We start from the raw sequence: 72,089 nt of genomic DNA on the forward strand, positions 1-72,089 counted from the left end.
TTTACTCAGTACATAAGCTTATTGTCATAAACTTTATGTTATTTTGTATAATTCGTAAAAATATTTTTCACAACCTCTGTTGCTTCGCAGAAAAATCAGAGTAAAACATATTGTTGGGTTGCTGTATCGTCTTATGCGAAAATAAAAATCTACGCATAACCATTTCACATTTTCATTTAATGAATTAGCAAGGACCTCTGAGCAGCCGTGTCAATGCTTCAAAACTGTGATATACGGTGAGGTATATATTCTCAGTTAAATGAGTAAAGTTTTTTCAAGTGTAAATATTGTACAATTATGTGCCCCGCATTGGACATAGAAGTTGTTGTTGATCGATAATTCCGTTCACTCTTCGTTAAGTAAATCTTGTTCGTTGTCCCCATCCTTTCATCATTTGAAACACATCTCAAGGAAAGAAATGGTTACCATAAATTAATTGACTGCAAAAATGTATGATGATAAAAACACTTCATATCTTATTTGAATCTGGTAAAATGTATGAAGGTTCATAATAATTTTAATACGATTAGAAGTAGAACTCGAAACTTTTTTGCGACATCATATGAAAATTTGATGTGTTTACACTCGTCTTATTTTCATCGAATCTCTCATATTAATTGTTCAAAAATTATGAAATTGTGATTTTTGTCACATGATTTCTTAACAGACCTTACGTTGTTACCATATTCCTCCAAAATTTCTAAATCTTTGAATGCTCAAGCAGAAAACCATAGGGCGTATTTGCAGTTGGGAACCAACAGCGTCCCTATTTTTGGGCGTCACAGTCTCACAGGGTTACTGTGCGAACACAAAATATACATCCTGGTGTCATCATTTGCACATGCGCACCTCGCATGTAATTCCAAATCATCTTATACCCCCCCCCCCCCCCCACGCACAGCTGTTTAAATTAAAGTCGGGTAGTAGTACCATATTCGAGCAATTGATATGGACGTGCCTCAAACACATACTTTGTCCTGTCTGTAGATCCAACAGTCTCACCATTCTTTCACTAAAAAAGAAAAATCTGAAATCTAAAAAGTTCGACAACACATACTTATTTTCTTTCATATTTTCCTTTTACATTTTCTTTGTACAAAGATGTACTTTATATTTTAAATAATGTTGTAATATTATGTATCATAATTACATTTTTGAAAGTTCGTTTCGTTCCTTGAAGAAGCCGACGATCTCGAAATATCGTGATATCATCACAGAATGAACATGTTATCCGCATTATTCAACGTATTGCTAATTTACTTCAGTCACTGCATTTCACTCTTCTTCTTCCTCCTCCTCCTCTTCTTCTTCTTCATCGTCAGACGTTCCTTCCTCCTCCGTCGCTTGGTGTTGTTGGTATTCCTTGACGAGGTTTTTGATGTTGGCGTCTGCTTCTCCCAAGCGTTCGAGGAAATCATCGTTTATTCCTTTGTACAAGTGCATGAAAGGTTCACCTGAAATACGACTCAGTCGGTGTTTCCTTTTTTCCAAATTTTCTTTCACTTTCCTCAGTTTGTAGATGTCCTCACCAACGCGTTTGAACATTTCTTGGATAGCGGTGTTGTTGGCTAGGAAGGTCACTGAACTTTTAAGGTGGCGAAGAGGAATATCACAGACCGCAGTCTTGACGTGGTCTGCCATCCATTCTACGAAATTTTGCTGATTTTTTTCCTGTAGTTCGAACATTAGTTGATCGACTTCGTTCATGGACATTCTCCCCCGGAAGATGGCCGCGAAAGTTAAGTAACGGCCCTTGAGTGGGTTGCATGAAACCATCATGTTTTTAACGTCGAACATCTCATGAACCAGCTCCGGTACCGTCAAAGAACTAAACATTGTGGAGTTGAGGGGTGCGAGACTCGACATGAAGAAATGTAAACGCGGGAACGGCACCATATTCGTAGCCAGTTTGCGAAGATCGGTGTTCAGCTGCCCAGGAAAGCGTAGGCAGGCGGTAATTCCGCTCATGGTGGCGGCTACCAGTCGATTTACGTCCCCGTACGTATCTGACTGAATTGGAAAAGCAGGTCTACGAACTTTATGTGAAATATCCAAGGCCTCACTATCATCCGGATTTGTGTACATGCCTTGATAGCGGGCTGCGCGTTGTTTCCGCACACGTTCGCTGGCGGCCTTGTTGGAGGCAGCCACACGGTCTTGTATGCTACTTAGAGCTTCATTGTCAATACAGTAAGTCGCATTCGTGCTCTCCACCATATAGTTAAAGGACATTAGAGCGTTCAGCGATTCGGTAACGGTATCCGAAAAGCCACTAGATTTTCGTGGTGATGGAACTATGCTGAACGTGCTGAAAATCTCGTCCGGATATGCATCCCGTATATTTTCCATTAGCAGCGCACCCATTCCAGAGCCTGTGCCTCCCCCAATAGAGTGTGTAAGCTGGAAACCCTGTGCGTAGATGCAGAAAAGTGTAATGTTGATGAATGTTAAAGACCTGAATGTAACGTTGATAAAATACCGTTGCATTTTACTTATCAAAAAAGTAATGATAAGGACCGTATTGCGTTTTACTTATCATAAATACCATCCGACCTTCGAAGGCCGCATTGTCTTTGAAAGTGTCACTATTTCAATCCTTGTTGGTGGATTTGGTAGGTTAAGTTCAGGCACTCAAGCATATTTACGGTGACCATATTTGGCTTGCAGTCGAAATAATTAAGTTGTTGAATTCTAAATTGTAAATTAGTCACCAATCTTTGAAAAAGTTCCGTGGTCCCAGTTCTGTAAGTTTTTTACCTAAGATGCTTTTGATTTGAAACTATTTTATTAGGGAATAGGGCAAAAAAGTTTCGGCTAATGAGGATGTAAGTCTTGAATTGTGACTGATCATCTACCTTAATTTCTGTTTGTATAAAATTCAAACGAAATACTCTATAGATACCTTTATGTGTACGCTAGCTATTTTTCATCCGTTTTTCAATGTTAATGTTCAGTTATTATCTGTTTTCAGTATATAGTACCGATAACTGCTCTGAGACGAAGGCAGAGAGAGAGAGAGAGAGAGAGAGAGAGAGAGAGAGAGAGAGAGAGAGAGAGAGAGAGAGGAGAGAGAGAGAGAGAGAGAGAGAGACAGAGACAGAGACAGAGAGAGAGACAGAGACAGAGACAGACAGACAGACAGACAGACAGACAGAAAGACAGAGGGAGGAAGGAGACAGACAGAGATATAGAGAAGAGGCTAAAAGACAGAGAGAAATAAACGTTCGTTATCTACTCGCTCTACACATACCTGCAATTTGTCACACCTTTCAGCTTCGTTCCTTATGGCGTCCATGACTTCGTCTAAGTGTTCTTTTCCTGATTCGTAACCCTTAGAAAAGTTATTTCCAGCGCCACCGGTCTTTCCTATAAAACACAGACAGTGAAATATACATTAGACTTGAATGTTGATCTTTACTGACTGTCGACAGTATGTACAGATCATGCTCCTGCACGTACACATATAAATACAACCCCTGGAAAAACTTCAGATACAGGAACGTGTACAATTCAAATGTCATAGAAAATGTTGCCCATCGACCAAATATTACACTTATAGAATGACATAATACATAAGTTACGTGCATCGTTTTGGTTGGTTCTTTGACCCAACCTAATTTATAATGTACACAATATTGTGTGTCATAAAATACCTCATAAATATATGTTAACTGTTTTGAGTTGATGTTTGCAAGCATGCCAGAGACACAACAAGTTCCAAGATCGTAAAGTGGAGGAGGGATATCCTAAGTTTCATCAATTTTTCGCCATAATTGTGCACGGAAAAACACCGAAAAAATAAGTTTGTAGAACAGACCATAAATAAAGTTGTCCGGTCGGAGCATGCTACCAAGATATCCACATCGTACCCCCTCAACGACCGAGGGCTCCAAATCAACCATTATGGCACGGGGAACGTAACGCCCAGCAACGGCTTCGTGAAAGTAAACGTTGGCCTTTTGCAGCTCCAATTGTTCGTCATCCCCTTCGTACACGCCATAGCGGTTGATAGCGTGCTCTTCCGAGACGTACTTCCAAAACTACAGTAGTAGAAACCATCATGGCATTAGTGTACTTAAACATTAAAGTGGGTTAATCATAAGCCTTGGGGTCAGTGCCTTAGCAGTTTAAAATTTAACTCCTGCAGATCGGTAAGAAAATCTATGAAGTAGCAGACCACTGTTTTGCATTCTGAAACCCTTCAACTCGTCCGCATAAAACTTGCCTCCCTCGCTCCCCCTCTCTGTCTGTCTGTCTGTCTGTCTGTCTGTCTGTCTGTCTGTCTGTCTGTCTGTCTGTCTGTCTGTGTCTCTGTCTGTCTGTCTGTCTGTCTGTCTGTCTGTCTGTCTGTCTGTCTGTCTGTCTGTCTGTCTGTCTGTCTGTCTGTCTCTCTCTCTCTCTCTCTCTCTCTCTCTCTCTCTCTCTCTCTCTCTCTCTCTCTCTCTCTTCTCTCTCTCTCTCTCTCTCTCTCTCTCTCTCTCTCTCTCTCTCTCTCTCAACGCAAGTTACGAGTATTCTTCGGGTTGAAAGAACACTTCATCCTGTTTTGACAATATTTCCTGTCCTTTAATATTTTCTGACATATATGTATTTAATTAAAGTTGTAGCTTAAGTCATTCATTATAATATGTAGATATTTGGAAACTATCTAAGTTATACACTTTGCAGAAGTAGAGCAGAACGGAGCTGAGCTCAGAGAATGTAGCTGAGAGCGAAGCTGTGCTGGTAGAGACTTCGTTGCTGTTTATAATAAAGATTGAAGTTGTGCTTACAACCGACAACTTTGGTGTCAGCCTCAGTTACTGAAAGCATTACGAGCCTTGACCGGTACCTCAACCCAGAGATTGCGATAGTACAGTCGTGACAATATTTATACTCATACTGCTCCGTACCTTTACATCAACCACTTTTCCTTTCTTAGAAAGCATTTTCAATCCGAGTAATTTGTCGAATTGATTTAAATTTCAAATTCAATTTAATTCCAATCCATGGGTGTATCATGTAATAAGCGATGCACTTTTTTGATATATACATTCTAAAATTTGATGATGTGTCTTGTCATTGGAATACAGTGTTAAATTCGACAATTTAAGGCCGCAGTACAAATATACTGTGTGATGACACAGTGTACTAAACTTACTTCAAGTCGATGATTTGCAAAAAATCGTTTGCAAGAGTTTCTCTCATTTCTGTTTTATTCATACAAACCTATTTTAAGTTTGGAAGCCAGGTCAGGCTTTCTAGCGGTCGAACGCGATAGCTTTGCGTCTGCGCACCCCACTCATAGCGTTCACCCACACTCACACGTTTACAAATCATCGCGTTCAGCGCACTCACACATTCACAAATCACAGACTTGAATCAAGTTTGACTGTGTCCGTACTCAAGTAATTTGCATCATGGGCAGTAACCAGATGTTGTACATTAACGCGGTCATACAAACTTGCAGCTTATCTTGACGCGAACAGAAAACCGACCTGAAGTGGTTGCTAGGCAACAAACGAACTTAAACCCCTGTGACCAAAGTTACGATAACAGTATCAAGCCCTCTGCCTGGACCTACAGTTGTAACTTGTTTGTGGATCTTCGTCATACAGCACAGAAATGCAGTGATGCAGATTAGTTTGATTGGTCAGTAATGAATGTCAGAAGGAAGTGTGAAATATAATGCAACTCGCAAGGAATCGGAAAAATATTTCGTCTTTCTGATATAGGTAATTTATGATGTTACAGTGAGAGTTGAATGCGATGATATTCAGATATTGAGTGATAACACTTTAAAGGGACAAAGTTGCCCATTTTTTCATGACTTTTGTTTGATACGAGATGCTACTTATATTGTTTGACATGTTGAAAGATACTGAAAGAATGGGTGACCATGCATATATTCGACTCCGGTTTTAGACACGATACATGAAACCATGGCGAATGAATCAATGGTCATGACCATTAATTCATTTTCGCCATGGTTTCATTTAATTTGACTAAAATCGTCAGTCATTCAATCAGTATCTTTCAACATGTCAGACAATATAAGTAGTATCTCGTATCAAACAAAATTTATGAAAAATTGGCGACTTTGTAAGCATTTCGACTTTCTTTTCAACAGCATCAGAGGGAGACGGACGAACGGACGGACGGACTGACAGACAGAAAGAGAAAAGTTATACGAACCTTTTCGCCGATTCGATTGCCGCATTGACCGACTTGCACACTAATGATTTCTCGCATTTTCAGCTAGTATTTGCAATTATTCAGTACATAAAGCATATGATGGCAACTGCTTGGGATTCAACAGACGTTACAATGTTCCTGGGTCTGTTTGACGTTGACTGAAGTCGAGATCGAAGACCAAAGCGTCCGATTTTCAACCAAAGTTGCGGTAATATAGGCATCTCCAAGATACGGCGTCTCTATCAAGTACTCTTCACAGGATGTGTGCGTTTTCAAGAGAGCGTCAACACCTTACATGTAGTTGACAATAGGTGACGTAAGTTAATGATTTATAAATTGCCAAAAATTCTGCTTTTACAAAGCAAGTATAACTAGCATTTTGGTCCCTTGCCAACACAGAACGCCTAACACCTCCGCGTAGAGGAACTGAACTCAATTCTTTATGACATTTAAACAGGCAAAGCTTTGTATTGCAAGAAGCGGCAGCATGCCACACCTGTGGACTTTTGTCTTGGTCAAATTATTTGACGGTAACATTGATTTGGATACCGCGCATTATTATTAACACATATATTATGTTCACACAATATTCCTATTTTTCCGAGCAATTGTAGAGTCAAGCTGATATCCGAGTCGTTGCCATCCTTAAAGTGGAACTGAGGCACAAAACCTAGGCTTGCTTTTACACTTAACAGACACTATCAACGTTTTATGAAACCTGGGTCATGCTGATGTAATTTAAATGCCTATTTTTAAATGGTTTCCTGAAGGTCATCCAAGGTCATTCTAAGATCAAAAGGCTCAGATAGTGAGCTGGGCGGCACATTATAAATCATTTTATTTGTCTCAGTGTTTGATATTGCCGTTTTGTGTTTGTATTGTCTCAACGAAGTTTGCCCGTTGTTTACACGGGGCGTTATCGGCGTTTGTGCCAGATTTGGTAATTAATCCCCCTTTACTGATAATTGAATTCTCAAAAACACGTCCAATCACGCCCGGACCAACATCGAAATACCTATTTTCATAGTGACGTCGGCATTTGCATGTTGGTGCCAAAGAAAGGTTGTGCCAAAGCGAACGGTATTCAGAGATCAAAGAAGACTACACGCTGTAGAGCCCTGATTGAGAATGGCGTTTTACGCGTGACTTCGAGGGTCTATTGGTCAACTTCATTCCCCAGGGCCGTAGCCTGCGGGGAGGGGGCAGGGGAGCTACTGTCTTCCCCTGGAATGATCCATATTGTCATTACCAAAATTCTAGCTAAGCTACGTTCTGCCCCGGGCCCTTGGCATTTTGGTCAGACTATGGCCTCGCTCCCCGTCTTCTTACAGTCTCCCACATGGCTGTCCATTGATTTTCAAATAATTTGTACACATACGCGCCCTGATTTGTTTCCAGTATGAATATTAACATAGATGGATCGATAGCGAACAAATTTACTGTTCACAGTAAAGACATACTCTGGGTATCTGCAGACAGCAAAATAAATGGTTACAAGTACAAAATAATGGCTAGACGCCAAGAAATATTCAATGAGCATAATACTTTGGTTGTACTGCAAAGCGAAGCTCAAAAGTTCATGGGGTTAAATCTTGGGTCAATTCGTCATTTCATTAGGATAAAATAGGATTGCTATACGACATGATCCTTTGCTCTACGAGTGTTAGCATTACTACATATATAAATACGTATATCCCAGTAATGTTCTGACTAAATGAATATAAAACCAATGAATCGACGTGAATTTAATTAATAATTTCAATTCCGCTCAGTAATTGTACTACCCGAAGGAATCGCAAAACGAGCCCGGAACATTACGATCAGTACTTCAAGTTTGAAAGAGGGCACTTAAAATGTCGACATTAATGCTGAAAGATCTCGACCCTCGATGACATAAATCGATAAATCAGGGAGTCAAGACCGGTTGCCAGTCTTCCAGAGCTAAAAACAGCTACGGAGCACCTCGTGTCTTCCGAAAATACCTGAAAGACAATTAATCTGACCCCAAAATTTGGGCCATCGACAACTTACAGTTGATAACCTCAACTTTGGCGATTACTTTTGGAACCTGGCAGTGACCGTGACGTCCGCACAAAATTGGCGAAAAACAATCTTGACAATAAGGACCGAAACACTGTGTTTATGTGCTGTGCAAACCTTATTTATCCCGCTACGGGTTGGTGTCAGTACAATCTCTGAGGGACAAAACTCATCGATGTCTTACAATATTTTGAGTTTTCACGAAATGATTCATCTTCATCTGTTATTCTCGTCACTTCACGTCTGTGTTTCAGGTTTGCAATGCTTACATTTGTATATATAGGTATTATAATTAATCCATCCCAGTACCCTCAAATGAAGTGCATACGACTGGCTTTGTGTACACCTATATGCCCCTCATGCTATACAGAAGCACGCCACCAAATCCTTCGACGTCCTTGGCTTACGGCTGTACCATGCAAAGTGCGACCCAAGATGCGAATGTATTCCTTTTGTATGTTTTATGTACCTTTCATTTCCATAAGAATTAAACAATTTGGTAAATTTTCGATGGGATTCGAACTCACAACGTACGCTGCCAATTCACCAAGCAAGGACATCATAGTCAAAACCGCTCGTCTAAATCCCCACTCTCAATAAAGAGTGGTTCAATGACCGATCGAGCTAGGTTTATGACAATTATTCTGATCACAACCCTACAGTACAATAAATTACCCACAATTTTCTTTGATTAGTATGCTTGAAGGCTACTTTTCTTATAACTTTTTCAGTTTTGTATGCAAGCAATGATGTGCAGCATAAGAGTAATTGATAAATAATATCAAGTAAAAGTATGTTTAGATATTTCAGTGAAAGTTTCCAAGTAACCATTAAACAACCATGGAAGTCACGTTCTGTAGGTACTACAAATGCCATACTTTTTAGACAGCAAGTTATGACGAACTGAAGGGGTCACTGTCTGAGAAAACTTGGAATGCAAATTTCTTTTGTCATTTCCATTGGAAAAAATCAATGTCCTTTTGTTTAAAAAAAAGGTGCAACTAGTCTCCCTAATTTCCATTACATTATTCTGTATGGCTGACGACACAATCAGTGTAAAATTTTACAAAAATGCTATCTCCTCTCTCAATCTTTCATTACTTTCCAAATCATTTACAATGAGAATTGAGAAGAACGGTGTCCTTAAAAGTATGGTTTCAGAATTTTTACAACTAGTCTATGAATTTGTCTACACGTGGGAGACCTAGTAAACTTCTCTGGGGAATTTCCGAGGATACATATCACAATGAATTATGGGAAATCTACAGTACTGTGAACCCCTCAACACGCTGTAGAGTTCATGAAGCACTCGCATACACAAATTCGCTATCATACATCGAACATAAACTCAATTAAAGCGATGGATATATCGCTAAAAATGTTGCACCCCATAGTGTGTTGTATGATGCAGATCGCATTAGCTAAACATGTTCGCAGGCCCTGTGAAAGTCATATGACAAGGAAATAATAATTCGTGACGGCTGCAGTATAGGTACCGCTTTCGACACGAGGAAAGATAGTGCCGGACCTGTAGACAAAGCGAAAATCAGTATTCAAGTGACCGGACAACACAGACTGTTTGTCATCGGGACCTGCTCATGTTGGTACCTTTGTGAATAATTGACATTTTCTTTGACCTGTCAAACGTTGCGTAGCCTGCTCTCGTGAACAGTAATGTTGTCTTAATTGGACTTCGATACCTGTACGGTTACGTTTGGCTTTACTCCAAGCAGAAAAAAAAATGATTCGACCAATAGCCAGTGTACGAACAGCCCAACCTATCCTATGTTTTGAATTGACTATGCCTAATAACTGGAATGAACCATTAGATTATTGCAGGGATGGTCGAAAATGGGAAATGTCTGCAAGGTTCATAAATTTGGCGGTTATGCTGATTTTTTAATGTGCAAACAATGATTATAGTATACAAATGACAGCACTGGCAGAATTCGACTTTATGCGCATGTCAGCAATCTTGCCACCAACCCCTCCCCCAACAAGATCTAATGGTACATCCCTAGTCTCAGTGTAACTTTATTTTCGACCCAATGGTTTTCCCCTGGCTTTATTTAATCCACTGCAATGTAGTGCGCAAAAATAGAAAGAATTAACCCGGAAGCAACTGTGTTTTCTTTTATTGCTTCGTTGACGTCACTTTTGGTTTCATATGGTAATAACCAACAAGGAAGTGAAATGGAACGGAACTGCGATTTTCAGTCACGTTCTCTCTCGGTGGACGAATTTCGTTGAAGTTTTGCTGCTTTCCTATCGCAGGATTCCAGGCTTACGTGTGAGTGATGACGTTCCGAAGAATTATTGCCGTTTTCGTGCTTGCAAGTGTATCTGTAAGGTGTACGGAGGCGATTGCCGATCCGAACCCCGGCCTGCAGACTCGAATATCGCAGCATGGTTTGGACTACGGTAAGAATGGAGAACTAGACATATTCGTTGGTAAATGCACCTGTGACCAGGATGTGTACAGCCGACAATACGTCAAATGTAAAACGAGCTATACAACGTAACTGCACTTTACTGTTGGACACTGATTTGTTTATAAATTTACATGAAACGGCTGTTTACGTTCTGAGGGATATACGTAACCTACATCAAAGTCACTTTCAGTGCGTCTACGCATTTAATCATAGCGGTAGCTATTATTTTAGCTACATCCGGGATACTGGTATGTGCTGGATATTGGATATACTTCACAAAGCAGTACCAGTTTAATGCTCTTCTCTTTTGAAACACTCAATGTGACGTACCTGACGTGGAATTTTCGGAAGCCTACAGAAAGTGTCTGTGTATTTATCTTCATGCACGAGTTCGGTACCTATTGATTTAACCTTTTCGATGTCTCAAATTATCACAGTAGGCGTGACATGCAAATTTGATAAACAAGGTTTTCGTCAAAATATCTTCGCCTTCAACTCATAATTATCGTATGTGATATAGTACGCGGGGTTGACGTACTGTATTATGATACAGTAATGTACGCGACCCTTGAACGTATTGCAGAGGATTATTTTTCATAGTGTGGTCACGTGACCGCTATAGCGTTGGTTACTTCCTTTCACCATCAGAGTAATCGGATCATTTGCTCTTTGTTTTGCTTGAACTCTAACCTTCGAAAGTATTCCCCGTTCTAACCATACCAGGGCCAAACCATTTAATTTCCAAGGAAACGGTAGGGAAAGACTGCACCATTCACAAAAAACATCCCTCGTCCGCCTGTCGGTAACTTGAAAAGTAAAGGATGCTGCCACTCCTCTAAGAAGTATAGAAAATTGTGACCTGACAAAACAAGCTGAATTTCAGTCACGTGATAGATAGATAGATTACATTTTATTCATTTTTAAAACGTGGTACACCGGTACCATTAAGCATATGCACGTGTATCAGTCTACTCCAATGCGCGCCTCCGAAAAGAACGTTTTAAACATTCTCTTTCACAATTTAAGTATAAGGGAAGAATAAGTTACCACCAAAATTTCTTATCAGAGAAACAAATTACCTATTTTAAAATTTTACCAGGATTTCAAATTCAGCCGTTATACTCTGTGTTAACTCTATGGTTTAAAAAAAAATTGTCGATTTTTCATAAAGAAGACTGAGAAAGCCTCCTGTTGTCTCACCATCAGATAATTCTCCCTTCTGCAGTATGCGTTTCAAAGTCCTTCAAATACAGCAGCCGTAATTTTCACTAAAACTGAGAAATCGGACCATATTACGTCTGTTACGCAGCTTCATCGTGCACCTAATCGTATTGTGGTCAAACTTGTTCTCATTACTTACAAGCCCCTGAATGCACTCTCTCCTCAGTATCCCTGGACCTTAATTACACCACGTTCTTCATCACATACTCTTCGTTCGTCGGACAAATGCCTTCGGCACACACCCAAGTGGATCTGACGTCCTACGATTGCCGCTCATTCTCCTCGGCAGCTCTTATCTTTTGGAGCACTCCAACCTTGCACGTCCAATAATGTCAAGACTTTCAACAGATGCTTGAAAATTTACATGTCTCAGAGATCATTTTATCCTCCTTAGCAGCCACTGAGTATTGTTCAACTTTGGATATTAGGCGCTATATTAATTGCTAGATTATAAATTGTTTGTTTGTTTGTTAGATAGATAGATAGATAGATAGATAGATAGATAGATAGATAGATAGATAGATAGATAGATAGATAACAAGATGTTTTCTTTTAACACAGTGACAAGTACAGCCGTAAAGAAATACCGCCACTTTCTACGTCATTTATCCATCGACGACACCTCTGGCAGAGCTGGGACACCCGTTGGAGATGTAAATTATGATCTGCAACAGTGAGTGAAATGTTTCACGGATTTAAATCCATCGGATTTTGCATCGAAGATTTGTTGTTTGAAAAGTTTGATCAGGTTTCCATCAACATTTTCCTCTGAAGGAAATGGCGTTACCACTATTTTTATAATTATGTTGGAAATAATCAACGAATCAGTGGCTGGTACCTTTTTGATTTAATTTACCTTTTTTATATTCAATCAATCAATCAATCAATCAATTTAGGTCAACGTCCATACACGTAAAATCACTTAAAATTCAAGGACCAGTAATGACCATTTCAACAATTTTTGAGGACTCTTTCAGGTCAAAATACCATTTTCCAGATATCATTTTTGCAATGTATCATTTTTTTATATAATTTTACATGTCATTTTTGCGACATGCCACTGATCATCTCATAATTTTTGAAAACTGTTGGTGGATTAACAATTTTCCCGGACTCAATTTCATTTTCAAAGAACTTTATCCAGGACTTTCCGCCGGGAAGCTTTATTATTCGAGGACTTTAAGGAACGCAAAGAACCCGATAGATATACAAGCTCCAGAATAATTAAATGCACAAAGTCGCTCTTTTTGAGCTTGAGTTATTTTAAGGCTTGGGTCAATAATAAAAATAACAATAATAGTAATCATTATAATCGTCGTCATCACCATCATCATCATCACCATCATCATCATCATCATCATCATCAATGACCATGATCACCATCACCATCATCATCATCATCATCATCATCCTCCTCCTCATCATCATCATCCATGATGATCATCCATCATCATCATCATCATCATCATCATCATCATCATCATTATCATCATCATCATCATGCACAAGGAAGTGAAAGAGGGTTGCTCAGTGCATCGGACTGTGATTTTCCGCTTTAAGTCGAATAACAATGCACGTTTCCGACCGCTAGCTGTAGGTATATATTTCAACAGAACGACAAAGAACACTCTTTACAAACCACAATTATTATCGTTTTCTTTTCCGTAGGATGGCTATACAGGATGCAGATATTCCGAATTTCAGCATTAAACCTCAACCAAACGTTGGTCTGAAAGTGTCTCTGTGGGGTGCATCTGCGAAGGTCAAAGGTGACTGGAAGTATTCGTACAAACTTGTCTTGTAAGTACAGATTTATAATCAAATCTCGGTGCTCTTTCAAACTTACCCGCGAACGTCAGTTTATGGTTACTTTAAGATAGATCAGAGATAGAGTGTTTTACGCGAGTGTTTCTGTTTTTTCCGGAAACAATCGTAACCCTTCCAATATCCAAAGTCGTTTCCCTGTGGAGAACAATTTCGTGGACTTCTCAACACTGGCTTAGTTGTTAACATTCATATCCCCTGCATCGATTCTTCGCAGTATTGACATCAAAGACAGTGGCAGCTTTGATGTCCAAGCAAAGGGACTCTCTCTTGATGTGGTCGCTAGACTCGGTGAGTATTGTACCAATTCGATCTCCATTGTATGTGTTTGTTTGTATACTATCAATGCACTTGAATTGGCATAGCCAATTGTTGTTGAAGAACTAATAGTTTGGCCCATAAAGATATTTGCTCACTTTGCGGGTAAGTGGCTTTCGACACATCATCAATGTAGCACTGAAATAAGCTGTGCATTTTCAACCATACAACAGTAAGCTTTACCAACAGTGACACGTGATAAACATATCGGACAACAAGAACGTTTTAATTTGAAGAAAAAGGAGAGGCTGTCCATTTTCATCGAAAAGGATGAATTACACTTAAAAGACAATGTATCTTCGCTGAAATAATCGGTAAGCGTGAGTATAGTCGAAATTGGAGTCTTCTCATCCCATAAGATTCAGACTTGAAATTTCCCTTGCAAAAAAGTCACAGGTCGTTATGGGCAGGCTACATTTTACTCAGACTGAATAAACCGATCCAAACTTTTCGATGACACTTACCCGTTCTTGTAAAGTTTTTTCTTAATGCCAGTGGAGCATGACAATTGTTCATGTACTTTGAACCACTCACAGGAAAGGACAAAGACGGGAAACCAACTATATCAGCAGTGAGCTGTAATGCGCACATCAACGACCTGCGCGTTAAATTCAACGGTGGAGCCAGGTATGTATCGAAAACATCTCTAAAATGGCACCAGCTCCTGGTGTTACTACTCATGATCTGCCCACAAACGTGCGGTGATAATGCGATTCGACATCGGCGAGGTGGTTCTACCTCTGTAAAACCGTATCAAATTGCGAACGATAGGCTTGTTAAATTTAGAAGAACATGTTATATGTGTGTTCGTGTATATGATTCAGAACGTATAATTTTAACGATTAAGAAAAGTCTGCAATAGAGAAGAGTTGACTATAATTCGCAATTATGTGCAGGAGCTATCACATCTAAGCCAATTAAGAAATGCATCACACAATGATATGTATAAGAAGTGTCGGCGATACGTAAAAATGATTAGTGAGATTCTGTCTGAAATTTACACCCGCAATTTGATGATTTCATTTTTACGATCATTTCATTTGTAACACAGTTGGTTGTACAACCTATTCGCTGACAACATAGCCGATGGTATGAAAGGAGATTTATCAAACCAGGTAAATATTATTCTTTGTTTGAGGATCAAAGCTTGCTCATAATTGATGGCAGTTTATATTGTTCGGTTTCTGTCGAAATAATCTTGCATTTTTGTACCCTGCACTTGATACTACAGGAACCAGAATAAGAATACAAGTGGTGATTAGAATATTGCTTTGCAATACTTTTATATTTTAAAGCATTTGACGATTGTTCAAACCGTACAGAGAATGACGTAGTTTATTACTCATTTCTATTTTAGTTGTGCCAGGGCGCAACAGACGGTATAAACAACGACTTGGCGGATACCTTCTCTGACATAAAAGGTAATTACTGACAATATGTAACATCATAATATTAATCGTTAAAACATGTGGCAGACTTCAAATCGTTGAAGAATGGTTGCGAAATTAAAGACAGTAGAGGGCTGAAGGGCATAAAATGAAAATATTGACTTTTTTCTTCAAACAACTATGCCTGTTCACAACTCGGAAAATATTTTTGTGACTGTAATTTTCTTAAGTGAACATTTTTTTCCTTCGGGAAGGCGACACAGTTTAAACAATAAAAAGATCTCTCGATAGTTGTGATTGATGTGTTGATGATGACGATCAAGATGATGATGATGATGATGATGATGATGATGATGATGATGATTATTATGATGACGATCAAGATGATGATGATGATGATGATGATGATGATGATGATGATGATGATGATTATGATGATTCTTAAGATGACGATCAAGATGATGATGATGATGATGATGATGATGATGATGATGATGATGATGATGATGATGATGATTATGATTATGATGATTGATTAAGCGAATTGCAGTCATCATCTTGACATTGCAGTTGCTTACGTTGTCGGTGGCTATGGTGATGGTGTCCATGGCAACGGCGTTAGTGTTGATGTGCTGTGTTGATTTTGATTATTCTGTCGTGGGAGGTCCATCACTGACAGACAGGCAAAAGTTGAAGGTTTGACTTACTCATCGCATTTTTCCTGTACGCAGTCGTGACGTCATTCGGTGGTGACTTGGACTTCATGGTCATCGACTACAGATTGGTGGAACCGCCAAAGTTCACCGACAAATACTTGGAAACCGCTCACAAGGTTAATAAACTTCATTACTTTTGAACTTCATACTCATTACGATAACGTCCTGTACACCAATAAAAGATAAAACATGTAATACGTGTAACATGCGACGTTCTAACCTAGTAGTATTCTTACTTGAAATTCATGGACTGTGAACCTTCAACTAATTCCTATCAACGAAGTTCCATATGGTGTCCCTGGAACGGTTAGCTTCGTTCCAGGACAAGTTTGACATATTTAAATGGGAACGTACCGTCAAAGCTGTCGTTACCTGCTCTGACGTCGATGTTTACACTGGTCACGACCCAGGTCATCGGTAGACTTTCACACTTTCCACTACGCATATTCTCTAGTTTCGTGCCTGTAAGTGTTACAGAGATGTGCCCTCAACGGCCTGGTTACGCCAGTTCCAATGCAAACGAACTCAGCTTCGCTAGCGTTTCTCCTCCAGTCCGCTGTCAGAGCCTGGCTACATAACAGACATAAGTTTGAAATCAGGGCAGGAAAGTGTCGCATTGCATAGCCTATTGAGGGGCAGTGAGAAAGTCCAAGTTATCAGCTGTCAAATTCGTTGACAACTGATTTCTGTCGTTGATTGGCTCACTATCGACTTGATTCAATAAAGAGAGATAAGTAAAAGTACTCCCTGAAAGGTAAACCTGTTAAAAGATCCAGGGCTAGACAATTTCCTTCTCTGTTCTTTTATTCAAAGGGAGAAATATACCAGCGATCACAGCACAAAGCGCCACCATTTTCACCGAAAGCGATGCCGGAGCAGAAGGAGACCTCCCGAATGGTTTATTTGTGGGTGTCAGACTATGTTGCCAATACTCTGCTGTATACTCTCCAAAACTCCGGTTTCCTCAATAAATTTGCCCAACAGATTGATGTAAGTTCTAGACTAAGACATTTTGCATATTTTTTGAAACAGTCAAACTGTTTTGTCGCATTGTCGTAAAGTCACAGCGTCTACATTTGTAGTACTCGGCATGCAAAACGTTTTTGGAAGCCATGCAATAATGTGGTTCATAAAAAGTGTTTCCAGGCCAAACTTTTTATTTTAATATGTCTTTAGCTGATTAAGTTATGATATTCGCAACACGGCAGCTACATTGTACGAAACAGTTGAGCTAAAATGTATTCAAATTACTCGCATATTAACTTTATAGACTGAACAACCTTGAGGGCCAATGCACAGTCACCTGTGGCCTATTCCGCTTTGCGTCTATGCGCCCCATAGACGTGTGTACATATGCCTGAGAAGTTTTAGGCATATATACACATGTGTATGGGGCGCAGAGCGGAATAGACCACAGGTGACTTGACTAATGTCTTAAAATGAGTGATGAGCGTCTCGTGATACAGCTACATGATTTGTATTCCTCGTTGAGCAAACTATTGACTCGACGAATTTAAGCGTGACGTGAGTAGGATACACCATATGTTGGCATACGGTGGTCGATTTGGCTGGTTGACCACTTTGGTTAATGACATTGAGCCCGCATACTATATAGTGGGAAAGACATTGACCTCCATAGCAATTTATATAACTTTTTAATCCAACGAATTTGATGTCAAATGCACGAATCTAGTCGCACCGTGCTTCACATCAGTTACAAAGCATTGTTTCCGTGTATCATCTCAAATAAGCTTGAATTCATGTGTTTTCTTTTACATTTTTATTTCCCAATAGCTTCCCAAAGATTCTAAGTTTGCTCTGAACACCTCCTACTTTGCAATTTTTGTAAAAGAAGTAAGTGCGTACACATTCTTTTTTACAAAACTCACGAAAAGTATTTCGGGTAAATAGATAGCCTTAGGATGATTGGTTTCCTCATGTTTGAAGGCAGAAATGAATAACTACGAGATCGTTGAAGCATTTAGGTGTTCTACATTAGGATGGTGATTCGATTAGATAAATTCATTCTTCAGTGAGTATCTTCATCATTCTCATCCTCCTCATCATCAATGATCACAATCGACCATCATCATCATCATCATCATCATCATCATCATCATCATCATCATCATCATCATCATCGTCATCATCATCATCGGTATCGTTATTCTTTCTGTTTTTTGTCAATAGTCATAGATTGAAAGATACGTTTTCCGAAATTAGTTGTTGTACGAGCAGACTTAGTATACACATCACCTGAAAGCGTTAACCATCAGAGTTCGACTGAGTCCAGGTTGTGAATGTCTGGCATAGCAATATTATCCATTCAATATGATGACAGCTAGCAATATCTCTCTTCCCCAGATCCATGACAAATACAACAACTTGGCTATGACTATGACCATGAACAGCACTATGGCACCCAAGCTAACTATAACCGAAGGAAATATCACAGTCGACACTGGGGGTGTCGTTTCCTTCTCGGCGCTCCCGCCGAATCAGAATCCAGTTCACTTGTTCAACTTTCGAATAGTGAGTACAAATGTAATTATTGGTTGAGCAGGAACGGGGCTATTTACATACATGATGCATCTAAGTTTTCCTTCACTGAATCGTATCATTCTGAAATGGATTATTCAAAATCCTAAAAAGACTGAGTGTGGCTATGAAATATAAAGGCCCACCCTTTGAGAACAAAATCAATGATCATTGAAGATTTATTGGTCAACTTTCGCAAAGTGTGCGGCCGGTATTGCCCTTATTGCTCAAACGTGTAAATGCATGGAAGTGGATAGATATAAATGTGTTTAGACAATCGAGTTTTATTTATTCCATTGCTCTATTTCAGAACATGACGGTAGTGCTTGCTCCCAAACTAGTCGATCTCAGTATCGTTGGTAATGTTACGATCAAGAGGTAAAATCGACGATTGATTCAGACGCAGTGTGTTGTTGACTGATCCGTACGTTATGGCTCCAGTTGTGTTAACGACGCAAGGATCAGGAAATGGCAATATTAGAGATGATGATGATGATGATGATGATGATGATGATGATGATGACGACGACGATGATGATGATAATGACGACGACGACTACTACGATAATAATATAATAAGAAGAATCGTCATTATCAACATCATCAACATCATCATAATCATCATCAACATCATCATCATCATCATGATGTAGTGTTTCATCTTGAATAGGGGATTTTACCCCTTGCCCAATCTCAATTGGAGATTTTGAACGTCTAGAGAGTTGATATCTATGGCTTCACGTCATCCTGACCACAAACGGACCAGTGCTTAAAGTTGTACCTGGAAGTTTCCCAACGATAGTCGCGAAAATTATCAAAAAATAAGAGGTTTTAATAGAGATAGTTTAGCTTTTTTCGAAGGGCGGTTCTTCAAGAAACGCACAAAATGATGTCCGGTCGAGACTAGTGAAAGCGGACTTGTTCCATTGTTGCCGTCCAGTAGTTATAGGAGCAACTACACTGATCCATATGATGAGGGAGTCACGGTGGCGTCCTTTTACGAGACTGGATGAAACATTATTTTAATGTTATTGCTGCTGGTGTGTCACTATTATTTATCCTCTCTCCTTCTCTCTCTCTCTCTCTCTCTCTCTCTCTCTCTCTCTCTCTCTCTCTCTCAGGTTTGATGTCAGCGTTGAAAATTCCGATGTTGGTCAAATAAGCGTGAGTGAATTGCTATTTGTTTCAGTATTTTTCATATTTATTTCAAGTCATATTCAATGGAGATGCCTTTTGTAAAATGTATGATTTATTTATTTTTCTTTCTGCTTTCAGTTGTTCTTTGTTCAACTTGCCACCGACACTATGCTCACAAACACAGTGATTCCGTGGATAAATGGTGAGATTGGAGAAATTTCAAATCAATTTTCTGTAGAGCTTCACAAAGTGTTCAAATTTATCCTTTAGGTATTTACAAATTCAAATTGCAACTTCATAACGTTGAAACAAAACCAACATTTTCCAAAGGCTATACATTCAAAACAAAATTACATTTTTTTAAAAGTGTATCCTTTTGAAAATGGAACACTGCAGCCTTGCTGCCACACTAGTAGACTTCGAACAACCGATGAAATCTGTAGAACGTGGAGTTCTAATTATCTGAAATCAAACTATTGCTGTCTAGCGGCTGACTATGAATTAGAAATTTGTGCAGCAGTACTTCCCACATAGTGTGTATGTAATCTTCCTAATTGACCATTCTTTTTCAGCGCAAGTCGCGCAAGGTCTGCCACTGCCCAAAGTAGACAGGTTGAAGTTCGTTAAACCCGAGTTAAAGCTAACTGACGTAAGTATAACGCATATTTAAATTATCTCATCCTGTTGTAGGAAAGCAACGCGTTGCACGCCGGGACATTCAAAGCGCCGTTTGCGTTGCGTTGATAAAAAATTGCTTCCCCCCAAAAAACCCACACGAAGATTCATTTTCGCGAACAGCGCTTTTGGATGTCCCTGTGTGCAACTCTCTGCTTTTTCACCCTAAGCAAAATAGGACTCTGCAGTGCACGACTTGTGTGAAGGCTGAGTTATGTCCGACTCAATATATTTGTATAACGATTTATACAAGGCCATTGGAGTCAGTGGACGGGAAAATTCCATTTCTTTGTTCAGAGAAGATCTTGGAAAAAACCAATCTGAATAGTATTAGGCTATTAGTGACTATCGAGAGAGGCAAACATGCGTCAGGGAGATGGTCCTTAGGATCTTTTGTAAGGGGAGATAACCAATGGGGGTTCTCAAGGTGAGGAGAGTGGAAAACTGTTATGGAGATTTTTTCATATCACAGTGGGAGGACCATTGAGAATAATGCAACGTTCCCTGTCCATATTTATTTGTTCAAGATACCTTAAGAAGGTATGTTTATTTGTAAAACACCTCAGACTGGCTGAAATTGCCCAAAGCCGGCTAATTAGCTTCCCCTGTACACACATTTCTCCAAAACTCCGCCAGGATGTGTTAAAATATCTGTGCAGTGTGTTAAAATATAATTCTCAAGTGCAAAGAAGACTACCCGTCGGCGCTAAAACTTGGTCAATGATGAATGCGCACTTCTGCGGCTGTGTATTTTAGTTTGAAATTCCTCCGAATTTATTTTTCGAAACTTTGTCAAATCAAAACCCTCTAACCCCAAGACTTAAGTAGAACGTTGTGTCTTTATAATAATCTCTAATTAATTAATGTGATAATTCTCTCGTCAGTTATTTCTGAAGAAATATTTCCGAATATGGTAGCACCCTTTAACATGATGGCAGTAAATTATTCAAGGGGTTTAGACAGAGTGCTTAAGGCAGTTTGCGCCTCGAAAGTGAAAGACTTAAACTTTTACTCAAAATTTCCTTAAGGAATCTTTCAATCATTCTCTTTCCAAATCAAGAATAAAAGTTTGGGGTCACCGTGCAAATTTTGATACTAGAGAAACAAATAACCCGAGATTTACCGATATTTAAAATATAAATGGCCGCTATCCCTGTGTTAACTGTATTGAGAAAAATTAAATTTTCGAATTTCGAAAAAGTAAACTAGTAATTTTTTTTACACCGAGAGCTTTTCCATTCTGGACACCTGGTACCACCACTAACTACCAGTGGTTCAGGATGGTCTTACTTAAATTAGTAAATCTCAAATGTCCCATGGACCTGGTAATGTATTACCTTGAATGAAATGATTATTGGACCAGTTTAATGTTATATTAAAATGAACCCCCAGAAGTAGCATATGAGAAAAGAATTGTAAAAGGTTTGAGTGTCCGAATATCTGTCCCTGAGGTGCGTTCTACCTTAAACGTGATAAGACTTGGTTCTATATGACTTTCGGTGCTTTACATTAGCAATAACTTACATTGGCTTGCATAAAACAAGCGATATGTTTAGACATCACGAACGCTAGTCCATGTCGGTATCAATTGTAGCTGTCGTGCGAGAGGCTGTAAAATACACGATGCGCTGATGAAATCATTGAAAAGGTGAACCTTGTGGTACATATGAAGTGAATGGCTTCCCAGTTGAACTGTGAAAAACGGGGATGAGACTTCCTTCAATTCTGTCATAAGAGGTTTCAGGGAACAAATAATGAGAACATGTTCTCCAGGGACAGTGGAACTGTTTCATCCGAATTGCGGTGGATAATTTCAAAACATGTACATGTATATCAAAGGGTTAGCAAGCGGGCCTTTGCCAACGCTATTATGAGTGTCACAGCCGTAACGAGAAAAACAAACGCAAACAGTTGACAAAAAAAGAACTGCTTTTAAGTCAACCTTGTAATCATGACCTTTGTTCCAACCAATGACGATACAATGCTGTAGCAAATTGCTAATCGCAAATTGTCAAATCTCAGTTTCTCTGTCTCCCTTATCTCTCTCTAAGTCCCACCTTTGTCTATTTGTCTCTGTTTGTCTGTTTGTTTGCTTGTCTGTGCCTGTATGTTTGCTTGTCTGTCTGTCTGTCGTAATTAAGTATCGGTAGGAACCTGAGATAAGGACTGGGTTAATTCCAAGCTGGATTTACTGCTTGTGTTTCTAAGAACTTTAAGGTTATTCTACTTTGACATAGACAGTAGCATGGACTTCCACACGCAGCGAGAGAACGATCGCGTGCGTATTCATGTAGAATTTAAAAACTCCGATAGCTCTACTAGTTTTATTATATAGTTCTCGCCATTTTGTTATACTTTTAAATGGCAGTTTCCTGTTCTCCCAAATTAAGTCGAAATGTCTCGTGTTCAACCTTTTAACGGTGGCTGTACTACAGTAGGCGCGCATTGTCAAACGTAACTGCCGACAACGGCATGCCTGTCCACATAAGAATGACTTCGCATATTGTACCGTTACGTTGTGTTCGCAAGGTTGATAATGTTTGTTTCTGTAGACTGTGGGGAGGAAACAGAGGAAAAATTTCAGATATTCTTCTTTCTAGAACTACATAATGAATATATTATCGATAAGTTGCAACTGTATTCCTTTAATTAGATGATCGTTTCTTTTCACCCATTACCGTCTCCATTTATGCAAGTTATCACTTATTCGATTAAAGGTATACAGTCGCCTGTAATCTAAATATGCCCATTTATGGTCAGAGGGGCGTTCCTCGGTATTCAAAATGCCCATGTGAGGGCGCTGTTTTTAAAAAGCGGCCATCCGCTTAAAATCTGTGATTGGTTAGATTTTCTCTTGCCATGGTAACTGTGGCAAAATTGGAACAGGTGACAGTATACCTTTAACGAGATATATATTATTCGGGCTTATCTGTCGGCAATTTGGATTCATTGGAGTAAGGCGAAAATGAAGCTTATCATTTATTATTGTATGTGTTCCTATTCTTTGTACAGGGCTGTATGGTCATTGCTACTGACCTTGAGTATACTCTATCCGACAAATAATCATACCAGAGTCGAGGAAAACTGTTGACGGTGCTGAACTGCGGTAATGCTTTACAACGTTAGAAAAGTCATTCCAGTGAGTGTTAATGGTACTCGGCGATTATAACAACGTCCGTTAATGGAATCTACTTTCCCTTTCAAAGTGTATTCAAAAGCTTTCACTCGAGAAATACATTAGTAAACATATAAATGAAGAAATATTCAAGTGATTATATTTTTATGAAAATCAAACAGACTTTCTGTTTTCGACATGGTGTATGGTCCATGCCAAAGACCTTCGTTCGTAACTAATTAACTGGATCGTAACTAATTAACGACTACCCATAGACAGCGCAGTATCAGCAAATTCAGCTGGTTTGCGTGTAGAAATGTAAGAAAACATTATTGCAATTTTGTCATTTTATTGAAATTTTCACAAAAGACTTTGAATAAGAAGTTATTTTGAATATTATATTATATTCAGAAACTGATGCCACCATTTCCTTCCTTTCTGTACAAAAGAACCTAAAATGCTGACTCAGCAAATTTTCTTAGTGCTTTTGATAAATATATCATAGTGTAACCGTCATCAACTTGTCAGCAACAATCATTTTCTTTAGACATTCCGATCATGTTTTTAAAAATTTACGTATCTTTAACCTTTGTTCCAAGTGACAGTAGGGGCGGGGAATCAACTGTCATGTCACCTGTTAATTTTCCACTGAGCAAAACAGTTGCAAAATGATGATATCATACCAACAGTTTTATAGGACATAACTGGGACAGTAAGCACCGTTTCCTCAAGAAACCGAGTCATGGGAAAAGACGATTTTTCAGTTTTACTAATAAATAACTATACACTGAAATACATAATGAGTTGTTCGCATTCTGAAGTGGTCGGTAGCTGTAGCTTCGTTCACAACACTTGTTTTTAATTTCAACTACAGTTTCTTGTACGCTCCAAAATATGTTCACCCTGTATTCATCGTGTCAACTCAGCCTTTACATGTACGGATTGCATCATTATCTTTGACAGGTGAATTCTGGTCTGGACTAGATTTCAACTCTGAGCAATCATAAGAGCGCTTTCTTTCCGTGTCCACTGTGTGGATAAGCTAAATAGCAGATGTGTCATGCAACATGTTTTATGCTTTAGGTTATAGGACAATACCTTACATTATTATACACCTGCGTCTGCAACCTACTGAATTTCGTCGTACAGTAAGTTTCGGTATCAGAGGACGCGGAGTCCAATAATTTTGACGCGGAGTATAATAACTTCAATAGGACGCTATTTGACCTTTGACATCAAAACACATTTACGTCAATACGAGGAAAAAGAAGAGAAGATTTTACATTTTTTGCAAAACTATATACTACTTAAGATTCAGTACTTCACAAAGTAAATCATGGTCAGTCCAAAACCTGTGAATTTGAGTGAAATTGTGCTGCTGACCTAAAATTTCTAGCACGTGCATTGCGCAGGGCGGGTTGAAATTTCGTTCTGTGCACTTAGCAGACATGCTGAACGCGTTCCTAGTCTGCTCGCTGGTCTGCTCAGTCTGCTCGCTCAGTTCAGTGCGCGACGGGCATCTAAAAACGCCTTATTTCGACTTTTTTTCTTGCAAAGTTGGACTCGTCGAGGACAATACCGAAGCGTACGATGTACGAGGACATAAATCCCGGTATTTTGTGAACAACCTTATATTATTACATGCATGTATGTACCACATTTTACTTGCATTGGAGCGCGCGCGTACTACCGGTATTTGCACGACAGCTTTGCAAAAACAAAAACATTATGCCATTTCTCTATGTTAATAAGTATTTACCAATTTTGACCCGGAACTATTTTTGTTTGTTTACACAAAAATTGTGGTCTGCAAGTTTTCATTCATATCAGTTCGGAGGCTTTTGCAAGTTATCAGTTATCCATAATGAATGACCTAACCGATAAAAATTACAACAAAGAAAACTGCATTTATTTATCTCAGTGTGAGGACGACTTTTATCATTTGGAAGAGCAGTCTGTCGTCAGCGAAGCAAAATCCGAGTCGACATTAATTAACAACCGAAGACGTAAGCAGCTCAGCGGAGCCACTACCTGGTCTAAATACATGTACTTCAACGTCAGGTGTAGCTAGATTCGCATGCGTTTTATCAGAAGATGTGCTGAACCACCAATAAATTGGTCTTCAAACGAACAAAAATACCACCTACAAGACCAGGCGTGGGTACTGAGCTGTTTTCAATGAGTGGTAGATAAATATGACGGTTGAACGATGGCGTCTGCATGGAATACCGCCTACAGACCTGGATAACTTACTGCATACGGTTCTTCTGGTCAGTTAAAATGGAGAACGGCAAAGAGTATGAACCAGATTCATTGTCAGGTTACCAGAAAAGTATCGATAGACATCTCCGAGAAATGAAATACAATAAGAGCACTATTCAAGACGACGAGTTTCCGAAGCCGAGAACCGCTGGCTGCGAAGCGCAATAAATTAACAGCCTGGCAAGGAAAAGGAAATATGCCAAGCAAAAATTTCGCTTTGACTCAGAGCGACGAGACCAAACATATTAAACGGACCAACTTGGTACTTCATCGCCAGATGCAATCATCAACATGATAAAATTGTTTGGTCTTCACGGAAGCAACGAACGCCACCAAACGACATGGGGGTGACGTCATAATTAAGGAAGACCACAGCGGTGAATAGTTAGAGTTTTGAGAGAGTCACCAATATGCACAATGGTGAACCCAGTAACACGCAGAAATTTCCACCGAAGGCATATGCGGTACCGGACAATCAAAAACTATGCCCCGTACGAGTTCACCGTGACTACGGAACTTCGACTCGCTTCGCTCTTGGAAGGACTGCCGTCGAATACACCGCAGCACTCGTGCAAATACCGCTAGGACGGCGCGCTTGCACTCACAGACCATAGGGCTCCGTCATTATAATTATCGAGGTACAACTAAGAAAACAAAACTAGCGAAAGAACCATCAACAGCGACCGTTACTGGTCCTTTCTCCATTTTAACAGTTTCTTATTTGCATCTCAACAATGTTCAATATGAGCATGAGAGACGACCACTAGCAAAAAGCCAGCCACGAAACCAGCAGTCATTTTAAAGGAACACGAAATATGACTGTCACGGAAATGAATCAAAATATTTTTCGGAGTCGACGTCACGATGACAACTGCTGATCGATCGAAGACAAAGTGTCATCATTTTTAATTGATACCCACTGCATGACACTCAGCATCGTCACGGTGCTGCTGTCCATATGCAAGAGAGTTAAGAATATCATTCATTATGTGCGTCACCGGTTGCACCAATAAGGAGTGTAATCGGTGGAATTTACATTGTATGCTCCAAAGGGCTTGGCTTAGCTCTGACTGTGGCAAGAAATTTTCAAACAATATAAACTAGTTGAACACAGTAATATTCGATCAGAACGGCTTCAATCGGTTAATTGTGCACCCCAAAAGCGAAAGATTTAAATTTTTGCTCAATTTTTCCTCAAGGAATATTTCAAAATCAAGAATAAAACTGGGGGGTTACCGTGCAAGTTTTGGTACTAGACAAACAGATTTCCCAAGATATCGATTTACCGATATTTGACATTCAAAATGGCCGCCATCCCGTGTTAATTCTATGAATTAAAAATAAAATTTTCGATTTTCGAAAAACTACGACAGCGAAAAGTTTTCTTACGCCAAGAGCTTTAAAATGAACCCCCATAAATGGTGTATCAGGAATTGTAAAAGAAAGGAATTGTAAAAGTTCTAGAGTCCAAATATCTGTCCCCGAGGCGTATTCTACATTAAAGATTGAAGTGTTGGCATTGACTTCAAATGGCCAGGTCCGTTTAAAATGGTTCACGTATTTAATCCTTTGATGAAGAATATACGTCCATAGGAAATGCTGCTATCTCAGTATAATCATACCAGCAAAGAAGAACATATTCAGTATGCGATCGTACAACAGTTAATCCGGTTGAGTGGAACAACTTGAGGTAGAGATAAGCTTAATCAATGAGAACTTTTACAAAAAAAAACTTTTACCAAACTTAACGTTCGATCATAAATTGAGATAGATAGATATGGTAATTGAAGAACTGGTACTTAAATCATTGAAAGATGTGTGATTTATACACTGAAAACAAGAAATACATCAACAAGAAGCTTATATTCGGAACCAACTCTATTCTAGCTCGAGTTTATGGAACAAAATTGAAGCAAAGGTCTAATGATTAGATGAAACCCGGCCCTCCGTTTCGAAACAAAGACGAAATATTGACCCCTTGATATGCGACTTTTGTTCTATTTTATTTTTATGTTCTATTTCAGACTCCACAATTCTTACAGCCGATTTCGTATTAGTTACTAATGAATACATCGACGATTTTGTAAGGCTTCGCGATAACTTCAAAAAACCTATAATTATCATTAATTACGCTTAGAGCGCCCATACCACCAGGATAGACGAAACCCCGCATCGTAATATTTCGTGATAAAAAGGCTTTTATCACATTTCACTGTTTGTGTCGCTCGAGAACATTAATTAAATGAGGGGAAGAAAGAGTCAAACACTGTCAATCATCACAATTAACCAATCAAAACATACCAACTTTCTCCCGTTATTAATAAATTGACCTTGTTTTCATCAGTGATGCAGGACTTTTGAATATTTAAATGCTAATGAGCTGTTTTTGTGCGGTATCGAAAATTCATCACTTTGCCTCGAGAAAAAGTCAATTTTGATGTGAAAATGAATAACAGCGACGATTCACTACATTGGCCGGACTTTTCATGTATTTGGTTCAATTTGGTGGATCCACACCTAAAGAAATACACGGATTATAAAAAAGAGCCAAGGATCATAAAAAATGACCCGTTTCATACCGTCGTTTCATCGATGCCCGGGAGAAGACTTGCTGTGAAATCACCAGTGTTACAGAGCAACATCCAAAGTTTCAATAAATCAAAGTCAAAAGTTCGGTGTTACAGCTTAGTTTTATTCAGTCAAATGATCTATCAATGATGGTCTATTGATGAAACACGAACGAAAGTTTAAACATTAAAATAGGATATTCGTGCGACTCTACAATAAGTGACTCGATCTTATCCAGATTAGCACTATTCTTTTACCTTCAACTGTTTCGCACATAAAAGACATAACTCTCCTATTACTGTTTTCAAGCAGACGTAAGGCTCACGTGAATACAGGCAAATAACCAACAAATTTCAAGATACGATCCTGTGTCTGACCTATACCATGCAGGAAATGTGAATATTCGTAACACTAAATAGCAGCTATTTACAGACTTGTCAGAGACAGAGCAAAACTCGGACTCTGTGTCACTCTTCATGCGACTAAACACTTGTAGTGCAGAAAAATTATACAGTAAAATTTGTCCAAACTGTTTTTACAAAACAATGATAAATACCACAAAAGTGTTACATTTTTAAACATATAAATCAATAAAATAACCAGGTCTTTAAGACATGTATTTTAATCAGATTCTGATTATGTTGGTTGGACATCGCCCCATTTTTCATTTCATTGAAATTTATACATAGCATCAGCACCTCCGTCAAATCCAATACATGTGAGTTATTTCTATGGGAGCAACAAACTGCGTGATAGATACTAAGCATATTGTGTGTTGTCTTGAGAAATACATTTTCAATTATACCATTGGGCTTACTTTATCAACAGATAATTCTAATATACTACAAAACAATGCCAGTGGGATAAAGAAATAGAGTGGTGGCTAAATGTCTTCAAAGATTACACCGTAGATAAATGCAAAGTTGACGGCAAGGTGAATGACCTCTGTGATAGTAGTCTTGAGTACGAGAAATCATCACAAACGCATGTATCTAGATTACTATACCAATTTATATAACAGAGTTGAGTAAAAGTCAAGAAAATCGAATTGACACGAGGAAAGTACATCTAAAATAATGCTATTACTGTTGAGGTTTAAATAGGGCAACTTCCTCGGTTGCTCTCGGAGCGGACAATGCAACAGTGGCGATGTAAGCCCGAACAAGGCATCTTCAGGTTTCCTCAGGTCGGAAATCAGACTTGAGATTCCTAAATCAGTTGTCAAATCAGTTGTCGTGTACCTTCATGTGACGGTTGAGATTGCCAGACTGGGAGAATCCCTGATAGCAGAGCTTGCAACGGTACGGCTTTTCTCCGGTATGAACGCGTCTGTGCTTGGTCAAAGTGGAGCTGTCAGCGAAGGCCTTGTCGCAGAAGTTACACTTGTAAGGACGCGCCCCTGTGTGAGTGCGCATGTGCGTAGTGACAGAGGAACTCTAATAAAAGGGGAGACGAGAGAATTAGAATAATTAGTGAACACATATTACCAACACACATAAGGAATAATTAAATCTTTTATTTTTATCGGTTGGTTGGTTCCGCTAGTAATGAATTTACGTAAAGGACAATTCGGCGTCTAAGTTCGGTCTAAAAAGGGACAGACAAACATACGAAGTTTTGGTCGAGTTAGATATTTTCTTTGTGAAAAATATTACATCTCAATATATAAATAACATCTTACTCGTTTGTTGGAAATCTTAAACTTAAATCTTAAACTTAGTGTCATCAGTAAACTTCTGAAGTTTTCATACAAAATGGCATTTCTATTTTGAATGTGTATTCGTCAAAGCAACTGCTGCACTGAATTAATTTATTAGCAAGATCACTTCGTTTCTTTGAAACACGAATTGATGTTACCTTGTAGGTACGATGTAGGTCGACGCATAGACAAAGCAAGTGAAGAAGGGTGTGTAAAGACTACTTTGTAGAACTTACAGAACCTACAGACAAACGAACTAAAACTGCAGAATAAAAGAGATTCTAAGATTTCTCTTTCGCGCATGCGTCTGTGAATTTCTTACACTCACCTGTAGACTCGCGTACTAGTCGCTGGGCATTTGTCTTGAAGTTAACTCGGGCGTACGCGGTAGCCCACATTCAACATGACAGTCTGTTGAAAATTTTACTCCTTCAATTTACTCTGTTATGTTGTGAAGCCTCGACACACCTCGAAATTGTAAGACTTAAACTTTTGTTTCAGCATTCCTATTAATAAGAGTAAACTTGAAACAATTCCCTTACGAAATCATGAATAAACATAAGGAGTCAACATGCAAACTTTTACACCAGAGAAACAAATGTTCCGGTACGTATTTCCCGACATTTGAAATTCAAAACGACCGCCATCCCTGGGAAATTTACATTGTTGATTCTCACACATAAAAATTGCGGGCGAAAATAAAATTTACTGAAGGATTTTCAAATGAATCGCCAAAAGTAGTAGATCAAAGACGTATTTCAAAAGTTTGAGAGGTCCGAATGTCAGTGGAATAAGTTGAACACAGAAGTCAAATCTTCTAAGGCACTTGTCTCTTTTAAAAGCAGTTATTTAAAACAATATTGAGCAGAATTTTAATTTTTTCTTGTTTTTCCTGTTAAATGTGGCAGTTGTTATATGTGGTTGTTTGTACTTATACTTTTGAAAACTGTTTTTGTTGTTTTGCATTTTAGATTTGTTGTAATGTCGAGGGCCCTGGGGGAGATAAACTCTCAGTACGGTTTACCAGGCTACCCCCATTAAATAAAGCCAAATAGAATAAATAAAAATAAAATAAAGTCTAACCTTTAAACACACAACTTGGGGCAAGCCTGACTTACCTGAGAGAACCGACGTTCACATATACCGCATTTAAACGGTTTTTCTCCACTGTGTGTGCGCATGTGGGCAGTTAAGTTGGCGGCCTGGCTGAACGTCTTGGCGCATGTCTGACACTGGTAAGGCTGTTCGTCAGAGTGGGTACGCAGATGTATCCGCAGTGTGCTGGGTCTAGCGTACGTCTTGTCGCAGATATTGCACTGGTTCTTGCCATGGCGCGTGGTGAGTCCCGGAGCTGTTGGCGGATACTGTCGTCGGATGAGTTGTCTAGGGCTTGATTCCGTCCCGTCTACGCAGGCGACCCTTGTGGCGTGTACCCCGTTTAGTCTGTGAAGATAGATGTGAGGTCAACGCGAGGGATCAGTGAATGCGATTTGATTATGATCAAGCTACTTTAAAGTCACGCTCGCTTACACAAACTAAACACGTTTAACATCAACGGTCATGAAAGATTTGATCAGAGGAAGGAGAACACTTTGAAGATAAAATAATGAAAAAAACCGAAATGAATCTAAAAATTGTGATTAATGAGAAAGAAACGGGGGAAATGGTCGACTTGACAAGATGTCGACTGAGGGAACACAGAGTATTGTCAAAACTTAGGTCTTTCATTGAAAGGACACACTAGAAAGACAATAGCAAAGATAAGAACCGCTCAGTGAGCATGCATAGCTTGATAAAGTCTCCGTAACGTCTTGCTCTGTGCCAGAGAAAATTGAAAAACGTCACGAATGCGCTTTTTAAAAAGAAAGGGAAAACAAGAAGAAAAAATGAGATGGTGGAAAATATCAATAAAATACGACAAAACAAAGAGAAACTAGACGAAGAAGACAAATTACAGATACAAACATAGAGATTGTTCGTACTCGGTGTATGGTACCGCGTGAGACATCTTCATGCTGTGTGGATTATCTCGTACAGACGCCTTGTAGATTGGCTGGTCAACCTGGACGTAGCCACCGTTACCCGTGGAAAACGATCGGTTGGTTGACGTGGAGAGACAATCCCACGAAGGCAGGGAATTGAAAGACGGGTAACGTGTCGGCAACTGCAGCTGAACGCTGTGGTCGCTGATAATCGGCGAGGATCGGCCGCATACCTGATGAAAATGTGTAGAAGTGAAAAGAACTAAATATTCATGTTAAAGAAACAAAAATATTTTCCTTCAAGCCATCATGATGTTTTAAGGTTATTTTCCGATGAGGTCTATAATGCCCTTTAATAATTTGTCAATGTGGGTATGCCTGCCTGTACGTTTAGTTCAGCAGATCCCAAAGAACAAAAAATACCGACGTAGTAGGTTTATGGGGGGGGGGTGCACGGTGGGCCCCTCCAGCTCACGGACTATAAGCTTCTGTATGAGCCGCTTGTGTTCTACACGTGTGCATGTCGACGCATGTGTTAACAGCATGTATGTATCTGATGTATGTTCGTATATATGTATGTATGTATGTATGTATGTATGTATGTATGTATGTATGTAGGTAGGTAGGTAGGTAGGTAGGTAGGTAGGTAGGCAGGTAGGTATACCTCACTTTTTATGACCATTGTATTTTCTGTTAAAAAATTCCAAAGTCCTCAAGATTTCTGCTGGACCGTGAGTCATATTTTATCGTTCTGGGTTTGACTCCTCTAAGCATGCTTGGTCACAGTCCGCAGAGAAATTTCTTCACACAATCTCAAAGTTCCCCTACCTTTTCCTCGTTCGATGATTTGGCGTCGTCATTATCCTTAATCAGCGTGAAATCGTAGTTTGGTAAGTCGCCCGAAGAGCCCGATGTACTGCCCCCAGTCTTAGCATAGCCAGGACGAAAGACGACGTTTTGCAGCGTGAGCAAACTGTTTACAGCAGTTTCATGGCTGGAAAACGAGCAAGGTGATCCACTTAGACCATAGATATCCGGATTGCTTCGCCTGCTCAGAAAACAAAACAAACAACATATTTTTTCGAGTCTGGTCCTTATGTTCGGCAAAGTGACACAGTATGCTGTTTTCTGTCATTTGATTATCCTAACCAGTTTGATCTGAAACTAACCATTACTGTAATGATTATTTTTTAACTGATTACAAAATATGTCCTCTTCTTTTCCTCCTTGTTGGGGTACGGAGGCAGGGGGTGGAGAGGAAACTTAACGAATTGAGTGTATTGATTTTAGTTACGCTATGTCGAGAATCATTATCTGTATCTGTATCAGTATCTGTATTTTCGGGAATCTCGTTAGCGAAGATTTTGGTGGCCACACCGTGAAAGAAAGACAACAAAACACGCTGGTATTTAACGGACGCACGCGATGAAACTGAACGATTCAACGCAAGATGAAAGGCCTAAAATTAACTAACCAGACGAGTAAAAATATATCAATTGGAATAGGATTAAAGCTTTTGTTATTTTACAAACACTGTTCACGCCATGCATGTGTTCTAGACAGCTTTGCATTACTGGGTCTCTCTAACAGACAGAACATTGAAGCAAAAGCGTGCATCAGCGGTGTGAAAACCCTTGGTGTGAGAGGCAAGCCATGGAGGTAGAGGCAAGCCATGGAGGTAAAAGTCAGGTAAAGATTAAAACTTGAAGACGTTTTTAGGTGATCAGAACTTCAATACAATGTCAAAAGCAATAGAAAGAAACCGATGACTTGACAATGCGAAGTCAAACTTTTTAAACATAGCAGCCCAGTAAATTTCTGTCAAAACATCGTGTTGCAGGATTTGACAAAATTAATTTTCCTTATTCAAAAGAAGCATATGATTTGTGTTCTTCAATCCCCTTTTTTTGCCAAGGTGTGCGCACTTCGTTATCTTAAATGACACATTTTCAAATTAAATATCATTTTTATTTAATACATAGGTCAGACAAAAAACAAATTTGAAATTGACAAAATCACAATATAAGATAAAAATAAAATAAAAATTAAGAATATCTGTTGGGTCTAAACCTTACGGCACAAGAATTTGCACTTTAACTGTTTTTACATCTATTTTACAAAATCAACATTGCATTTTAGAATGAAAACATGACAAACAACTTTTTTAAAAATTGGAGAATGTTTTGTTCACAAAAATTGTTCATCAAGCACTTGTCCTTCATAATTTTAAAGAAATCTTTTTCATTTCTCTGAGGGGAGGGGAATCTGAAAATATCTGACCACGGCTTGTCACCCAGGAATACAGAAATGGGGAAATTAACAGGATGGTAAAAAGTGTTGTGAATTGTGTAATTACCAGCTTGCGGAGTCTCGAGCCTCGACGTGGTACCGGTCAGAATACGGGCTTGATGGAGCCAAATCGAGGAAAGAACGACGATGTCCCTGTAAAGAGTACATCTCCGGGAAAGATGTGAGAGAAGGAGCGTGCGCATACATCGCGGGAGTCGCTGAATGGTTGACCGATGTCACTGCGGCAATGCCTGGCGGCTGGATCAAGTTGGTTGCCCGCCCGTAAAAGTCCATCGCAAAGTGTCGGAATCGAAGTTTCTGCAAGTCTTCAATCAAAGAAGCTGAATGGAATGAGAGGTTTTTGGCGTTCGCTGTTGTTTTGAATAGGCGGCCTATCGGTGTAGTTTGCACGTCCCTTGCACGTGCTTTGTATGACTACAGCGCATATCCTAGAGGTTATACATTTCAGCCAATCAAAAGCCACGCGACGATGGTTGGTGGTTAGGATCGCTCTGACGGATCTAGTGTCATTTGTGGAGTTGAAGGCGATTACGTAATGTAATATTGTCATGGGGATTGGAGCGTAACTTTCAAAGTACTTCAAACATAGTTTTTTAGCGCATGCGCTTGACGTCTCACCACGCCCGATTGAAGCAACAGTCCTGAATTCCCTGGTTTTTGCATTAGTGGTTGTAGATATTGACTGTTTACGTGATTCTAGTCCTTGGTTCGCCTTTGACATTTGTGTCCAGTTTAACAATTTGCACTGAGATAAAGTTGATAAAAACCTTCCCCTATACGTTTTGTCCATTTTATCAGTGATATATCAAAAGTTCTGTGTCTAAGTTTATCTTCATTGTTCTAGCGGTTTTTATTAACACCATGTAGAATTGGGGAATATCAGTAAAACAGTGTTTGTTTCAATTCAAAATTCAAGATCTTAATCAGATGTACTATATTTATTGTTGGCATATTATTTTACGAATAATTTATAAACTTAAATTATTGAATGCTTGAGTCCAACTTCTAAAATTGTGTATGCCAATAATATTTGTGTTAATGAGCTGAACTTCAGACTTCAAGTCGTATTCTGTAACTTAGCTGCTGCTGTAAACTGAGAGCCCTGTCACCTATGGTGATATGTAAAAACAAACAAACAAACAAACAAACATACGAATCTGACTGATCTCATTTGCCCATCAATCCAGCTATGTACCCATCCATCACAACCAATTGGTCTGTCATCTATCTATCTATCTCTCTATCTCTCTATCTATCTATCTATCTATCTATCTATCTATCTATCTATCTATCTATCTATCTATCTATCTATCTATCTATCTATCTATCTATCTATCTATCTATCTATCTATCTAGCTAGCTAGCTAGCTAGCTAGCTAGTTAGTCAGCTAATCAAGGTCAATTTCCTTCCTATCTGCCCATCCTACTTGCCTACCTGCCTCTCTGCCTCAGTGCATATCTCCTTCGCTTCCGTAAATATTCGGCATAAATTTCTGTAGCCCAAATGATTACGCCCTTTGCGTATAGATAAAAGTTGCGGACAATAAATCTAAGACACCGACTTTTCCGATCCGTTTTTAGTTCAACACTAAGTTTTGCTTGCATCACAAGATGTCATAACTGTGATAACGATCATTAAATGAAGACATGGTAAGGTTGAGGCACTTTTAAAATGAAAAAAAATCTGGATGAAGAAATTTGCAAATCACAATAATGACATTTCGGTAAATATTATATAACGTCTTTTGCAAAAGCTAAAAACAAAAGCAGACCAGGCTGAAATGTTTTTCAAAGAATGAGTGACGAACGATAATTTCCCTACAGTAAAAGCAGAGTTGGGCAGCCTTGTGGAATCTTCGTGCAGTGTAAGAATAGGACCATAATTATATGAACATCAGAGAGTAGGGGGGGGGGGCTGTCATTTCAAAATTCTTTCTTTCAGGGTGTTGGGAGTTTCAGCTCATTAATTACAGGATGTTCAGGCTTCAAATTAATGAGGCCTGCAAGCCTTCATGACCATTGAGTTATCCACGGCCATCGAGTCACCTCATATCTCTAATCCTATGTTTTGCATACATATACGTATGTAAATATATTAAAATTATCATCAGGTATGGCAATTAGCGATTTGACGAAGCCATCCTAATTCTCCCAACAAGGAGAGCGTTTCATTTTTAGAAGCTGTGCAAGCTTGTGACAAAAATGTCGATTTTGTTTTAATGATGGAAAATATAAGGGTTGTCAGAAGATATTTAATTTGAGAACCAATCATTTTACCGTTTCGTGACGGGACCATGGGAACATGACCAACTGTCGCAATTGGAACTAATTTGGGAGAATCAGATCTTCATATTGTTCAAATTTCTCAAAAGTGTTCGGTGCCCCACAGCTGAATGTAGCAATGTGACAAGTTACTCATAAACAAGTGTATATATGTAAGGGAGATTGAGTCACTTGCTACGTCATCATAGCCGCAAACAATAGAATTCGAACGCGCACTCTACGACGCGCGCTTCCACTATACGGGACCGTGCTCACTGTAAAAATTACACCGTGGTTTTGATGGAAACCTATCTTCATACAACTTATTGTCAGAGCTTTTAGCATGAAAGCGGACGTTGTTAGTGATGATTGAATGATCTTTATATTATCTTCGAGTTGTAAGTTTTAAATTTTTGAATGTTGATATATTTACAAAGTATTTTAAAAACCCAACAAAATAATTTGAAAAGGACATATTTCTCATCAAATTGTGATTTTTCCCATTTTGGAAAAGGCGTGGTCATTACTTTTAAGTTTACAACAGCTTTAACTGTTGTCTTTGGAAGGCCTGGGAAGTAATAATTCAAATTCTGATGCACATTTTCAGCGGAAAAACTTTCATTTATTATTCAGTGTGGTTCACATGTAACTAAAACAAGTGCAGCATTTCAAGAAAGGAAATGAAAGTAAATAAATCGGGTTGGGCAACGCGTAAGGGAGATTCATAATTTCTGTCATTCGAATGGGATAAAGTGGGTGTATTTCAAATCCTTCTAGCTGCCAAATTAATCTGGTGACATATTGATTTTTTGTCGTAACCTCATCCTCACATATAAGTCTTACTGTTAGAGAAAAATAACGAAAATTGTTAGTAAAAACTTTAGTGGCTCGATCACCCTTAACCCTTTGAGCGCCAAAGTCTATTTTTGTCCCTTTATAAAATTAACCTTAGTCAATTTTTCTCAAATTTTTGCCAAAATTTTAAGAAAAAACTGTAGCCAATGAAATGTGATGTCAATTTGGTCCAAAATTATCAAAAAGTTACAGAAAAATTCATAAAAATTGGTAAATTTTTGCACTAAAATTTTGGTAGGAGAAAATTGCAGCGCTCAAAGGGTTAAAAAGAAAAGCAGATCGTCAAGTTACATTTGCAGGTTAAACCGATATTACTTCACTATCCAATTATCCCAAATTAGTTCCAGTCATGTTCTCGAGACACGTTGGACAGAGTCATTGAAGTGTGAACTTTTATCAGTCAATCCAGACAAACTAATGAAGTAGGCACGCTTTTAATTTGCCTAAACTATTTATTATGGTTAAAAAAATTATCTTAGATTATAATTCATATGTTCGGTGATTCCTTTATTTTTCACTGATTCGAATTTAAACAATTGATGCTATCGCACAGAATCAATACCCAATAATAGTACAAAATATTGGTCTAGATTGCACGTTCTGAAGTATGTTTTGAATCACCATTGGCTTACAGTACAAAACAGAACAAACAATCTGTAAACCATTTTAAGGTAGTATGTACCTCCAAATTGAAAGACATTAAATTTCCTCAATGATACTGACCATTCTCTTTCAAAATAATAAAAAACATATAGGGGTCACCGTGTAAATTTTGGTACCGGATAAACAAATTACCTCAACTTGACCAAAATTTCAAATTCAAAATAGCCGCCATCCTTGTTTTAACTCACAGAGGAAAGGTAAAGTTTTCGATTCTCAAAAAATCTAAGCCAGCCTGTTAAAATTTTCTTGCTCAAAGGGTTTTAAAATGAGCCCCAACAAGCCGCCAAGCGGTAGATCAGAAAGGCATTGTAAAAATAGAGAGTCAGAATATGTCCCGGAAACGCATTTTACCTTAAAATGGTCCCCCGTGTGGGAAGTCATTGACAGAAAGAAAACAAGACATCTCAGCATAAACTCGATGCTGTTGTTCATAGACTGAAAAGTAAAGTGAAAAGCAAGATGCGAATTTCCTGCCATTGATTGAAATTATTGATAGAGCCTCACAACACTCATTGCCATCTCCCGGCTGGGTCCGAAGAGGCACTCAGGTCCGAAAAGATTGTCCACTTCTAAATTTGATTCTACTTGTCTCCTAAGAAACAAAATAGACAAGGGCGTCGACGTCTGTCGGCAGGTTTTCGTTCATGGTGCTGACAGTGTGCAGGCTATTCATAAAAATTGTCGTTTCTTTTGAAGTGTAATTACTGAATGATAATCACTGTTGAAGGATCCTAATTAATTAATTGTACGGCCATAATTAGTATCAACAGACACTCGTGCGCCATTATTCTTCTTTTAATCCGGCCAGGCTTCTATTGTTCTCGATCATAACGGTGGTCAGGCTCATCCTGTAGAAGCTAGCGCTATCAGACTGTTGTCTTTTGCAAATGGCTGAGCCGCATGGCAGCTTTACGGACTAACACAAACGGATGACGTTAAAGCCCTAACTGATACACACTGGCTAATCTCCAACAAATCGTCAAGGAACATGGCAATTAACCCGGCTCTGATTCTCTATTTTCCTAGGGGAACAATAGACAGCCAGATGAGTTTCATCAACGCTTTGCAGCAAAGCGGGCCGCACGTGCCGGTAACGGCGATGAAATATGCAGACATGCCCTGAGTATTTACAACCATATGCACGTTACTGTTATTAAACGTCTTGAAACACATTTGAAAAGCAAAGAAAACGAAATTATTGCAGGAAAGCTAAGACAAATCACAAACAATGAGCTCTTACCAAAAACAAAGTCGAAGGGCTACAAGAACTCTGACTCCGAATAACCCCAACCAGGATAAAGACATCAATGGGAAAGTATGGTTAAGCATCAACCAGTAAGCATTGGTGTTAGTTTACATGGTGTACACTTTAGGTAAAAGAATTTAAGATGGAATTTTTTTTATTTTAAGTATTTATTTATTTATTTATTCATTTATTTATTTATTTGACATGCTTGGCCTATAAATTGCAGATCTACACAATCACGCGAAAAGGTAAAAGAATTTAAGATGGGAATTTCTTTTTTATTTTAAGTATTTATTTATTTATTTATTTATTTATTTGTTTGACATGCTTGGCCTGTACATTGTAGTTATACACAATCATGAGTAATAAGATAATATAAGATGGTATATTTTTATTTGTTTACTTGTTTATTTGTTTACTTATTAATTTTTTATTTATTTATTGACATACTGGCCTAAAAACAGTAGTTCTACTCTAACCATGACGGTCGTCATTGCACATAACGAAACAAAGAAACGACTGACCAGAAAGGCCAAATTAAATTATTAGTGGACTTGAACTTGATTGGCCATGTTACAATATAAACCCTCTCTCCATTTTGACTGTGTATAAATGTAAACATGCGTCAACACGATGCCAGTTTAGCCAAGATGTTTCATGAATTCATTCGAACTTTTCTTGATTGTCACATATATTCCTTTTAAAGACACCACGATAGCTTATTTGTACTATCGCAAACATATTTACAGAGGTCAAAGCTTTCCGTTACACAGACGCAGATTCATCGATGAAATTTTTTTGTAAGATTACCTGAATTGGCGGGCAACCTAACATAAAGTCGTGAATACTTAAAGCTGACTGAACTACTTTTATCATTTAACGTAATAAATCCAGAATGTTTCTTACAGAAAACCCACATGAAACACAGCTCAGTGATAACGTTGTACGAGTGTATTTACGACCAAATTTCAAGACGATAGTGTACACAACCAGTCTTGCGTCATTTTGAATCTATAACAATTCTGCAGCTATTCTTTGCAGTATAGAATTTTTTTTATTTATTTTAATAATGATAATTATTATTTTTTCATTCATTCATTCATTCATCAATTCATTTCATTTATTCATTTTTTTATTGACTTGTTATTTATTTACTTGTATATTATTTATTTATTTATTTATTTATTATTTATTTATTTATTTATTTATTTATTTATCATTTTTTATTTATCAGGTTCATGATATTCATAACGCAATATCTTATGTTAAAAGACCGATGTTCAAGGAAGACTCGTCCCCAAAAATATGGTAGAAAAATTAATGCTGATGTCACTTGAAAAGTAAATTAAATGTAAAGGACTAATGGCCATGAGAGAAAGACAAATAAACTGTATATGTGATGCGACTTCAACTCGATACAATGTAAGAATTTACATACTGTTCGTGTTATAGCAAACATATGAGGACAAAGTATTTTTTTATTTCCAGTCACTAAAAATTCAAAAGTAAGCCAGCTCAATAATGCAAAGAAATTACTTGATTGTTTCCATTCACTATGGAACGTCCATTGAAGATTCGAAGTCGAAACTTCTTTTTCACTACAGCGTGACATTCTTTAAGCGCGCAGATGTTGAAGTAAATTTTACAAAGTTTGTAAACAAAGATTTGTAGGCAGAAAAGCTATGCGGTAAAGTCCTATTCACATAAAGTGGTTTCTTTAATCTTAAAAAACGCCCGCTCGGATCACTATGAAACAAACCGTCATATAAAACGGGCAAATGTAATTGCCATAAATAAATGTATCTAACGCTTTTGGTATACAGTGGTACACAATTAAGTTTGAACCCCTTGATCGTGTTGATATCTGGTTTGCAGGTAACATAGTTACGTTCTATTGAAAAACAAATTCGAGGGCCCTGGAGACTGCAACGTGCAGCTGTCAATCTGGAGAGGAAGTCGAAGTCAATCATGAGAACATCTGTCAATCTCTCTTCTATTTTTTCACGAAGTAGGCATATGATAGAGCTTCCCTTATCGAGGTTAAACTCATTAGGTATCGCTCGTACCATCGTACGGTAGATTTACGAAGCCTTGTGGAGACATAGGCTTCCATTGTAAAGATGTATTCCTGATCCACGGACATGTACCTTCATCTCATTACCTGCTTAATTAACAGCAAAGATCTTGTTGTTTCCACACACCTGAAGGTTTTTTAACTTTGTCTTTATTCCTTTAAGTGTATACGTGCAACTAAAGACAATTGCCAAAGCAACCTATACGAATTTTCTTGATGATGACGTTATCGACATGTACAAACTCAAATGTCAGTCATTTTTGAGTCCTCGGTGTGCTTCAAATTTCAAAAGATGACGCATTCGATTGAAATGCCAGTGATTGCTCTCAATAATAGGGTGTTTTCACATTTAACTTTTTTTTTCGTGCTGGCAAATATTCAACACAACAATAAAGTTCGCAAGGACTGTCAATTCCATCAGACTCGTGGTTCAATTGTAGCGTTACTGAATGTATTGTACTTGAAACTTTAGAGACTGAATATATGTATCATTATTCATAAAGTAAAATAATTGTTAAATGATATTTCGATGCTTGTGCGACTTAAATTCAATGCTGGTGAAGGAAAATATTGGCAAGACCTTATCAACTCATGTCTTAACGATTTTGAATTATCTAAACTTTTTACGGCATATCGCAGGTAAATAGCGTAGAGCTGACAGTTTACACCTCTGAAGTTGAACGATTCCAAGAAGAGGGTCATTTTAATTTGCTCCAATTTGATCATTCATCGTCGCCACCCCGAGACACCAACATCTGTTGTAGTTCTATCGTGTCTGCTTCATCTGCGAGGTAGATTGGTGTTATTTTTGACAACAATTAAACATTCCAACAATATGGCAGTACTATCTGCGGTGCCATTGTTGTACTTCTCCACAAAATCGGACGTATCAGAAAGTATTTGTCCCAAGATTCCTTTGTCCATACTGTGATACATGTACCTTTAAAGCTGAACTATATATCACAGCAATGCTTTATTGCATGACTTACCCGATGCTGCGTTACAGCGTTTACAGCGTGCTCTAACACAGCAGCCAGAATTGTTACTTGAACTAAGAAATCGGACAATATTACGTCTGTTCTTAAGCAGCTTCACAGGCTTAATCCCTTTATGTCGTCGTATTGTGTTTAAACTTCTGCTCATCACTTATAAGGACTTATAAAGCGGTCAATGGACTCTCTCCACAAAACCTCAGGCACTTAATTTCAACCGGGTTCTTCATCACCGATGAAGGAATCTCGCCGCGCATTCTCCTCAGTAACTCCTGTCCTCTGAAACCCTATACCCTTGGACGAGAAAAAACTCTCCCTAAAACTCACATCTTTCAGAGAGCATTTTAATGCTTCTCGTCATCAGCCAAAGCGCCACTGAGCATTTTTAACTGTAGATGTTAGGCGCCATATAGAGTTGTTAGAAAAGTAGACAGACAGACAGATAGATAGATAGATAGATAGATAGATAGATAGATAGATAGATAGATAGATAGATAGATAGATAGATAGATAGATAGATAGATAGATAGATAGATAATTAGATAATTAGATAATTAGATAATAATAGATAGATAGATAGATAGATAGATAGATAGATAGATAGATAGATAGATAGATAGATAGATAGATAGATAGATAGATAGATAGACAGATAATTAGATAGATAGATAGATAGATAGATAGATAGATAGATAGATAGATAGATAGATAGATACTACTTGTATTCGTTAGCGAGTAAGTAAATTAAAAACCTCTTGATTAGTAAGAGAGGTTGATGTGTGGGGTGGCGTGTAGCACATTGTCAGCACCATGAACGAAAACCTGCCGACAGACGTCGACGCCCTTGTCTATGTTGTTTCTTAGGAGACAAGTAGAATCAAATTTAGAAGTGGACAATCTTTTCGGACCTGAGTGCCTCTTCGGACCCAGCCGGGAGATGGCAATGAGTGTTGTGAGGCTCTATCAATAATTTCAATCAATGGCAGGAAATTCGCATCTTGCTTTTCACTTTACTTTTCAGTCTATGAACAACAGCATCGAGTTTATGCTGAGATGTCTTGTTTTCTTTCTGTCAATGACTTCCCACACGTTTCCGGGACATATTCTGACTCTCAATTTTTACAATGCCTTTCTGATCTACCGCTTGGCGGCTTGTCGGGGCTCATTGTAAAACCCTTTGAGCAAGAAAATTTTAACAGGCTGGCTTAGATTTTTTGAAAATCGAAAACTTTACCTTTCCTCTGTGAGTTAAAACAAGGATGGCGGCTATTTTGAATTTGAAATATTGGTCAAGTTGAGGTAATTTGTTTATCCGGTACCAAAATTTACACGGTGACCCCTATATGTTTTTTATTATTTTGAAAGAGAATGGTCAGTATCATTGAGGAAATTTAATGTCTTTCAATTTGGAGGTACATACTACCTTAAAATAGTTACAGATTGTTTGTTCTGTTTTGTACAGTAAGCCAATAGTGATTCAAAACATACTTCAGAACGTGCAATCTAGACCAATATTATGTACTATTATTAGGTATTGATTCTGTGCGACAGCATCAATTGTTTAAATTCGAATCAGTGAAAAATAAAGGAATCACCGTACATATGAATTATAATCTAAGATAATTTTTTAACCATGATGAATAGTTTAGCGTGCCTACTTCAACAGTTGGTCTGGATTGACTGATTAAAGTTCCCACTTTAATGACTCTGTCCAACGTGTCTCGAGAACATGACTGGAACTAATTTGGGATAATTGGATAGTGAAGTAATATCGGTTTAATCTGCAAATGTAACTTGACGCTTCATCTGCTTTTCTTTTTTAACCCTTTGAGCGCTGCAACTTTCTCCTGCCAAAATTTTAGTGCAAAATTTTACCAATTTTTATGAATTTTTCTGTAACTTTTTGATAATTTTGGACCAAATGGACATCACATTTCATTGGCTACAGTTTTTTCTTAAAATTTTGGCAAAAATTTGAGAAAAATTGACTAAGGTTAATTTCACAAAGGGACAAAAATAGACTTTGGCGCTCAAAGGGTTAAGGGTGATCGAGCCACTAAAGTTTTTACTAACAATTTTCGTTATTTTTCTCTAACAGTAAGACTTATATGTGAGGATGAGGTTACGACAAAAAAATCAATATGTCACAGATTAATTTGGCAGCTAGAAGGATTTGAAATACACCCACTTTAGCCCATTCGAATGACAGAAATTATGAATCTCCCTTAAGCGTTGCCCAACCCGATTTATTTACTTTCATTTCCTTTCTTGAAATGCTGCACTTGTTTTATTTACATGTGAACCACACTGAATAATAAATGAAAGTTTTTCCGCTGAAAATGTGCATCAGAATTTGAATTATTACTTCCCAGGCCTTCAAAAGACAACAGTTAAAGCTGTTGCAAACTTAAGAGTAATGACCAAGCCTTTTCCCAAATGGGAAAAATCACAATTTAAATACTTTGTAAATATATCAACATTCAAACATTTAAAACGTACAACTCGAAGATAATATAAAGATCATTCAATCATCACTATCAACGTCCGCTTTCGTGCTAAAAGCTCTGACAATAAGTTGTATGAAGATAGGTTTCCATCAAAACCACGGTGTAATTTTTACAGTGAGCACGGTCCCGTATAGTCTGGCAGAGACCCTGCGATTCGCGTTCTTCCCTGTTGGAACACGCGCGCGCCCTTCAGAGACGCGACGCGAATCCCAGGGTCTGGACGTTCTTGCAAGCGACCGGTCGGATTTCTGCCTGATCCGGGTACTTTATAGAACTCCACACATCCGTTAATCAAAACAAAAATGACAAGTACCATAGCCAAATAAAAATAAAAATGAAAAATAAAAACATACAGCGTATATAGGTCTACCAGCTACTAGTATATATTCTCTCCGCCCAGTTAGATAGGTGTTTCTTTTGACGTCACTACCCTTATGAATATTCATATCCTTGCAAGAACGGACAGTCGCTGTGTCTGGCAGCGCGTGCTCACAGCTGCACAGCCTTCGATAGTCTGGCAGAGACCCTGCGATTCGCGGTCTTCCCTGTTCATGCTGTTGGTACACGCGTGCGCCCTTCAGAGACGCGGCGCGAATCCCAGGGTCTGGACGTTCTTGCAAGCGACCGGTCGGATTTCTGCCTGATCCGGGTACTTTAGAGAACACCACACATCCGTTAATCAAAACAAAATGGCAAGTACCATAGCCATATAAAATGAAAAATGAAAAATAAAAACATACCGCGTATATAGGTCTACCGGCTACTACTACTCCGCCCAGTTAGATAGGTGTTTCTTTTGACGTCACTACCCTTATGAATATTCATATACTTGCAAGAACTGACAGTCGCTGTGTCTGGCAGCGCGTGCTCACAGCTGCACAGCTGCCTTCGAATGCAGGCCCACCGTGGGCGCGCACAAAACAAGGCACAGCGACTGTGGAGAGTCTAGGTCCCGTATAGTGGAAGCGCGCGTCGTAGAGTGCGCGTTCTATTGTTTGCAGCTATGATGACGTAGCAAGTGACTCGATCACCCTTACATATGTACACTTGTTTATGAGTAATTTGTCACATTGCTACATTCAGCTATGGGGCACCGAACACTTTTGAGAAATTTGAACAATATGAAGATCTGATTCTCCCAAATTAGTTCCAATTGCGGCAGTTGGCCATGTTCCCATGGTCTCGTCACGAAACGGTAAAATGATTCGTTCTCAAATTAAATATCTTCTGACAACCCTTATATTTTCCATCATTAAAACAAAATCGACATTTTTGTCACAAGCTTGCCCAGCTTCTAAAAATGAAAAGCTCTGCTTGTTGGGGGAATTAGGATGGCTTCGTTAAATCGCTAATTGTCATACCTGATGATAATTTTAATATATTTACATACGTATATGTATGCAAAACATAGGATTAGAGATATGAGGTGACTCGATGGCCGTGGATAACTCAATGATCATGAAGGCCTGCAGGCCTCATTAATTTGAAGCCTGAACATCCTGTAATTAATGAGCTGAAACTCCCAACACCCTGAAAGAAAGAATTTTGAAATGACAGCCCCCCTACTCTCTGATGTTCATATAATTATGGTCCTATTCTTACACTGCACGAAGATTCCAAAAGGCTGCCCCGCTCTGCTTTTACTGTAAGGAAACTATCTTTCGTCACTCATTCTTTGAAAAACATCTCAGCCTGGTCTGCTTTTGTTTTTAGCTTTTGCAAAAGACGTTATATAATATTTACCGAAATGTCATTATTGTGATTTGCAAATTTCTTCATCCAGATTTTTTTTCATTTTAAAAGTGCCTCAACCTTACCATGTCTTCATTTAATGATCGTTATCACAGTTATGACATCTTGTGATGCAAGCAAAACTTAGTGTTGAACTAAAAACGGATTGGAAAAGTCGGTGTCTTAGATTTAGTGTCCGCAACTTTTATCTATACGTAAAGGGCGTAATCATTTGGGCTACAGAAATTTATACCGAATATTTACGGAAGCGAAGGAGATATGCACTGAGGCAGAGAGGCAGGCAGGCAGGTAGGATAGGCAGATAGGAAGGAAATTGACCTTGATTAGCTGACTAACTAGCTAGCTAGCTAGCTAGATAGCTAGATAGTTAGCTAGCTAGCTAGCTAGATAGATAGATAGATAGATAGATAGATAGATAGATAGATAGATAGATAGATAGATAGATAGATAGATAGATAGATAGATAGATAGATAGATACTTCTTGTATTCGTTAGCGAGTAAGTAAATTAAAAACCTCTTGATTAGTAAGAGAGGTTGATGTGTGGGGTGGCGTGTAGCACAGTCTCGCCATAATATAGACTGTCTCTTACAAGTACAGTAAACTTATACCACTTATGAGGCAATACTTTTTATGAGTTAATTTGATTCTGATATCTACATTATAAGAATAGACATTATGATTAGTAATTGTCAGATACATGCGTCCATTTTAAGCCATAAAGTTATTTATTCTGAATACAAATGAAAAAGCTGCTATGCGTTTTACATTATAGCCATTTTCCTTTAAGTCTTCACATATATAGTGACATAAGGGAGCCTTGAGTAATTACAGGGGGGTGGCCGGGGATTTCAGCGCACACCTGTACTGTAAAATGTGTCTTCTCCCATCCTCGTGTCTAAAGTGTAGGACCCTCCCCTTTCCAACATTCTAAAACTTGATCCTCCCCAACCACTACAGTATTCTACCAAGAACTTCTGAAACAGTGTCAGATAACTTACATTACAATTGTTTTAATTGTCATGTAAAATAGGGACAGAATTACAGGGGGAGAGCTGGCATTTTGCGGATGAAAGGTCACAATTTACCAAGCACGTATTTTTGAAGGGACATGATCTAATCATAATACATGGGAGTCTATCGGGTAAACTATTGACAATTTTCCACCACAAAACAAACTATATCTGTACACTTATTTATGTTTGATAATATATGTTAATGTTCTTTGCTTGAAGTGCAAAAACGTGCAAGTGTGTACAAGAAATGACTTTTTGTATTTCTTCGAAAATATTTATTCACTATACATGTTAGTCTATGACAGAACTTTGAACAATTTTTTTTTTTCGAAATAAAACTAACAATATTTGTGCATTTATGGACGTTTGATAATTGATATAAATGTACTTGATTAGAGTAGGGTGGTTACAAGTTCATATTTGTGCAAGAAATTTTATTTTTGGAATTTCATCGAAAATGTTGATTCAATATATGGTAGTATATGAGAGAACTAATAATATTTTTTTTCCAAAACTAGCTAAATCATCCTATAGACGTTTGATAATTCATTTCTATGTACTTGTTATACAAGGGTGGTTACAAGTGCATGTGCATGCAAGAAATTTGATTTTGGAATTTAACAGAAACGCTGATTCACTATTCATGGTAGTCTATGAAAGAACTATGAACATTTTTGCTTTATAAAACTGATCGTATCTGTGCATTTATTGACGTTTGATAATTGATATACACTTTGTCACCTGTCTCATACAGTGTTTTGTTTCTTGTCCTTCATCAGTTTTAACTGTTCAGTGTGTTTAATGTAGGATACCACTGCGTCTTCTTTGCTTGTGAAGCTTATGGATAACATGTGTGTATTTAAGAGAATCGGCGTATTTCGTCGGTGATTTCCTTTTCAAGAAATATCACAATGGACAATTTAAGTTAGGCAGTAAAATCAGTTTCTATTAAAAGTGATCACCCTCCAGAGTGGTTAATAAAAAGTGACCCTCCGCCTTGAACGTTTTTCTAAAAGGTGATCCTCCCCCAACCCTATTCCCCCGGCCCATCCCCTATAATTACTGATTCCCTAAATACAAACTTATGATTGTGTCATGTGATTGAACAGGAGCACGAAAGCGAATGTTTGTGTCCGGCGAGCTATAGTATACGTAGTTCGTCCGTCACTCCCATAGAGGGCGCCATGATGTATGCAAACGTCACAGATTTCAAAAGTGAACTTCTTCACAGAAAAAAAAAACTAACAGAACGAGGATATGCTTTTGTCTCTTGTCTTTGATCAGTTTTAACTGTTCAAGGTGTTTAATGTAGGGCACCACTGCATCTTCTTTGCTTGTTAATCTTGTGGATAATGTGTATGTATTTAAGAGAATTAGTGTGTTTCGTCGGTGATTTCCTATTCGGGAAATATCATACGGATAATCCAAACATGAAATCCACAAATAACAAACTCAGTATATCACAAAAAACCCGACACTAACTGCTTAAAGACAGACAAAATATCACAAACAAAAACAAAACATTAGCCTTTACGACGTCAAAACAAATGATGTAAAGCAGGCACTTCTAACACAAGGGACAGCTACAGTTGGGCCGAAGTTACGAATTCTTTGTTTCGCGTTCACATACGCGAAGGTTTTTTTATACGAGATTGTCATTAAAATACATGATATTTGAATAGCACTTTGCCACGCATCTTTTCTGCCTTGAGTTCACATCTATGTTTACAATTTTTTAATTTACTTAAAACGCCTGCATACTTGCAGAATGTGACATTGTAGTTTAAATTATGGAGGTAAAAAACATAAGTATCTGCTTTGATTCTTGAGTGTACACTCATATGATATTACTTGGAAACAACAAAGTATCAAACCTGCATGTGTAAACTTTTCTGTGTGCGTCTTTGAATAACTTACCTTTCAACATTATGATGAGTAGATGAATTTAATAACTCTGGCCCTATGGTAGTCCGACGTGTGTTGAAGCCGTTACAAGAGGATGAATATGAAAGCTGGGATCCGGGTCTTGGATCCCTGCTGTTGTCGGGGTTGATGAGGCGATAAATTTATGGCCTAAGAGTGTTGGTAATTTTTCAAAATGTGCAAGATATTTTATTTTTCGTGACAGCAATTAAGTTGATATCATCCCGTTCTGTCATATTTGCGGCTCATGTCGCTCCGGAAATGGATGTTTAATACTGGTTACAGTGAAAACCTATCCGTATGAGTCATGGATAATGAAAGATAATGATGTCTGATTTCAGTTTGCCGTATATCCCCTGTCATGACTTTACTGCTCTTAAGCCTGCCGCACACGAGAGAAATTAGCTGAGCAAAATTTCATTCGAGGCTGTTTGCTCAGCTAGTTTACCCTCGTGTGTGGTCGATTTTTCGTGAGTTTTTGTCTTCGCGAGGCGTTGAGCAAAATATCCAACGTGTTCGATATTTTTGCCTTGCGAGGCAAATTCCTCACCTTGTGCGCCGGAGAAAGTCATTTTCCTCACGTCTTTTTTACTAAAGCGCGCGTGTTGAGATCACATGACAGTGCAAAATGAACGCCTGGCCTAGTAGCCTGGCCTATAGCATTGGAAGCACAGTCGCTTGTGGTTCAATACACGGCGAAGGCTGCTGTACCCCCGGGGCTGTACCCATTAGAAAGATGGGTCAATCCATCTTTTTGTCATGTATTTTGACGGCATTCGCAGTGTATCGAACCGCAAGCGACTGCTATGGGCCAGGCTACGGGCGCTCATTTTGCACTATCATGTGATCTCAACACGCGCGCTTTAGTTAAAAAGACCTGAGGAAAATGACTTTCTCCGGCGCACACGGTGAGGAATTTGCCTCGCGAGGCCAACAATATCAAACACGTTGGATATTTTGCTCAACGCCTCGCGAGGACAAAAACTCACGAAAAATCGACCACACACGAGGCTAAATAGCTGAGCAAACATCCTCGAATGAAATTTTGCTCAGCTAATTTCTCTCGTATGCGACAGGCTTCAATGATCATTTTTTCCACGTACATATCTGTTGATTATTTATGTAAAGTAGATGCTCTGGTCGACATAATTCGTAACTGTTGGTGTGAAAGGTGGGACAATTTTAAGGAAGCCGTATTTGGTCGTAATCACCACGTTTCCTTAACAGAACAGGGGTATCTCGCCATCGTATCGATACAAGCATGGTCCAAATTTACGATTTCCAGAAAATGGCGACCGCTCAACTACTAGTGTCACAAGGCACCACTGATCATTCTAATGGTTCTGAGTGAATATGGAGAATAAATTATGTCCCGCTAAAAATCGTCACTTTTTTATATCAGAAAATATCGGTGTAGAATTAACTTGTTTGGGTAAATTTTGTGTAAAAAATGTGCAACAGCAATAATAGCGCTATCAGCCATCACAACTGGTGATATGCATGGGCTACTTAAGAGTGCTTTGACCTCCCTGTCAATATTTATTACACAAGTACGTACATATGCACAGTTAATTTCACAAAAGAAGAACACGTCCTATCTTCTGGTTAAGATTGCTGAATAGACACGGCGTCTAGTTGTACAATCACAGACTCTAAAGTAGTTTTTTTTTATATAAACCTTCAAATCGTTTATTGTACTTGGGCCTCAGCCCAAGTACATTTGTTTTCATTCCGTGGGAAAAAACTCTGTAAGGTATAACCATTTCTGGCTGAGACCAGGGAGGGCAAATGTCTTGGCTTCATCTTTCTTGGCATAATAAATGGCGTAATGATGTTAACTGAATGGAAGTGCTGCTCTCAGCCAGTCTTGAATAAGTGAGATGTGAATATTAATGCTTCTCTATCTGAGTTTTTGCCACAAAATCTTCTGAATATAATCAAAATGTGCATCGAAATGCAACAATTAATGCAACCCTCCGTTTCCTAGGCGATGGCACGACCCTTGCTACACCCACTGGACGAGCCAAAGTGGGAGGGGTAATTTCAGTTTGGTCGAACAAGAGGGCTCGAGACCAGAATTTAACATTTAAACTTGAAACATGTTTAATCGCTGACAAGATGTGGACTAGTGTTAATCAAAGTAAAATTGTAAAAAGGAAAGGTTTTATATCCCGGACACAATGAAAAACATTACGACTGGAAACTGTACCCCCAGTTGAGAATAGTAATGCCCACAGCGATGGAGAACACTTATCCTTGAGCTGAGAAAACCAGACCATCATTTCGAAATAGAGCTGCAGATTCGAGAAGCTCGTTTAAAATAGCTAGGTACATCCCATAAAGGGGTGGTTTCGAGTTTTGAGGGCAAATTTTGCCTCCTTCATATAGAAATCGTACGTTTGTTTTTCCAGGAGAACACACCATTTGACACAAAATTTGCATGTAAAGGGGTCGCCAGTAAGCACGTGGTCAAATCTGGCATAAGAAACAATATGAAATGTTGGGTAAAGCCAGTCCAAAATAAACTGATTTGAACTTTTGTGTTTTCTAATTTATACCACTGCAGTAACATTACCTTTTTTTGACAACATCACACAATGTAATACGTTTTGAAACTGAATACTCCGACGTATTCTGTGTCTCCTTTGCTAAAAAATACGGTATGCCGATTACCATGTAAGGAGATGATGACGTCAAGACAGATTTGTAGTGCGTTTGGTCCTGGATGGTGCACGAAGTTTTGTCAAGGTAGCTTGTGTATTTATTTCCTAAATGGGAGAGATTAGGGTCGATCTAAACGAAGGCCGAAGAATGTTATGATACTCTGAGCGAGCTGAACTCTAACGCAAATGGTTGGATAATTTGGAGGATGTCTAGAATGATCTCGTCTCACTAAGATTGTTTGGCGGTCAGTATTGAATTTCAACTGCGTCACAAGTTTGCGAAATGAGTATTCCGTCGAACGGTCAACGAACGATATTTTAGAAATCTGGAGACATGGCACATCGCATTTTTATTTTAGTATTTTATATTTTACAAAAGATTTAAGAAGCAATGATTTTGTCGAAAATTCTGAAAAACATACAGGAAGATTTGATCGCGAACACATTTTCACTTGGGGTCAACTAGCCCTGAGTACATACGATGCTGTGTGTTCCGCTACAGCTAATCGCTCCGCTCACCACAGCCCTGCAAAGACCCGTACGTAGGGTCGGTGACTTCAATCCATTTTGGGACTTGACGTAAAAAGCCAAATTACTGCCGAAATTCAGCGTTCTTGGGCCCAAATCGTATCCCAGCCTACCTCAGCTACTCGATCGCTTCCAAAAATGACAGTCTTTTATTCACTTCTCGTAAATAACCGTCGATGTCGGCAACTCTCTCGCTAGCCCTGCGTATACGGTGGACGAAAACGACAATCGCCGTGCTGTGTTAAAAAAATGACCGCGCTGTGTTAAAAAAAGCCCCGCGCTGTGTTAAAAGCGCCGCGCTGTGTAAAAATCACCGCGCTCTGTTAAAAAAATGTCCGCGCTGTGTTAAAATCGTCCAGCTCTCGCTGCATCGGGCAACACACTCTGCACAACTGTTCATCACAGTTGCAGTCATCGCAAGTCTGGATTCTTTCAAAACTGCTTTTTTTTCTGGTACAAAATTAACGTCCAAATTATCCATGAAAACTAGATCCAAAACTACACTGTGCCACCTCTGAATGTCGCGACGGTCGATACCGTATATACGCGTACCGCGCGAATGAGATAAATCTATTTTTAGTATGTCAAAAAAGCCAGGATTATTGTTCTCATGTAAATTTACGAAAAATATTGTAATATTGTTACTTTTTTCTTTTGATTTTAACTCTTGACCCATTTGTGTGACTGCAGCAGGTATTTTTTGACAAGTACCGGTATTATAAGTGTTCGTGTTGCATACGAATAAAATGTATGTCGATATCTGTACGTAATCCCAACTTTAAAAATGCTCGGTCTCGGGAGCAGAATTTCCGACGTTTGATCTATCGGACTTTCGTTTTCGGCATTTAGGGCTTAGAGTGATGAAAATAGTCCTCCCCTCCCCTGTGCCCTAACTAAAGTTACTCAACTCTGGTCTAACACAGCTAGTCTGCATTGATTCTTTTGAGTCCTCCTACAACTAACTCAAGCCCTAAGACAACAAAGACACGCAAGTTGATATAATATAATAGCAATAACCCTTCGCCGGGTATACACTCAGCCTTTGTTGAACAAATATGCAGAAAAACCATTTCGGATTGCTTGCTGTTAACACTCTGGTTTCCAAGCATCCCAAGAAATTTGCTGTTTTATATGAACTTGTTAAAGGTGCAGGTTTTTTATCAACTTTATCTCTGAGCAAATTGAAGAATGCAAAGGAGAATGCACAACATTCACATAAGGGGTGGACCATTTGATATCCTGGGGGGGCTTGGAAGATTGGGGGGGGGGGGAAGATGCCAGGTGGAGTTGCTCGAAAAAAAATCTGGCTTTAAGTGGCTGATGGAAAAACAATTATGGACCATTGCGACTCGGAAAAAAAAAAAATTGGCAATTGTTCGATGCACACTGCAGCATCAATAAAAATCAAGCAGTAGCTCTGGAGTTTTATAAAGCATAAACCATTTCAAGCTTGAGGAACAATAACTGAATATGAACAATTGTACAGTATACATGACCTTCTGATTAGAGGAAGTATGCTGAAATTGAAATTGCTCACCAGTGTTTTCCAGAAATGTGTAAATCTGAATGTATGGATTTTGTCAAAATACCACAAGAAGAGAGACAGCCTGCCATGAACTGGGTCAAGTGGACTCAGTCAGTCAAGTGGACTGTTCAAACTTGCTAATATCACTCAAACCAGGACACTTGTCAGACAATGACATATTTTTTTCAAGCACATGTAAATGCCTGGTCTGATGTACATGATTTTACAAATATAGGTAGGATACCATCATCTCTTCTGATGACACCAGTGATGTTCTCAGAAAAGTTTTCACTGTAAGTTTGTTAATGCTTAATGTAGAACTCAGTAATCAGGTTGTTTGATTTGTATTTTCAGTGTGTTACCCATGGTATAAATAAGATCTATAAACTGATATTTTTGTAAAGTGAATCAAAAATGTACATGTATTTACATATCTTTATTTAGTTTCTTGAATATAGTCTGTGTGCGATAGAACAGCATCTTGTTACTGGGTGTGAAAAACCAAGCAAACCAACATTGCACCGAAATTTGGTAAAAAAAAATATATCTCGAAGTAGGAAAGTGAAAAAAAAAATTGCCAGCATATGCCCTGTAGAAAAAAAATTCATGGTGAAGCAGGTGGGAAAAAAATAATGACTCTCCACCAATCTTCCAAGCCCCCCCCCCCAGGATATCAAGTGGTCCACCCCTAATTAGACAATGTCAACAACCACCGATGCAACAACCAGGGATTTAAGACTGCCCCTTTTAGTAGAAGTTTTTGAATGGAAAAAGTCCCTCCCCCTTTTACCTCTTCCTGAAATACAATACATATATTTATAGAGATTTTTCTAACACAGCGCGGCGATTTTTACACAGCGCGGACATTTTTTAACACAGCGCGGCGATTTTAACACAGCGCGGACATTTTTCTAACACAGCGCGGCGATTTTTTACACAGCGCGGACATTTTTTTAACAGAGCGCGGCAATTTTTACACAGCGCGGCGCTTTTTTTAACACAGCGCGGCGCTTTTAACACAGCGCGGTCATCGGCGATTGTCGTTTTCTTCCACCGTACTGCGTACGATGCTGTGTGTTAGCTGTAGCACATAGCATCGTACGCAGGGCTAGGGGTCAACATGGGGTCGCAGCCATGTTGCCTCAAAACTTATTTCTGTCTGCACTCAAAACTCAAAAATGTCGGATATGAACCTGAAAAATCGATGCAATTTTGTCAAACTTCGGCGAAATTTCAGCCTTTAGACAAAATTTCATCTAGGTGAGGTAAATTTACTGAAATTTGATCGACAAATGATCCTGAGCTTGAACGTGACAGCTCGCCTTCTCCGGGAAGTCAAGCATCCAGCTGCCCATACACAGTTGTCCATATGGCCAGGTTTATGAGATTGTTTTCAAGCGACGGCGGCAGACCGTACGGGGCTCTGGATATGAACCTACCGCCGGTGTAGCTGTAATAACTGTTGCGTTGTTTTTAGTGCCCACGGACGAAGTCCTGGGGGAGTTATAGGTTTGGTCATGTCAGTCCGTCCGTCCGTTCACGCAGATATCTCAGACATGCCCTGGTCAATTTCTTTCAAACTTTGCACAAGAATAGTACCAAACCCCATACAGATGCAAGTCGATTTGTTTCACAATGCGATCGAATTTGGCCGTGTTAGAGGACTTTTTAGTTTACACCTCCATAGACTCCCATAGACTCCCATGTATAAGGTCAAGAAAAATAAAAATTTAGTTTCTCATCGTATTCATATTGCCTAAAGGATGCAGTGACACAGTTTTTTGTCCCCACGGATAAAGTCCAGGGGGCTTATAGATTGGGTCATATCCGTCCGTGAGTCCATCGGTTCATGCAGATATCTTAGACATTTTGACAAAATATCATGTGACCTTGGTGACCTTTGACCTCAAATATACATTATTGTCCATAACTCAGTAACCACAAGTGCTAAACCTTTCATATTTGGTATGATGGGACACCTTATGACGCCACATATTGTACCATTATATATGTGCATATCTAATTTTGAGCGAGCCAATAGAGCTAGAGGTCTGATTTTTGGTATATAGGGATAAGTTAACAATATAATTTGTTTGACAAAACGTCACGTGACCTCAATGACCTTTGACCTCAAATATACATATTTGTCCACAACTCAGTAACCACAAGTGCTACACCCTTCATATTTGGTATGATAGGACACCTTATGACACCATATATTGTACCTCATTAATTATGCGCATATCTTATTTTGAGCGAGCCAATAGAGCTAGAGGTCTGATTTTTGGTATATAGGAATAACTTAGCAATACAATTATTATGACAAATGTGACGTGACCTCAATGACCTTTGACCTCAAATATATATATTTGTCCACAACTCAGTAACCACAAGTGCTACATCCTTCATATTTGGTATGATGGGACACCTTATGACACCACATATTGTACCTCATTAATTATTTTGGGCATATCTAATTTTGAGCGAGCCAATAGAGCTGGATGTCCGATTTTTGGTATATAGGGATAACTATAGGGTAGAAATCTAAATATGCCCATCTAAATATTAGACATCTACCATCTAGAACAAAAGAAATTTGCTGTAAATTGAATATTTAAGGAGTTTAAGCAATTTCCACTATAAATAAAGAACCCCTGCCTCAAACTCCACAAAAGTTGCTAGACATATTTTGCCGTTGTCATGCCATTGCTTCGTTTAATAACCAGTTTATCAAATGCCTAATTGACAGGAGGAAATTTAAGACCATATTTGAATAGTAGTATATATTTGTCCTCAAAATTACTCTATCACGGCCCAAGTACTCATTGCCTTCAGCAATACTGCCTTGTTTTGTATAATATCATTTGCCATGCTTCGGGACAATGCCCGGCTTCCAAAGCCATCTAGATACTGGTCTCCCTTGCGCTCAATCACCAAATATGAGACCAATTATCTCGAAATTCAGCCAAGTCAGTGTTTGATACGTATCGTTGTCACCACAAACTACGGGCTCCAAGGACCTCAGGTATATTGTAGTTGCTGTGCCATGACGCGTTCAATACAAATACTCTCTTGTTGATCAAAATGAATAGAGTAAGTAGGCGGGGGCTGTACGGAATACATAGTGCATACGATACTTCTTTGAGAGCACTGGGCTTGTACGTTCAGGTACAAAGACAACAATATTTAAAGACTAATAATAAGTTGGGACCTTTGTCAGACAATAGAAAGCAACACTTCTGGGCGCTTTTTTGGCTCATTTTTCCATGCATATCTTCAAGGTTGGCTCGCTCTTGGGCAGTCATGCATCTGTACACAAACGCCAGGGTCGTTAAGTTCGTTCAATGGCATTAGTTGTCGCTCAAACATTTGGGCTTTGTATACTACCCTCAAAGTCTGCTCTCAAGTAGAACAGTCGAACGAAGGCCAATACACTCAGCTAGCAACCAATCGTTAAGTCGACTAGATTACTGCTTCGAATTCATCCATAGAGTGCATGGTAACTTTATTTCACCAGGCAACGGCCAAAGCACTTGTATGTGTACGTGCTATTTGTTTCGCACCAGCAGCACTAGATTGCACCAAAAAGTAACCTGCGTGGTCGCAGGTTAGCGCAGTTCACATCGTGATATCTCGGTTTACTCGATGCGAGTTTGGTTCTCTACATCCACGCAGAAACACCCATCGCTTAAGAGCTCCAGCTAAACTTTGTGAAAACGTTTAAATGTCTAGCGTGGTCAATCAAGCGTGCAGATGGGAACGGTCTTTTCAGCCTAGCGTCTTCACCATTGAAACGGTTAGCGTCCTCGACGTCATGAGCTTAAAATAGCTGTTGTTTGTGCTCCGAGCACACCCTTACTGGGATTTGTACGTTGTTTGTTGTGTCGATACCTGACAACAAATCAAGGTGTGGCTTGGACATATACGCTTAGAGGTTTAAATTTAAAAACCTATTCGGTGTACCCTTTAAACAGTTCTTGTCCAGTCTCGCAGGGACGATGATCCAAGCTGGACAGTTGCCTATAGGTTACGTTTACTTTTTATGCAGCATACACAATTTGTGCAAATAACAGATAAAAAGAACCGAGTCTTCTGAGTGTTTGGATAGAGGTGTCACATTACTTCAAGTTACTGCAAAAAAAGTAAAGTAACATAACATCTAAGCAACCAGATCTTCCCTTTAAACAAGTTACATGGTCATTTTGGGACGCAGCAGTACACACGAAAATAAAATGCGTGCACAACTTTTTCAGAGATGTTCGGTTGGAGTGACCGTGTGAAGTACCTTTATCAATACCTTGAAAATTGTTCCCTTCTCCATCATGTATGGCCGGCATTATCAATGACAAAAAAGAGACACTGGTGTCGTAAACTTTCTCCTTCATTAAAAAGTTCCTTGAGCCTGCAAAAGTGCATGCATGTACATGAATATTTGGAATGCAAGGACACTAAAACTTAGTTAAATTTTCTAATAGTTAACTTTCTGCCCTCTTTTCATGAAAGTCTTTAACATTAAAGCCAAGTACACGGGGTATGAGATTAAATGTACTGTAGGTGCACGTCGCGTTTGTGATTGTGTGAGATCCGAGCCTGTAACAACGTTGTTCACATATGTGGGAAAGTCCTGCGCTTTCACTTAAACTCTGAAGCGTTGTTGTTAAAGAAACATTCTTCTGCATAGGAGAGATGCGGGCAGGGTGGAATGGAGTTTGAATAGAATGATAGGGGCGTTTGTCAAAACAGCGCAACCTTTGTGTCTGTCCAACTTGTAGGGTCACACCGGGTCACGGACGAACTCATTGCGAACGACCCTTTCACACTGGCGGATTGCTATCCATTTCACCTCTCTCGACAACCACAAACAGAAAACTGTTGATGTGTCACCCTGTTGCCATAGGCAGATTTCTCAAATTCTCACCTAACGGGCGACACGTTTGCCAATAATGATGAAAATTCTTCTAGCAAAGGCAATGAATGAAAAAATATGCATAATATTGGAATATGTGGATTTGCCATGTCTAATAATCTCGTCAGGGGGCGAACTATTTAACGACAAGAGTGTTTATTCAGTGTGTGGTCCGCCGTCAGGGCATACAAATGCTGGTGTCTTACAAAGAAGAGACCACTCCGGGGCTAAGGTACGGAACAGGCAGATAATAATCAATATATCTTTGTAGTACGTTGAAGAACAGAATCCATCAAAATGCGTGAAATCGTCCATGTCCAGGCCGGTCAGTGTGGTAACCAAATCGGAGCAAAGGTATGTCCCCTTTTATGCGGCACCCTCTGAAACGAGTTTTTTACCATATTTTATTTTGAAGTGTTTGCAGTAGATCTCAGGCTGGTTATAGACACACCCAAATATCGTGAAAATGTTCCAATGCACGATAAATTCCCCAAAACTCACAAATTGACATTCTTTTTTGTTGATAAGTTCCTGACTCCCCCTGTAAGTTCGTGTACCAAACATCACTTTGCCGGACACTGTGATTTACAGTGCCCGTTGATAAAGACCAAGAGTTGTCGATCAATTGCGGCGACTGCACTACAGGCAGGCAGGTAGGCAAGGACGGATCAAAGGCTGACTAATAAGTTACCAAAAGTATCTGCGGCTAGCTTTGCGCGTTCCATATTCTGCGACATTAATGTAAGCAGTGAGAGCCTCATCTTTATCAACTGTCCGAATCGCAAAATTTGCCTAACAGCTGGAACAACAGTTAGCTCTTCTGGGGCGCTGTTTAACTGCTTCAACCAAGGAGAAGCTTCTGCCAAGTGAATACCGAACTTTTCCTGCCAAGATTGTCATAGTAACAGTGATTACAGGGCCAATCTTCGGCCTTTAAAGACGGATTCAGGCAGTTTTGCATATGAAACGAAAACAACGGAGCGTGTAGACAGTAAAGTACAATCCGAACAATGATGTCCTCTGATTGTATTTTAAAATTCTAAAGTGAAAACACACAAAGCCTGGGTTGTTTTGATCTTCGGGACGCATTCTGTTTGCTGCTCCGTGGATAGGTACCATAATTTCAAGGACAGTAAAGAATTCGATTGCTAAGAAACGCCTACACTTCGGGATGATTATAAAGCCGACAGAGATTAACTGTGTGTACGCATGCATTCAGGGTTAACAACCGTAACTGAACAAAAACCCAATTTTGATATTTTTGGGAGCTCATCAGTATCAAATTGTTTTTGCGAAATTGTCTGCTCAATCATAATTGCCTGTGCTTTGTTGCTCATATTTCATCGGAAAAATGAAATTGTAATGATATATCACTTCAGGAAATGGTAAAGATCGTCAGTGTAATAATCGAAGGATAGGTTTGCATCTTCAGACAACCCCTACAGTAAGTCATTCGATAAATCGACCAAAAACAATCACAACAATGAAAAGACCCAGGGTTAAAAAACTGGAATACATTGACATGCTTTCTGGCTCGAAAGTAACATTCTGTCCTTTTTACCAAACTTTTGATCGCTTTCTTTGTTTAAACAGTTCTGGGAAGTCATCTCCGATGAACACGGTATCGATCCCACTGGCACCTACCATGGTGACTCAGATCTGCAGCTTGAAAGAATCAACGTCTACTACAATGAAGCTACCGGTGGCAAATACGTACCTCGCGCCGTCTTGATAGATCTGGAGCCCGGCACCATGGACTCTGTCCGTTCAGGACCATTCGGTCAGATCTTCAGACCAGATAACTTTGTCTTCGGTAAGTTTCGACAATGAATCAGGCAAGAAAGGAAGGGTTTATTGAGATTTAGTGAGAAGAATCGTCAATTTACTAAATAAATGCGACTTACTACAATTATAATTTTGTGACAAAGCTAGCCAGACTTGTATATATATATGTTTGCCAAGAAAAGTATCCCTTTTTTTCTGGAGATATTTCACTGAAATTTACATGTACCATACGCTTAGACCGTATAAAACAACTGTAACAACTTTGTCCTTGCATTGGTGCAATCTTATATATAAATCATCAGTTCGGTGAGGAGTTCGAAAACAATATTTCTTGACAATATTTGAAATAGCGAAAATGTTTAACTCACTAACAAAGATTGAGGTTAGTAAAATTGTTTCATGTGTCTTTTTCATGAATAGGCCAGAGCGGTGCTGGTAACAACTGGGCCAAGGGTCACTACACAGAAGGAGCTGAACTGGTCGACTCAGTTCTCGATGTTGTCAGGAAGGAGTCTGAGAGCTGTGACTGTCTGCAGGTGAGGTTTTCTTATGCAGTCAACAGTATAGATCAACTAAATTAGCAAAGAGCTCGTTATGCGAAGGCTCAGGGCCAGAGATGTAAGGTACTCACAGGTTATACTGTAGGAATCTTGAAGTTTGTTATCAATTTTGTCAATTCATCAAAAGTAACTCGTAGTAATGAGAAGGCGTCTTTTTGTTTGTCAACAGGGCTTCCAACTTACACATTCCCTTGGCGGTGGTACTGGTTCAGGTATGGGTACTCTTCTGATCAGCAAAATCCGTGAAGAATATCCAGATCGTATCATGAACACATTCAGCGTTGTACCATCACCCAAAGTATCAGACACTGTTGTAGAGCCCTACAATGCCACCCTCTCAGTACATCAGTTGGTAGAAAACACAGATGAAACCTACTGCATCGACAATGAAGCTCTCTACGATATCTGCTTCCGTACCCTGAAATTGACAACCCCGACCTATGGTGACTTGAATCATCTTGTATCTGCCACGATGAGCGGTGTCACTACCTGCCTGCGTTTCCCTGGTCAATTGAATGCCGATCTACGTAAACTAGCAGTCAACATGGTACCATTCCCACGTCTTCACTTCTTCATGCCTGGCTTTGCCCCACTTACCAGCCGTGGTAGCCAGCAATACCGTGCCTTGACCGTGCCAGAGCTGACCCAACAGATGTTTGATGCCAAGAACATGATGGCTGCCTGCGATCCTCGCCACGGCCGTTACCTCACTGTCGCCGCCATGTTCCGTGGTCGTATGTCCATGAAGGAAGTTGATGAGCAGATGTTGAACGTCCAGAACAAGAACAGCAGCTACTTCGTCGAATGGATCCCCAACAACGTCAAGACCGCCGTCTGCGACATCCCACCACGCGGTCTGAAGATGTCCGCTACCTTCATCGGCAACAGCACCGCCATCCAAGAATTGTTCAAGCGTGTCTCCGAGCAGTTCACCGCCATGTTCCGTCGTAAAGCTTTCCTGCATTGGTACACTGGTGAAGGTATGGATGAAATGGAATTCACCGAGGCCGAGTCCAACATGAATGATCTGGTGTCTGAATACCAACAATACCAGGATGCCACTGCAGAGGAGGAAGGTGAATTTGATGAGGAGGAAGGAGAACAGGAAGAAGAACAGGCCTAATAAGTCACGTGACAGATAACAACGACCAAGACCTTGTCAAGATGAAAAGAACGTCAAGATGAGAAAATAAAACTCTGCTTAGTCCACCTGCTAAACTCAGTATATAAATCTTCTTTCTTTGATACTCTAATACTATAGAAAGCTACTTTTGCGAAAATGTCACTCACTTTTGCGGAGAAAGTGATGGTCAATAATTCCACTCAAACTTGAAAAATCCAAGTGAAATGAAGTAATATATTGTCTCTGTACAAACCATCGGAATAGTTCCGTTGTGTGTATATGTGCACAAACTCAGCTAGTTCTTCCTTTATATCTGAACATCACGTGATGTCCTCATTATTTTTCTGTAAATAAAATGAAAAAGCATTCTCCAGCAACTATCAGCCCAATCGTCCCGTTTGCTATTCCATGAGTTGCTGAATGAAGAAATGATAGGAAAAGGTTTCATCCTGGCAGTGAATCAACGTGAATGTGAATGAGCGTTGTAGTGTGTACTGGTGTGTACTGATGACCCCTATAGAATGGTTGTGTAGTTCAGGTTGTTGTTGCGGTCGTGTGTGTGTGAGTTGTGTGTGTGTGTGTGTGTGTGTGTGTGTGTGTGTGTGTGTGTGTTTGTTTGTGAGTGTGTATGAGAGAGAGAGGCATACATGCAGACAGACAGACAGACAGACACAGACATAGACAGACAGACTGACGGACAGAAAGAGTTGAAGGGAAGTAAGAGTTTTATGACATAAGCGTATAGTATTACCAGTCAGTTTTGTGCAAATGGGACTCACATTCGTCCATCATATATATCATCGCAATTGTATCTGACGAGTGTAAGTTCTACAAACACGAAACTGACCAGTAAATATATATATATATATATATATATATATTATATATATATATATATATATATATATATATATATATATATATATATATATATATATATATATATATATATGGAACAACGTGACCAAGCCTGCTCAGAACGCAGTAACCTGGACCTGCAATGAGGTCAATCAAAGGTTCGTATATGTAGGGCTGTGTTCACAAATAACGAAATAACGATTAGTGGGGGTGGGGGTGGGGGCTGGAGGAATCTCGATTGAAATCTTTTTTTTCAGATCCCCCCTAAATACCAAAAAATGTTCAAATGCCCCCCTCTATATGGTCAACATTTTTCAAGGACCCCCTCCTCAACTATCACAGGCCTGCATATTTGTAAAGGATGTGAGCACAGAAAAAAATAAACATGTATTGCGGTGTTCTGCCCACAGGTGTTCAACACTACCTGTATAAGCACTTTCTATAGTCATATTCCAAAGGCAATTCTTTAAATGCATCAGTGAACTTTTTATATTTATTGGTCTAAAAGCCAACTTGAGTTAATCCAACTCTGGCCAGGTCAATTGCTCCTGCTGAAGAGCACACAAAATGACAATCATGAGAGAGTAGGAAAATTGTGAATTCTGGTTAATTGCCGTATTGCACAGTGACCTACCAAAAATTGTTTCAAAACTACAAGACCTATATGATATAGATGCTGCTCAAAATTGACAATACCGGAAGGTTAAAATATTCCATCAAATAAATGTTTTAATCTCTGAAAGTTTGGGTGTGATAATTGCAAATTTGGTTAAAAAATAAATAATTCCATTTGGTCACATATTTTTTCTTTTTGTCTTTACTGTTCAAAGTTTTACTTCTGTATCATTTTATAACAAGAATGTGAAAATTTAGAAAATCAAGCATGGTGACCCCACCTTTTTTCTTTCATATTTGATTATTCTCATATGCCAGAATTCAAAAATTTCTCTGTTTTCTTCCATGTGTTGCTCTCTGGCCTGATCTTGTGTACAAGTATGTTTCACTGTCATGAGCATCATTTGACCAAAACTCTTCTTCAACTACCATGTACATCAGAGTCAGAGCTGTCTCTGTCACTGTTCAGGTATGCAGTGACAGTGACTCTGCAGTATCAGGGCATTACTGATAGTGACACTGCCCGTAGGCAGTAGCTGTTTTGACAATTTTGACAATATTTTTGTTCAGTTTTACAACTGCGTTCTTGTTCTACTCCCTACAGCATGTTGAATTGTCCAGTATTCAGCTTGCTATCACAGTCTATGTATGTGTAGCATGCACTGGTATCACTGAAAACTGACTGTTAGTCTGAACTCCAATTAATTATCACCAAATACATATTTATATTTATATATACAGGCTTTGTCGACAAACTAAATATTGTGTGTTTGAGCATGCTGTAGGGAGATGGCAAGAAACTGTAGTTGTTATATTGCATAGAAATATTGCAGAAATCATTAACAGTTGCAGCTTCTGCCCTGTTACGAGGCTCAAGTTGTTTTTTTTACGACAAATCACACGTTTAGATTTTTTCGAGATAAAAGTCATGAAATGTGACAAAATGGTTCTAGATTTTGTTAAATTATTACTAACATTACAACATTTTGATGACATAAAAATGGTATTCATTTTTCATTGAATTACCTACAAAAACTTGGAATTGGAAAATGTAAAACTCAAAAGGGAACCAAAAATTTTCAAGTCCCCCCTACAGGTAGAGCAAAATTTTCAAGTCCCCCCTCCACTACTCCCCAAAATTTTCGAATCCCCTTCCCTGAATTCCTCCACCCCCCCCCCACAACCGTTTTTTTTGTGAACGCAGCCTAAGGAGGTCAAATGTCGTGTTGTAGCGTATTTGATCTGAAACCATCGAGCTCCATGGTGCTCACATAATGGACACTGGGCAACCATGTCATTCGTGTTATTTTAACTTCAATGGGCTGTATGAGTAAAGTGTGAATGGCCCAACGCTCTTGTAAAGCTTAAAGTGTTTAACCTTCGAACAAAAAGTGACCCCCTTTGAAAGTACCGATAATTTATATGAACATGTCTAGAAACAATATCGTTTCTCGGTTGACATCTAGAATTGCAACTGAAAACGGCTATCAGTGGAATTATTGCCTTCTCTTCTGTCAAATGATGTCATATCCGGTCATGTGCGTATTCAATTGCAAAGTTCCAGCTGACGGGCAGCGTGCGCTTACCGCATGCTCTGCACTGTGCAGACGACGACGTCGCTTTGCCCGTCACTAGGTTACGTCAATGTTTTAGGTCACATGTCAAGATCACGTGATTTATATCGAATAGTTGTTTCGTAACGATAACAACTGTAGTTATGAGTCAGAAGATGGCAAGAACAGTGAAAAGACACAGTTTTATCCAAAATGCCAAGGAATGATGATGATGATCACAATGCCGTGAAATGGTCAAATCAGTGAAATATGCAAGTGACGATTAAGTTAACACATCGGTGGCAGCCATTTTGAATTTGCCTGTAAATATTGAGTGATTTGTTTCTCTAGTACCAAATTTCGCACAGCGACCCCTGATCTTCATTTTTGATTGCGAACGGGACTGATTTAAGGTACAAGTAATAGCTTAAGTCTTGCAATTTCAAGGCGAGCACTATCTCAAGGTCGATGATTTTGTCTATGAAAATGCGTACAATTGGAGCATATTCATTCTCGGCGAAATGTTCTTTACATCGTCATCATCATCATCATCATGACCATCATCATCATCATCATCATTATCGTCGCCGTCATCATTATCATTATCATCATCATCATCATCGTCGTCGTCGTCGTCGTCATCATCATCATCATGACCATCATCATCATCATTAATGTATTTATCACAACCAATATCATCAACAACATCACCGTCACATTTCCGCGGTTGACAGCGTAACAGCCGTCTTAACATTCCTTACCTTGTCAAAGTCCCACTTTCCCGTGCCAATACCGACGTAAATGTGAAATTACAAAACACACCCTAGATATACTCTGGGTAAGAATAAATGTATTTTTTCACTCAAAAATATATTACAAATCATATTTCATGACAATAAGCTATTTTGTTTACAATTAGAAAACACACAAAAAACCACAACATTTTGGTATTCAAACATGACTTCTATACCATTAATCATTTGAAAGATTTGTAATATGACACGGTGACATATTAACAGAATAGCATCATCATGTAAAGCTGAATATTAAAACCATGATTGAGAAAAATAGCAAACGATATGTGAAAAATGTTCTCTTAATTCATTTTTACTTTTGAATGGTAAGCTATAGAGCTTTTTGTAGTTTTGAATGGTTAGCTTAGAGACAGCATGTATTACAACTTTAGATTTAGCTCCGACACGGACAAAAATTATTGGTTCTGATGATCTGAGAATTGTAGATTTTGATCTCAACTAAAATATGTCAATTCATGCTGGGTGTAGAAATTTGTATTCTTGCAGCCCGATAAACCGTACATAATTTCGCCATTTTCATCATCTGTTCTGCAAGACCCAAAGTAATATTTTCTCATATTCTCTTAAAATTTTGCAAAAATATTACCAAAAGACAGCCATTTCGTCTCCTTTAGACTGACACATAAAATTGATAATTTGCATATAGACACTATTACACTATCCCTGATTATCTGCATTCGGACTTATCAATACTAGTGGACTTCTTGATCTTCTCAGAAATCTTCCAAATAAATCCCTGTTGAAAAAAGAATCAAAATTTACCTCAGGGTGTATTTCAGTACTCCCCTGTACATTTAACAACGCCATTGAAAGCCTCGTAAACTTTAGACCATACCATTATTGTGAAAGGGGTGGGGCTGAGGTTTCCATTTCGGACATAAGGTACCCCAGTAATTATATTGGGGTGGGCAACTTTGCGTGAAAAATTCATAAATCTGTAGAACCATGTGTTTGCTATAGCCGCTTCTGATCATTACATTGGCATATCCGAACCCTTCTGCTATAACCCCCCGTCGATGCCTCGGACTCAAAAGTTATTTCCAGACTAACGTTAAAAAAGTACCAAACATGAAAAACCGAAGTTTTATTACGGGTTAATGTACATCAAATATAGGAGTGGTTGTACACTACTTGAAAAAATTCCTTTCTGATTCCCCAATGTTGTGGTATCAACATGTATAGTGCACAAATAGTCCGAAACATTAATAATTTATCTGTTTGAGATAGTTAACTTGAACCTAACAGCTATTACTTTCTGTTACTGACAAAAGGGAAAACAATACCCATACCCCTGTAAAGCCAGTGACACAGTGTCTCTATACTAACTTCTTCTCCTGTGTCATTCTTCTGATTGGATGACAGCCAATCTTCGGCGTCAGCGCGTTTGCGTCGTATATGACGTCATTTTCGATATCATACCGTAGCTGTGGTGTGATTGGCGTTCCCGCCCGCCCCTCGATTTTTCTGAAAAGTAATGTTTAACTTCCCGTCAGAAGAACACTTAAATTGACGACGGATTTATTCCAGAAGCAGAGAACCGGCTGCATCTGTCTTTGCTCGGCATTATGTTACCCCGGCGGTGGCAGTCCCCGGGTTGGTGAGTACCCATGCATGTTACCCAAGTTTGAAAATTACCCCCTTTCCCAGAATATTTCTGAGAAAACACCCCCTGTTTATGGCAAATCTGGGAGAAATTAGCTGTAAAAATCATACCCTTATTTTCGAAATCTAGGAGGTAAGTATGTTGACTTCCAGGGTTGACCCTGGAGGTTGACTTTGTATACATGTACATACATCACAAATGTTTGTCCTCACCTGATTTTAGTCACATTCATACACAATCATCTTCCTTATCCGTTTGGATCTGGAGTTCTCTGCTGGCTCCTGTGTGACAATACACCTCCCATCATCTACTGTCCCTCGTGTTTCTAGGATTCTTTGCTTATTCTTCACATTGTCAGTCTTTATGAAAGGACTACCCCTAATCTCGGAGGTTACTCTGAAAAAGTACCCCTTTTTCTCGATTTCACGGACCTAGAATCTCCGAGATGACTGAAGAAAAACACCCCCTTTTCCGTGAATTTGGTAATGCGCATGGGTACCCACCAACCAGGGGACTGCCACCACCGTGTATGTTACTTCCTGCTTGGAAAGTGGATTGGTGCACAAAAAATCCAGAGATGCCGTTCTTGTATTTGTCTTCTGACAGTGGTATTGCTTGGAAATTTCGCCCATACATCGATAGAATAATCAAAAAGAACTTAAAGAACTTACGGGTTTTCTTGCTCGTCATCACGACCGGTTCGATCGTGACTACACATCGAGTCTCTGACCGGAGGGGATGGAAATACGGAGTCGGGTAACGACAGTGGACTTGGGTAGCGAACAGGCGTGTGAAAGATAACGTTCTTGTCGGTAAAAATGGCACAGTGTGACGCTTCTAGCGGTATGGGTGATGGAGTTGAATTCAGGTAGTAAGGTGAAGATATCGACCATGGATTGTGGTAATTACAAGGCAACCTGTCAAAGGAAGTTGTGAAGAAAAGGAGACGTCAATACAGCGAAAACGGAGTCAGCGTGGTCTCTCTCTCTTGTGCCGCGCAATAAAATAAGCACAGCCACTGACGTTTTTACAGACAAAACACACAATCTAGCAAATGTCATGAAATCATTTTTATTGAAAAGGCGTGCTGGCGTTACCAGGACTTACTTTTTTGAATGTCTTGATTTCACCATGGATGTGTTAGACAAATATATCCATGTCTTGAACAAACAAAATTGAAGAAACGTAAATTCCAATATTATCAAATGATTTTATCCAACTAAGAAGCTGAAGCGAGGGTTTCCGTTTTTAGGAGAAGCAACTGTCGCTGGTGTGTCTGGGAGAGGGGGGGGGGTAGAGGAGTCGGTCACACTGTCGATGACAGTGTGCTCGCTGTTGTCGTAATTTTATCTGCACGTTTATAACAGACGTATTGTGATGACCGTGGCATCGATGATATGGATGAAAGTGTATAATACTGGCAATACGATGGCGGCAATCTATATTGAGCTGCTTGCTGCGGTGCTTTCCCAGTTTCGCTGAAGCTACCACCTCGATTGACAAAGGAAGCTTGTGTAGAATCAGACGCTGGAAACGTGATACCGCGCCGTTCATGCTCTTTCCCTACAGGATTTACAAAGCCCTATGAGTAGGGCGAGAGTGTGCGGCTTAGGCTACACCGCCTCCTAACTCCGGCGAGGCGGCGTAGCCAAAATCGGACACTCTCGCCATACTCGTAGGACTAAGGGTTTACTGTGTTTTTGGTTTTATTCTCAACTCATCTAGAGGAACTTTTTGTCACAATAAGAATACAAAATTAATTGAATCTTTTGTTTGATTTGTGGGATTGATTGAATAGGTGGTGTACCTTTGATGACGCTTAGTTTCGGTGTTCTGTCTGATAAAAAAGTAAGTTGTTGCGTTTATTTTGTTGCGCGACACAACAGAGAGTCGACGCTGACTCCGCTTTCGCTGTAAGTTCTTAGTGTATTAATTTAAAAGTAGAATGTCCATCGAAAACAGATATTCGAAATCTTTCACAATACCATTTTGTCCTGAGGGCTCATTTTCAACTGAAAGCAAAAGTTGTGAGCCTTATTTTTGTGAAAATCGAATATTTGTTGTTGCCCCCCCCCCCGAGTTCACTCAGGAGTGGCGATCATTTCCAATTTTAAGTGTCAATAATTATTGGGTTATTTGTTTATCTAGTTCTCGAATTTACCACGGTGACTCCCTGATCATTTTTCCTGATTTCGAAAGGGAATGGTTTCAGGTTTCTGTACGTAAAGTTTGAACAAAGTGAGTGTATTTCGAACTCGGGCCGCGTACTGCCTTAATTGAAGGTGTTCTCAGTAAAAGCTCCCTCTGCCGATGGACAGGTTTTCCCCTCTTACCAGCTGTTAAACAGAATGATTCGGTTACTAATGGATTCTCCGCTATGTCCGAACTTAACTAGGGTTGGAGTAGCATTATTAGCGTAACGACTGAATCGTAGAGTCTAATCATATCAGCGGTCAGATGAGATTTTTTGATATCCCCTTTTGGAGTCTTACAGTCCGAAAGGGGAAAGACTAAGCTTACCTGGTATTTCATGACTAGGGATTGCTTTGTGAAAACAAACCAATCTCATGCCATTAAACGATGTAATATTATCTGTCCGTGTAGGCAACGGGAGAGGATGGCATGGTTATGGGGGTAAAGTCATGTGACTGAGAGACGGCAGTGAGGGAGCTTATGTTATTGAGGGGCGAGGTTTCCATGCCGCCGGATAGGGAAACTAGTGGATGAGAGGGATTGTATTATAGCTTTGTCAATACCAGTGAATCTTTTGATGTCATCCCCCCAGTGCATCGCATCATCCAGTATTGTGGCTTTAGATGTTTTCTACATAAACAAATTCGCTGGCATTGCCAAACTATAAAATATTAGCAAAAATGTACCCATTCTCGGCCCATAACGGACTCAAGCAACTTTGGGCTCCATAATGTACTCGGCCTCGCCCTGCACATTTTGTCGTGCAAAGTTTGCTTTCGACAATCATGGGTCTGGAGTGTCACACTGTTGCTGAAATAACAGATCCGAGCACCTTTTCACTCACTAGTTTTGTTTTTTGTTTCGTCCTAAAATACCTTAAGAGGCCGGGGATATTTTCAGTACAAATACCTGCATGACATGTTCTTAAAATCGAATGGTTAGCTGCTGCTTGAAGAGTTTTATCAACGATATTAGCTTTTTTTATTTATCACAATATTAATCATAATTCATCGCACAATATACTAGTTCTCGTTCAAGCTTACAGTCTCTCTCTGTAACGGTATATCATCCCTTCCCACGAATATTTCTGTCAAAGGCCGCAATTCCTTCACAAATTTGACAATTTTATTATTCTTCAAATATTTGATGCAGCATTCGTAATGTGAGCCAAGCAATCCTTTCATTGTCGTGAGATAGATTAACCCTTTGAGCGCTGTAATTTTTCCCGCCAAAAACTTTGGGCAACATTTTACAATTTTTTTGAATTTTTATGTATTTTTTCTAATAATTTTATACCAAATGGACATCACACTTCATTTGCTATAGATTTTTATAAAAATTTTTAGCAAAATTAGGAAAATATTGACTGGTTTTCATATGATAAAGGCGACAAAATTTGACTTTGGTGCTCAAAGGGTTAAAGAATGCTCTACGTTTGTAGTGAGTGAACGTGCTGCAGCATTGCGGAAATTGAGGGAACAGTTATCGGAAAATAATGACATGCAAAATTGGTGTCGGAATATGACACTTACAATGCATTCCTAGGTGCCTCTATTTGTGCCTGGTCGATCATCTCCGGGTACGATGACCCCCATCGGGTCAAAGGTGAAGAATAATCAGTACACTGGTGTGATTGGCAACAGCCACTCCCTTGGCAACAGCAGTGTGACGTCA

The 72,089-nt window shown here is 39.1% G+C and overlaps 4 protein-coding genes across 4 annotated transcripts; 2 read left to right on the top strand and 2 right to left on the bottom strand.

The window, feature by feature from the left end:
• Positions 1-1,269: 1,269 nt before the first annotated feature.
• Positions 1,270-6,403, bottom strand: LOC139116889 (tubulin beta-4B chain-like). Its single transcript, XM_070679622.1, has 4 exons — positions 6,175-6,403; positions 3,818-4,040; positions 3,251-3,366; positions 1,270-2,409 (listed from the first exon to the last, which is right to left on the bottom strand). Exons 1-4 carry the CDS (start codon positions 6,229-6,231, stop codon positions 1,276-1,278), a joined length of 1,530 nt encoding a protein of 509 aa, XP_070535723.1. The 5' UTR covers positions 6,232-6,403; the 3' UTR covers positions 1,270-1,275.
• A 3,938-nt stretch (positions 6,404-10,341) lies between these two features.
• LOC139116891 (bactericidal permeability-increasing protein-like) lies at positions 10,342-24,378 on the top strand. Its single transcript, XM_070679623.1, has 16 exons — positions 10,342-10,635; positions 12,429-12,540; positions 13,536-13,667; positions 13,909-13,982; positions 14,546-14,636; positions 15,061-15,124; positions 15,367-15,430; positions 16,129-16,229; positions 16,927-17,103; positions 17,908-17,967; positions 18,478-18,645; positions 18,962-19,029; positions 19,773-19,815; positions 19,927-19,990; positions 20,361-20,437; positions 23,476-24,378. Exons 1-16 carry the CDS (start codon positions 10,512-10,514, stop codon positions 23,524-23,526), a joined length of 1,470 nt encoding a protein of 489 aa, XP_070535724.1. The 5' UTR covers positions 10,342-10,511; the 3' UTR covers positions 23,527-24,378.
• A 4,116-nt stretch (positions 24,379-28,494) lies between these two features.
• Positions 28,495-34,858, bottom strand: LOC139116892 (uncharacterized). Its single transcript, XM_070679624.1, has 5 exons — positions 34,446-34,858; positions 32,918-33,137; positions 32,090-32,322; positions 31,226-31,550; positions 28,495-29,844 (listed from the first exon to the last, which is right to left on the bottom strand). The coding sequence occupies exons 1-5, from the start codon at positions 34,670-34,672 to the stop codon at positions 29,635-29,637; spliced, it is 1,215 nt and encodes a 404-aa protein (XP_070535725.1). The 5' UTR covers positions 34,673-34,858; the 3' UTR covers positions 28,495-29,634.
• Positions 34,859-59,227: 24,369 nt separating this feature from the next.
• Positions 59,228-63,155, top strand: LOC139116893 (tubulin beta-4B chain-like). Its single transcript, XM_070679625.1, has 4 exons — positions 59,228-59,664; positions 60,904-61,123; positions 61,516-61,631; positions 61,825-63,155. Exons 1-4 carry the CDS (start codon positions 59,608-59,610, stop codon positions 62,776-62,778), a joined length of 1,347 nt encoding a protein of 448 aa, XP_070535726.1. The 5' UTR covers positions 59,228-59,607; the 3' UTR covers positions 62,779-63,155.
• Positions 63,156-72,089: the final 8,934 nt, after the last annotated feature.

Source organism: Ptychodera flava, chromosome 18 (genome assembly GCF_041260155.1).
Source record: "Ptychodera flava strain L36383 chromosome 18, AS_Pfla_20210202, whole genome shotgun sequence".
NCBI classification, from domain to species: domain Eukaryota; kingdom Metazoa; phylum Hemichordata; class Enteropneusta; family Ptychoderidae; genus Ptychodera; species Ptychodera flava.

Coding starts and splice junctions, on each gene's coding strand:
- LOC139116889 (XM_070679622.1), bottom strand. CDS start 6,231: ATGCGAGAAATCATTAGTGTGCAAGTCGGTCAATGCGGCAATCGAATC. Junction 4,041..6,174: donor GCAATCGAATCGGCGAAAAG/GTTCGTATAACT, acceptor CTACTACTGTAG/TTTTGGAAGTACGTCTCGGA. Junction 2,410..3,250: donor AAAGGTGTGACAAATTGCAG/GTATGTGTAGAG, acceptor ATCTACGCACAG/GGTTTCCAGCTTACACACTC.
- LOC139116891 (XM_070679623.1), top strand. CDS start 10,512: ATGACGTTCCGAAGAATTATTGCCGTTTTCGTGCTTGCAAGTGTATCT. Junction 13,983..14,545: donor TGATGTGGTCGCTAGACTCG/GTGAGTATTGTA, acceptor AACCACTCACAG/GAAAGGACAAAGACGGGAAA. Junction 18,646..18,961: donor ACTTGTTCAACTTTCGAATA/GTGAGTACAAAT, acceptor GCTCTATTTCAG/AACATGACGGTAGTGCTTGC.
- LOC139116892 (XM_070679624.1), bottom strand. CDS start 34,672: ATGGACTTTTACGGGCGGGCAACCAACTTGATCCAGCCGCCAGGCATT. Junction 33,138..34,445: donor GCTCGAGACTCCGCAAGCTG/GTAATTACACAA, acceptor TTTTCTGAGCAG/GCGAAGCAATCCGGATATCT. Junction 31,551..32,089: donor CACGCGGTACCATACACCGA/GTACGAACAATC, acceptor CTATCTTCACAG/ACTAAACGGGGTACACGCCA.
- LOC139116893 (XM_070679625.1), top strand. CDS start 59,608: ATGCGTGAAATCGTCCATGTCCAGGCCGGTCAGTGTGGTAACCAAATC. Junction 59,665..60,903: donor GTAACCAAATCGGAGCAAAG/GTATGTCCCCTT, acceptor TTGTTTAAACAG/TTCTGGGAAGTCATCTCCGA. Junction 61,632..61,824: donor AGAGCTGTGACTGTCTGCAG/GTGAGGTTTTCT, acceptor GTTTGTCAACAG/GGCTTCCAACTTACACATTC.